At 35.6% G+C, this 58117-nt stretch overlaps 6 protein-coding genes, 1 non-coding gene and 1 pseudogene across 7 annotated transcripts; 5 read left to right on the top strand and 3 right to left on the bottom strand.

The window, feature by feature from the left end:
* The first annotated feature begins 823 nt into the window (after positions 1 to 823).
* LOC126688533 (uncharacterized) lies at positions 824 to 4622 on the top strand. Its single transcript, XM_050383255.1, has 7 exons — positions 824 to 1288; positions 1701 to 1770; positions 2025 to 2080; positions 2224 to 2299; positions 2402 to 2438; positions 4128 to 4242; positions 4323 to 4622. Exons 1-7 carry the CDS (start codon positions 1008 to 1010, stop codon positions 4546 to 4548), a joined length of 861 nt encoding a protein of 286 aa, XP_050239212.1. The 5' UTR covers positions 824 to 1007; the 3' UTR covers positions 4549 to 4622.
* A 527-nt stretch (positions 4623 to 5149) lies between these two features.
* LOC126688534 (uncharacterized) lies at positions 5150 to 6993 on the bottom strand. Its single transcript, XM_050383256.1, has 2 exons — positions 6426 to 6993; positions 5150 to 5362 (listed from the first exon to the last, which is right to left on the bottom strand). Exons 1-2 carry the CDS (start codon positions 6956 to 6958, stop codon positions 5206 to 5208), a joined length of 690 nt encoding a protein of 229 aa, XP_050239213.1. The 5' UTR covers positions 6959 to 6993; the 3' UTR covers positions 5150 to 5205.
* A 4999-nt stretch (positions 6994 to 11992) lies between these two features.
* Positions 11993 to 13321, bottom strand: LOC126690124 (uncharacterized). The gene has a single exon (XM_050385256.1). It carries the CDS (start codon positions 13319 to 13321, stop codon positions 11993 to 11995), a length of 1329 nt encoding a protein of 442 aa, XP_050241213.1.
* A 3311-nt stretch (positions 13322 to 16632) lies between these two features.
* Positions 16633 to 18355, top strand: LOC126688532 (UDP-glycosyltransferase 90A1-like; annotated as a pseudogene).
* Positions 18356 to 19701: 1346 nt separating this feature from the next.
* LOC126688531 (glutamyl-tRNA(Gln) amidotransferase subunit B, chloroplastic/mitochondrial) lies at positions 19702 to 29959 on the bottom strand. The gene is made up of 10 exons (XM_050383253.1): positions 29819 to 29959; positions 28690 to 29359; positions 28153 to 28365; positions 26669 to 26809; positions 26350 to 26553; positions 25431 to 25628; positions 22328 to 22396; positions 20620 to 20736; positions 20414 to 20505; positions 19702 to 20328 (listed from the first exon to the last, which is right to left on the bottom strand). Exons 2-9 carry the CDS (start codon positions 29314 to 29316, stop codon positions 20425 to 20427), a joined length of 1650 nt encoding a protein of 549 aa, XP_050239210.1. The 5' UTR covers positions 29317 to 29359; positions 29819 to 29959; the 3' UTR covers positions 19702 to 20328; positions 20414 to 20424.
* Positions 29960 to 29984: 25 nt separating this feature from the next.
* On the top strand, positions 29985 to 30066 carry TRNAS-AGA (transfer RNA serine (anticodon AGA)). Its single transcript has one exon. It is a non-coding gene; the product is annotated as a tRNA-Ser (tRNA).
* An 8696-nt stretch (positions 30067 to 38762) lies between these two features.
* Positions 38763 to 39760, top strand: LOC126690123 (uncharacterized). Its single transcript, XM_050385255.1, has 2 exons — positions 38763 to 38768; positions 38825 to 39760. Exons 1-2 carry the CDS (start codon positions 38763 to 38765, stop codon positions 39758 to 39760), a joined length of 942 nt encoding a protein of 313 aa, XP_050241212.1.
* Positions 39761 to 46658: 6898 nt separating this feature from the next.
* LOC126688530 (uncharacterized) lies at positions 46659 to 54228 on the top strand. The gene is made up of 2 exons (XM_050383252.1): positions 46659 to 47585; positions 53956 to 54228. Exon 1 carries the CDS (start codon positions 46767 to 46769, stop codon positions 47571 to 47573), a length of 807 nt encoding a protein of 268 aa, XP_050239209.1. The 5' UTR covers positions 46659 to 46766; the 3' UTR covers positions 47574 to 47585; positions 53956 to 54228.
* Positions 54229 to 58117: the final 3889 nt, after the last annotated feature.

Genomic DNA, 58117 nt, shown 5'->3' with positions numbered 1-58117 from the left:
AATAATTAATCATAATATTACTAGTCATTATAGATATTTTTTCTTAAGTAGATTCATGATCTTATATAAATGTGTCCTAATATTAATTTTTTTAAAAAAAAACTAGCAAATAATCACAATATACTAACAAATAAATTAATCACAATATTTACACTAACAAATAAGAAAAACAAAACTTTTCCTAATATGTTCTAATTTTTTCTTTAAAAAAAAAAACTAGCATATAATCACAATATTGTAAAAACATTACCTAAGAGTGTTGTGTGAGATTAGTATTCTGTGAATGCAAGTGAGTTTAGGAAAATTGTTTCATAGAGTTGAGTTTCTGAAGAGAAGAGTTGAGTTTTTGAAGAGTATTAGAGAAGCTGTGAGACCCCACGGTAAGGAGGGACAGGTCCAGCTGGGACCCACGGACACGTGGAGGGCTGGGGACTGATGCTGCTGTGGGGGGACTGATACGCCCACATGATGTTGTTACTGTGGGGAACTAATACTGCTGTGGGATGAGAGTGATGAGACTAGGAACTGATGGAACGATGCTCCTTGGACTCGTTTTTTATACAAAGAAACCGAGTTCAGAGGACTTGATTTACATGTATAAAAATCGAGTCTTATGAACTCGGTTTCTAGGCTTAGAAACCGAGTCCAACGAACTCGATTTCTCGCCTACGTGGACAATCTGGCCACCTCAACTGATGGCAAAATAATAAATAACAAACCTAGAAATCGAGTCCTCTAAACTCGAATGGCTAGATACCAAATTAGTTTGAAACGTTTCTTAACTAATTATATTGTTTGAGTTTTGTAGTTATTTTCTAAAAAATCCCGAGTACAGACGGTGCGTTTCACCCTCTCTCTCTCTCTCTCTCTCTCTCTCCCCTTCCTCTTCTTTCTTCTTTCTCCACCCATCATTTTTATTTCTGAACCAAGAAAATCTCCATTTTATATTTTCCCGCATTTTCTCGGCAACCAAACAAAAAAGGAATTAGACTTGTTTCTAGATCTGGATGGACAAGGTGGTGGAGGCTGTAGAAACGGCGAAGAAGGAATGGGACGAAGCGTATAGTCGGGCCAAAGAGCATATAAAGGCGATTGAAGGGTACGGTAAACATAGGGAGGAACAGAATTCGAATTCGCTTCCGAGATTGAACGGGCTTGCACAGGACGCCTTGGCTTTGCTTTCCTCGCTCCAATTCAGGCTCGATCTTCTCGCGCCACAGTTGCCTACCGATGATCAAGTCCAATCCGCTACAACTCTGCTCGATTCCTGGAAAAACGAATCCCACAAGTACTCAATCCTCTCCCTCTTTCTCTGAAATTTGAGATTGTACTCTAGGTTTGGTTGCTGAGAAAATGTAGGAAAGTGAACTGGGAAAGGGATAGAGAGAAAAAGAAAATTTGGACTCTTTTGTTGAATTCTCCTTTTTTATTATTATATATAATTATAAATTGAATTGCCTGATAGGAACTGAACTTTGAAGCCAACTAGTTAAAAGCGATTGCATTGATTAGAGGATTATGTTGGAAATGAAATATAGTGAGTTCAACTATAATTAGTATAATTCTCTGTTCTTTTACCATTTCTCAGCAACCAAATACAATGCCCTGTGCTTTATTAGTTTTCTTAGAATTGCTGAAAAAGATGAGAGAAAAAAAAATGTTCAATATTAATGCTTGTGTTTTGTTGTGATTGTTGCTAGTTTGCGACAGAGTTTGAGAAATGCCAATTTACAAGCAAAGGCTAACATGAGGAAAGCTGCTCAGGAAGAGGTAATCAACTCCATGTTATATACTCTCCCCTCAAAATTGAATGAGGAAATATATTTCTAAAACCCCACCGTTGAAGTAACCCATTTTGTGAAAAGCTTGTAAGTTTTTATTTTATTTTGTTTTACACAAATGGGTCTTGAGCACGACCTCACTGTCTCCCTAGAACTTATGAGGGGAGAAGGTTCCAGCTGAGTTAGAGCACATTGGCGAGCTCTGAAATGAGGTTTGGTTTAACATAGTTGTGTTAATTGCAGAGAGAGCTATTGCTGGGTGGTGGAGGAGAGTCCACAATTCGCAGACGCAACTTACAGTATGTATGATGCTCTATATATTTGTTCCCAAATTTAATACTGGGATTGTAATTTTGGGCATACTTTATGAACTTCAACAAAGTTCGTCATATTTTTAATGTGGATTAGTTAATGTAGTGTATGATCTACAATTGTCTGTCAGGACAAAGGCTGGAATGACATCTGCTGCTGAAAGCATCACTGATAGCCTTCGGCGTACTCGCCAATTGATGGTTCAGGTTAGTAGCTATAGTTCTTCTTGTCGTGTTTTGTAATAGACTAATAGGTGTTTTTGTGGGATGTGCAATTAATTTACTCACTGGATCTTTTTGTGCTTATAGGAGGTGGAAAGAAGTGCAAGCACACTCACGACTGTTGGTACGTCCTTTTAATTCCAACATCTTATATAAATTTAACATTGTTTGATCATAATGATACTGGATTAGATCTGATCTTTTATCCGGGTTGTTTCTTGTATTTTAGGTAATCAGTTTGGGTACTCTTTCTGATTTGATATAAACAATGTTAAAAAAAATGATTTTAAATAGTTTAGGAATCAAAGAATTGTGGTATGATTTTGATATGACTGCATGATTTAGCAATGATGTTGAATCTACTTTAACCCAATGATCAATTAGGGAAAAAAGAGTAGAATCTTCCAATATATGGGATTCATTTGAAGCTGCAGTAGAAATGTTAATTCATTTTCTATTAGGGTTGCATCACAAAGGAAAGATGCTGGGTTTTTCTTTTGGTATGTGGTTGATTCTCCCTCTTCATTACTCAGTCATATTTCAAGATGAATTGCCTAGATTTCTGAAAGAAATTGTTCTTTGGAGCTCTTCTCCTTTATTACTTTAATCAACTATTAATATGTAACCACTGCCTGTTATAGTTGTAAGAAGATTTATGCAGTTTTATTTTTTATTCTTAATCATTTTCCATTCCCTTGTGAAATTTTATTATGGCCATCTTCTTGTGGTTCATCCTGTGTGGGGATGCTAAAATTTTGATCATCCCAAAAACTTGAATTTAAGTGTGTGTAAGAAGTAAGTGCTTGGCTCATTTTTATCTTGAGTATTATGATTTGTTTTTGGGAAGCCTACACAACTAGTTGGAAGTTGTAGCTCTAACAAGTAAAGCACAATATTTTCTTTTTTCTTTCTTTTGCTTGCTGAAAGAACAATATATACGTTATGTTTGTTATCAAATTACACACACGGACTTAAGGACAGGAAATTTGGTCTGATGGAATAGAATTGAGGTGCAATTATGCAAACAAAAAAAAAAAAAAAACGTGGGTTTTGTCCCTTAAATTCATGTATCTGGATAATAATGACTTGGATTTTGGTTTTTAGTTTGGATCTAGTGATGAGGTTATAGTTTCTTCAAAATAGTCATGTGGTTAGGCCTATGGCTGTAACCCCATTTATCCACCTCCAATTTCACAGATTCACCTAGTGATCTATCATGAGAAACTGGGAGCCTATGCAAAGGTTATAGAATAATCCTCCTAAGGTGACCTCCTGGGCATGAGGATAAACTGCTTAGCCCATTAAGGGTGAAAAGCCCCTATATTAGCTGGTAACTAGTTCTGGTGGGTGGGGTCAGTTGCCCTTAGGAGTTTGATTAGCAGTGAGGATTATTGTACAATATGCTCTGTGACTACAACTAATCTAAGTGAAGTTCTCCTATGTCATCTAAAAAAAAAAAAGATCCTCCTGAAGTGAATAATGACAAAGAGACAGATTTGTCATCATATAGGCTTCACCATGAGGATGATGCAATTTAGTTTAATATTTTGTTGTATAGTTTTGTGTGATTTGTTTGTTCAATGTTTCCCCTATGATTTATCTTGTGATGCTGTTTTCTTTCTTCTTTTTGGTTAGATGCTCACAAGATGCATATTTATTAGAAATTTTTAGCCAAAGTTTTATGTGATTGTATTGCTTCCTAGTATATGAACGTAGACCATACTTTGTCAGAAACAAGAAAGAAAAGAACATAAATCGTTTACAAGAACTTGGGACATGACTTTGTTCTGTGTTTGTTTGGTTGGATCTGTAGAGGAATCAACCGGAGTATTAAAGAAGGCTGAAAGTGAATACAAAGGGCAACGCTCGTTGTTGATGCGAACCCGGAACCTACTCTCTACAATGCAACGTCAAGATGTCCTTGATAGGTAAAGAAGAAACTGTATTTTTCTCTGATGACTAATTATCTTCATTTGCATGAGTCCATACTGAATCTTTCTCCGAACAGGGTGATACTTGCAGTTGGGTTTTTCTTGTTCTCTTGTGCTGTTCTTTATGTTGTCTCAAAGCGATTTGGGATACTAAAGTTGCAGCAAAAGGTTACTGCTGCCATAAAAGCTGGTATGGTGGGACAAGCCAAGATTGGAGGTGGGGCTTTCGCAAATGGCATAAATGACAATGCAGTTCATAGGGTGGATGTTCCTTTAGATAGACCTATGCGTGATGAACTTTAAAGTTCTATTCTTTTTGTCATGATCAAAAGCGTTGTCCTATAAAATGGCTCTCATGCTTTCTTGTGCCCTTATCTTACATGGCTCTAAGGCCATATCTAACGCAATGTGCCATAATTCCCTAATGTTTTTCTTTTTAGAACCCCCATCTCCCCCCCCCCCCCAAAATACTAAATATCATAAAAGTAAATTGCTTCATTTCTCAATGGCCGAAAAGATGAAGAGGCTTGTAACTCCATTGACACATTCTTGTAATTCCAACGAGAATGTCCAGGTTTAAATCCTCCCTACTCTATTGGTGTAACTATCAAACTATCAAATTATTTATTTAAAAAAATGCCCAAAAGTTATTTAAGAAGAGAAAGGAAAAGTAAAGTTGGCTTCAATCTTATTTTTGTATGGTCAGTTATCAAGAGACTGCCTGTTGCAAATATATACAATCTTCTTGCATTGGATGTAGAGAAAAATCATGCATATGGTTCACTTCATAGCTAAAGGAAAGCAATGAGAGACATCCATTTCAGTCAATCTAACAGTCAGCTGATTCCTTGAACTCAAAGCAGTCAAGCTTTTCTATTAAACATCAACTGAATAGAGCCAATTGTCTGCCATACAGAGAACTTGAAGAAGTGCGAGCGACTCTTGAATAGATTTGAGTGCTTACGCCAGGAGCCAGAAATTCCTGTGGGTTTTTGTATTGAGAAGAAAGCCTGCATTTTGGCCCTTTTTCTGCACTGCAACACAGGTGCACTTGCTATTCTCGATCAGGTACTCTGCCGTGTCTACCACTTTTGTTCCTCTAAGAGGCCGCTTATGTCTGTTGGTACACAAAGAGATGCAATAAATGATTAGGAAATAATTTGTGTTCACAGTCTAAAATTTTGTAGAAGTTGTTAAGAAAAAAAATATAAACAAGAATTAATTTGTGTAAGTTTAGAACTACAAATTGTTTCTTGAAACCAAAATGAGCTTTCCGAGGACTAGGAAACAACTTTTCTGTTTGCTAGGTTGGAAACCATGTTTGGTTTCAAAATGCAATTGGTTTAGAGGCGCAACAAAATTCATAACAAATTTTACAATTGTCTAAGGTAACTAGTTGATAATGATAGATAATAAAGTAGTTTTAGTGGTGGGTCCATATGAGAATTAATAATAACTTGTTAAAACAACTGTTGTGAAAATTGTTGTCTCTAGTATTACTCTTCAAAATAGTGTTGTGAAATTCACCTGCAATGGGTGCTCGCTCTTTTTTTTTTCATAAAATTCAAATGAATAGATAGCAGGAAATGGAGTTAAGTTTAAGAGGTGTACGGTGGAAGTAAACAATTTTTCTATCATACCATTTTTTTGTTTTATATTATTATGTTTAACTGTTGAAGCATGTCTCTCAATCAGAGAGGAAAGTACTGGTTATCCTAAAATTCATTAGCAAGTAACATGCATTCTTTAATCATTAATGGTTTATAATAATCTTTGCTTTATATATGGTAGGAAAATTGTGCCTAGCTTTTATTTTTAAGATAATGATACTCTCACATTTACATTTTAACATCTACTTTCATATTTTAAATGTGGATATTTCCTTTTCTCCATATCAAATGTGTACATCAACACATTAATTGTGGTTTTTAATTGTAAAATGAGTGTAAGATGATATTTTACATGACATTTATCCAATTACAAAAAGAAAAAGAAAGTTAATCCATGTAGAAAACAATTTTCGTTTCTTGTTATTCAAATTCTGAACCATGTAATATTATTAGAACATTTTTTTTTTCTTTCTTTTTGATAGGAAATATTAGAATAACTTGAATTTCTATCCACCATACATATTGTAACGTGAAATTAAAACTAAAAGATACGTTACTCTAAAAACTCACCCTAATATTGCTGTTGAAAGACTCCGGCGCTGCCCTATAACTATGACATCGATCCCAAGTTGGTGGCTTTGGAAAAGAATAGTATTTGCCTTGTCCTTGCCTTCCATTTCCACCCTCTCTACACGGACTCTAACTTTAGGATGAGCAACCTTACATGCACTCTTCATTTCTTCAAGAAAATCCACATCCACAGGCACAGCTCCACATGATCCACCTCCTTCCGAGGATCCCATGTTTGAGGATGAAGAAGATGATGAGGATGATGAGCCTACACTAGGCCTTTTAAGAAACGTAGAGAATGTGTATTTCCATGATGGGTTTTGATTCTCAACGTGAAGAAGAATCAATTCATCTTGCTCAAACAATACATGTGAAAGAGCATATTGCAATGCAACTACAGACTCACGGTTTGGCTCTGCCACCACCATTACCTTCCGCAACGCCGGAGGGTTGCCGGTACCGTTCCCGCTACCACCACCTTGCATGGGGGCCGTGCATGGCCCTCCTCCAGTACTGTTGATATTATTGATCATCGACCGAATTATTAACAAACACTACACAAAGGCTTTGGAAGGAGCTAGGAAGTGTGTAATAATATAATAAGCGGTAAGTCATGATTTTCGATGTGTTTATCGAGATGGACAACTATTAACAAATTTTTAATTAGCTTACATCATGTGAATAACGATCTGGTTCTGCTTCGTTTCCATGCTAAATTTGGATGTGTTTGTTTTCGAAACTTCAACCTCGAGACCCGGTCAAGCTCTAACACAAAAAACCAATTTACTACCCCAAAAAAAAAAAAAAATGAAGACCGTAAACATTACAGTTACAATGAATGTGATTTTTTTTGGTTGATAATTTCAAAACATAATAAATAAATGTCTAAATGTGTTCTTCAATAAAATAAAATGTCAAGTCTACTACTACTAATTAATTTTACACTACAAAACATCTACAAACTTATATGATAATAAATGTGATGGTGATGACTTAAAAGTTAGAGAAATGCTATACATACAACATTTTCATAACAAATCTTAAGTAGTAGGTTATTATTAGTTGTTATGAGTTGAGAAAAAAAATCATTTTAGTTGTGAATTCAAATTAAAACCAATAACAACTTACCACCTACGATTTATTGTGAAAGTATTGTAGAAGTCGGATTTTTCTAAAACTAATGTAGGAAAATTTGTAATCTCCTAATACACTAAACAATAAAATGCATTTTTTTTATTTGTGTCTAATCAATGATCACTTCCTTAATTTCAAACCAATATAATCTCGTTTACCATGTAAACTAAAGAGTTTTCAATTAAAATAAAGCATTGGATTAAGTTTCCCTAGAGTTCTTAAGGAGATTTTATTTTATTTTATTTATTTATATATAATTATGAAGGTAATCCCATCCCATAGAGTTTCTATAATTTTTAATCTTAGTAATTAATTTGAAAATAAGCATACTGGATTTTATCACGGGGTCAACATTTAATTAAACATTGACTATCATCATTGTGGCATCTATTTAAGGGAAAATGTTGCTGTACACAGTACACACAAGCCATTTTACACAGTTTGTGTAAGAAATTCTAGACTTTACTTTAATAGTTATCTTCCATTTACTAGCTGTGCTATGCCTATGTGCTTTGGAAAAAACATCTGAAAAGCATGCTGATAGCCTGATCAGACGCTTCTTTAAACGAGTTTCGCTTTGAACAAAATATTTTAGATTTTAGGATTTGGAAGTTGTAGGGGTTGTTGGGTATATCAGTTCGGGATCCGCTTATTTTGTTGAAACTGAAAATTTTTTGCTGAAAGTACGGTAAATAAATGTAGAAGTTAGCTGAAATAGTACAGTACTAGGACCCATGAATACTACCAAAAAGTGCAGTGAGACCCATAAATAGTAGCAAAAATAAGCTGAATACTAAAATAAGTTGGCTTTTTAATTTTTTCCAAACACACACATAATTTTAAACACATATTTTCAGTTTTTAAATAACATTATACGCATTTTTACACACTTTTTCATCCACACATATTTCTAAAAAAATTAAAAACTGTTATTTAAACATACGTACTAAACGAGCCCTTAAGCTTTAAGAGCACCTAAATGCGCTTTTAACAACATTGGTATGAAACACATAAATCTAGGGCTTCTTTGGTTATGGTGTTAAACAACATAACACGTGTTTCTATAACACTTTTTCATTTACACATACTTTCATAACACTTAAACAATATTACTAGAATAATATTACCAAATGGGCCTTAATCACTCTAAATATATTTACTCTCAAATGCATAGGTCATCTCCAAACTAACCTCCAAAACCCGATTCAAATCAACTAATATAAATTATCATAAATATATGAGTCATGTTAACGGATGCCCTTAAGGCAATTATTAATAAATCATAATAGAAAATTTTTGACATTACTTTTATGAAAAATATAAAAAGCTGTTAATAATATTTATTATTTTATCATTCTCCCAATAAAATATTTCTAAAAATAACTCTTAAACCAATGCTCACATTGGTTAACATTTTCCCAAATATATTAGTTACAACTTAAAAGTGTATTGACAATTCCTACCATTTTCTAGAAGTTCTAATGTTTCATGTAACTTTTTCTACAAAAATTATTTTCCTTACGAAGCATGCAATATATAATTATACAGTGATACATACTAAATATGAATATATATTAATATCCAGCAAGCATCATATTCTCTGGATTGCCATATCAAATTTTTTTTTTTTTTTTTTTTTTTTTTTGAGAAAGAAGACCAAAACTCTTATTTAGTAGGAAGGCCAGTTAAATCGGCCTGGAGTACAGAAAGAATATCTGGTGGTACATCCTCCATCCAGACTTGCATTTGAGATAAATAAATTGCCCTTCTTGCTAAAGAGTGAGCTACAGTATTACAATGCCTACACACATGAGAGTAGTTTATTTTTGAGAAACATGAGGCAAGAAACTGAATGTCCTTCAGTATGTGACCAAAACTTGACAGAGAGTGAGTGTTGTTTACTAGTGCTGAGATAAGTATCTGCGAGTCCCCTTTCAAGGTTATCTGCTGAAACCCGGTCTCTAGTGCTAGCTTCAAAGCCCTCCTTGCTGCCATTGCTTCCACTTCGATAGCCGTAAAGGGAGGTGTGGTTTTTTCCGAAAGAGAGAGCATGACTTGGCCCTCTGAGTTGCGGATAACCACTCCCAAGCCGGCGCTATTTTCTGCTGCAAACTGAGCGCCATCGAAATTAACTTTGTAAATGTTGCTGCTCGGTGCTTGCCAACTGGTTGGTGGTCAGGCCACTGGGATGATGGTTGAGAAGTTGTAGAGCTTAAATTCACGCATCCTATCTTGTGCTTGAGTTATCAGCTCGTTGAGTGGAGCTGCTGGTTTTCCGAGGCGAAGGTTATTTCTCCGATTCCAGATTGCCCACGCCACCATGGAGAAGAGTGTTGGGTCCCTGTTATTTGCAAAAACACAACCAATTAGATCAATAAAAGATGTCGCCTGCTTTAGGCAACTATGATTCCAGAGCTGCACATCTGCCCACAGTCCACACAGCTTTGGACAGTGATATAGTGCATGGACCACGTCCTCTCTTTGGTCTTTGCATTGCTCACAAAGGTTATCATCAATGACTTTCCTCTTCATCAGGTTCGTCTTTGTAGGTAAAGAATTTTTTGATGCCCACCAAATAAAATTTTTCACCTTACTCGGAACCTGTAAACTCCATATAGACTTCCAGAGAGGTTTTAGAGACTCCAGATCAGATTGACCAGGTTGAGATGAATGGTACTCTTGTTGCAAGAAAGTGTACCCTGACTTGACCGTGTACTCCCCAGTAGGGGTGAAAGGCCAGGTGAGGGTGTCTGCCTGGTCCGTGTGGCTCAAGGGGATTTTTTTGATCATCTCCGCTTCAAAACTCAGTAGATTTTCCTCCAGCACATCTTCCTTCCAAGCTCTGTTTTCAAAATCCAAAAGAGCACTAACTTTAGCATCTGCCAAAGCTCTTGTACATGGTGAGATAATTTTTGGGGAGTGCTTTGCAGGCAACCAACGTGTACCCCAAATTGAAACTGAGCATCCATCTCCAATCCTCCAAACCGCACCCCTTTGTATTACTTCCCTGCCCTTAATTATGCTTTTCCATGCATATGAGGCTGAGTTAGGATTTGTGGCTTCCATAATTGTGCAGTTGGGAAAATACTTGGCTTTGAAAACTCTATAAAACAGTGATGTTTTATCATGCAAGAGTCTCCAAGTTTGCTTTGCGAGTAGTGCATCATTGAATCTTGAAAGATCTTTGAAACCCATCCCCCTTGTGTCTTTGGTTTGCAAAGCTCCTCCCACTTTGTCCAATGGACCTTTCTGCTCTCTCCTCTTTGACCCCAAAAAAATTTTTTAACCAAAGTCTCAATATCATGGCACAATCCGATTAGTAGCTTGAAACATGACATCGCGTAAGTAGGCAAAGCTTGTGCCACTGCCTTGATTAGAATCTCCCTTCCCGCCTGAGATAGTAATTTCCCTTCCTACCCTTGCAATTTTTTCCACACCCTTTGCTTGATATTGTCAAAGCTCTCTTTTTTTCTTCGACCAATGAAAGATGGTAGGCCCAAGTACTTTTCATATTGCTGCACCACCGGCACTCCAAGAGCGGTTTTGATTTTGTTTTGCATATCCTGAGAGGTTGATTTACTGAAGAATAGAGTGGTTTTGTCTCTATTTATTTGCTGCCCCGATGCACCTTCATACTTGGTTAAGACTTCCAATAACTTCTGACACTCACTTTCTTTTGCCCTGTAGAAGATAAGACTATCGTCTGCAAAAAGAAGGTGGGTTAGTCTAGGACCATTCCAGCAAATCGAAACCCCCCTTATGTCACCCAAAGTATTAGCTTTTTTCAACAACCCATGAAAACCCTCTGTGCATAAAAGAAATAAATAAGGGGAGAGAGGGTCGCCTTGTCTAAGGCCTCTAGTTGGGGTAATGTGCCCTTGGGGTTCCCCATTTATTAAAACTGAGTATGTGGCTGTCGAAATACACTTCATCATCAATTTAACCCATGCCTCTGCAAAACCCATTTTCCGCATCAGTTTCTCCATGTATGGCCACTCCACCCTATCGTATGTCTTACTCATGTCCAACTTCAAAGCCATGTACCCTGTGTTACCCGATGAGTGATTTCTCATGTAGTGTAGAGTCTCAAAAGCCACCATGATGTTGTCTGAAATTAATCGATCCGCCATGAAAGCACTTTGATGATCAGAGACAAGCTGTGGCATAATTTGTTTCAACCTGTTTGCCAACACCTTTGAAAAAACTCTAAAAAGAACATTACTAAGGCAGATAGGTCGATATTGTGAGACATATTCAGGATTTTTTACTTTAGGAATTAAAGTAATAAAGGAGTGACAGAGTGCATTAGGCAGAGTACCTGAATTTAAATACAACAAGATTGCTTATGTTACCTCGGGACCTACCAAAGACCAATATCCTTGGTAAAAAAGTGGTGGCATACCGTCAGGGCCAGGGGATTTTAAGGGTGCCATCTATTTTAAAGCATTTTCAACCTCATCTGCAGTAAACTCCTTTAGCAACTCCACATTCATGTCTTCTGTAACTTTTGTAGGTATTTGCTCCAAAATCTCCTCAAAGTCCACCGGTGCACAGGAGGTAAAGAGTTTTTGATAAAATTGGACTACAGTATCAGTCACACGGCTTGGGTGAGTGCACCATTGACCATTTTCATCAAATAACCCTTTGATGTAATTTCTTCTTCTTCTCTGTGTTGCTTTACTATGGAAAAAGCGAGTGTTCTTGTCACCATCACGAAGCCATTGCACTTTTGATCTTTGAGCCCACATTTTTGCCTCACGGTCAAGGAGTGTGAGGATTTGTTTTTCTAAGTATTTCATCCTTTTGTTGCTGCCCCCATTCATCGCAACCAGCTCTGCTTTTGCCAATAACTTCCTTGTTTTTTCCAATTCTTTCCTCACATTTTTGAAATTTTTTTTACTCCATTTGGTTAGCTCCTTCCCACACTCATCCACCTTACGTATCACCTTTAAAACCTCATTTTCCCCATTGTCCCGCTGCCACACAGCTTGTACTGTGTCTGAGCAGCCTTGTTCAGTCAGCCACATCTGCTCGAATCTAAACGGTCTCTGTTGTGAACAATTCATCCCATCCGGCACAATCAAAATAGGTCTATGATCAGATGCATCTGCCTCCAAGTGATAGATTTTGGTATCCGGAAATAAAGACAGCCAGTCCGAAGTTGCCACAGCTTTATCAAGGCGCTCCCACACTGTGTAATCCGCAAAGTGCTTATGCCATGTAAATTCTGACCCCACAAATCCCAAATCAATAAAGCCGCATTCATCAAGTACCTCTCTAAAAGCTTGCATCTGTCCATGTGGCCGAAGTCTACCTCCCCTTTTCTCTGATTGTTTTGTTATCTCATTAAAGTCTCCCGCACAAATCCAAGGTGCAGATCCCCTTGCTTTCAAACTCTTTAAACGAGCCCATGCCTTATGTCTATTCTGTGTATCAGGTTCTCCATAAAATCCTGTAAATCTCCATTCATCATCCTTGTTCTTATTCACAATTGTATCTATATGATTTTTTGAGAAAGTTTCAAAGCTTAAGTCAAAATCCTCTTTCCAGAAAATTACCATTCCACCCGCCTTATTTCTTCTTGGCACCACAAATTTATGTTTGAACTTTATTTTATCTTGAACTAAAATTAGCCTTGTTTCATCCGTCCATGTTTCAGCTATAAACACAACAGAGGGATCTTTTGCCCGCACCATATCCACGAGTTGATTTTCTGTTCGTTGGTTCCCAAGCCCCCGACAGTTCCAACATAAGAGACTCATTGATTCTGGCGGGGCTGGGAACCAGCCTCCGCCAATATGTTTGTTACTACTTCATCCACCCGAGAAACTAGTTTCAATTTCTTCAGTAACTTTGGTTGATCCTCCTCTCTGCCACTTCTTTTTTCCCCTACTGCATCCTCCATCACAATACCTGATTCAGTTTCTGCCGGTTGATTCTTTTCCATCTTCTTGTATTAAGTTCTGGACTGTTTGAAATATCAGCTAATGCTGATGCTGGACGGCACTTTAGGGGATGGGAATTGTGTGCACGTGAGTACACTTTTGTGGAAGAGCCTTCCTCATTAATTTTCAAAAACTCCAGATTATTTTCCTTATTGTTTTCCCCCTGTTTGTCCTGAGAAGTCTCCCTGTTGGCCTCAAACTTACCCAATTCACGGTCTATCTCCTGAATTTGCTCTTCAAATATCTCATCAGATTTTTTCTCTGCCATAAATGCCGGGTCTGCTATATTTGGATATAGCTGGACTGTGGGAGTTTGATTTGGAAATAACGGATCTTCTCCCTGAATATCTGGAGCAGAATCCGTGGTAACTGATTGCACATTCCTTTCCTTTTCTGACCGTATGATCTCAGGTGACGGACCCCCCTTACGAACCACCACCACTGGTGGTTTCCTGCTCTGGTTTGAAGGCGCTGCCTTGGTCGAGTTGCTTTTTTTGGAGTAAAATCCAGGGACCACGACTACATTCTTTCGCGTTCACGTGAAGGGCTGTGCACGTATCCATGGACCATATTGTTGAGTTTCCAATTGTAAAGTTCCTTCGCTATCAATCCATAGATCGCAATCTTTATCCGCGTGTGTGAGGCAACCACACCAGTAACAAAGGTTGGGGAGGCGTTCGTATTTGAAGGACACCCATAACTCCTGCCATTTTCAAGTGATATGACATGTCCATGACACAATGGTTTGGATACATCAACCCTGACTCGAACCCGAATGAAACCATCTCCTTCTACCTCTGTGTTATCTGCTGAGCTGCTAACCGTGCCTATAGTCTCACATATTTTTTCTGCTATCTTTTGAGTTCTGAATCTAACTGGTATTTCATGTACTTGAACCCAAAAATTTACCATGTTAAAATTCATATCACATAAATCAACATCCTTTTCATACCGCTGTAACACCACTAGGTGTTTGTCAAAACTCCATGGCTCTAACGCTAAGATTTTTTCCATCTCCTCATGGTTGTCGAAAGTGAATAACACGAAGTGGTCATCCTCTTTTTTAACCTTGAAACCATTTCTCGATCTCCATATCGGGTTGAAAGTCTTTGCAATAGCTTCAATGTTTAACACCCGTTTGGTCAAAAGCTTTGCTGCAAGAGTGAATTCTGGTTCTGCCTCTTCTTCATTCAGGCGAAGGTTATCCCCTTCCTGGTCTGTAAGATTTAGACAACTCCATGCTTTAGTGAGGTCGTCCATTTCTAAGAGTGTTTCCCAATCCCCACGAAGAAAAAAACCCACAAAACCTAAGGTAACACTATTACCAAAGGGACGAAAATACTCCTACAAAGAAGGGACTGCAAATTCTACGACCTAGGGGAAGAAGGAGCACCCTCTGACCCTAGAGAGGAGAAACTTTCACAATTGTGACGTGAAATGAAGTGGCAACCTCCAGATTGCCATATCAATTAAGCATCATATTTTCCTGCATTTTTTCAGCTTCAGGAAAGGTAAATTTGACTCAAAACCAATCCAAGAAAATTAAATTACTGGTCAATTTTGCGAGATCCATGCCCGATCAAAATATGCCCAATTGAGTCCCTTCTAGAGATTATCTTCCATTTGATTACTTCACATGAATCACGATACAATCGCTCAATAATTAACATTAACATCGTACCTACTAACCAGCCTGTCAAAATTTCTCTAATTTGATCATGATACTCCCAACCACCCAAAATGGCCCAATATTTCAAATTATATATTTAAATATAATTGCATGTGACCTGCATGTAATGAATATATAATGCCTAAATATGTCACCAATGATCTATTTGGATACTGCTTATTGCTGAAAATTGAAAACAGGTCCCGTGAACAGTGCACGAGACCCACTAAAAAATCATAATTTTGCTGAAAACACTTTTCTCTTCCTACACTGTAACCATGGGTCCCACATTCGAAAATGTGAAACGCTCTTCTCAAAAAAAAAAAAAAAAAAAAGGTGAAATGCAAACGCAAGTGCTTTTCAGCACTATCCAAATATACACTAAATGCCTTATATTTCAACTAGTTTTTCAATAGATACATCTATGGTTCAATCCATCATTCCTTAACTATCGAATTATTTAAAATTATAATAATGCATATATTATATAATAATAAATAATGTCCATGAGCACTATTGATCGCTGAGATTAAAAGTTAAAAAATTTACTTAATCTCAAATCAAAACTTTTAACATTTTTTATTATTTTACCATCTCAACTTTTTTCTCTCACAATATTATGGTGTGATAATTAGGATATGTGCGCAAACGATCATGCCCACTTCTTACCTAATGTGATGTAAGATAATATTTTGAGTTTTTAATATCTTTAAATTGTTTGAATATTAATAATTGCAATAAAAATTGAAAGACAAAATGTTTGATAAAACTTTTTACAATTTTGAATGATTGATATTATCTAGTTTATGTTAAAATTAATAATAACGATTAGCTTGAGGTACATAGCACTCTTTTTTCTTGTCTGGTATAATAATAATGAAACATTAAGAAATAGAGAAACCAAATACAGAGGAACGTTCATTCTCTCATCCTTGAGCTCTCAGAAGTCAGAACAGAAGAAGAGATGGAGGAGAGATGAAGACACACACCCACGTGAACCATGGGAGAAATTATAGAGTCTTCTGTTGGATCACGTCACTTGTCCACCATTCCACTAAAAAACTTTCACTTGTTTAAAATTACTGAATCAGTACGTAATTAATTTTTGTTTAAAAATCTTTTTTAATCAACAATTTTAAACAAATGGAAGTTTTTTAGTAGAATGGTGGATTACGTCACTTGTCCACCATGTGAACTTTATAATTTCTCGAACCAAGTAGCTCGGTCTTTTGTAATTTGATAATGTAGATTTTTTTTTTTTTTTTTTTTTTGTAATTTTATATTGTAGAATGTTTCTATATTCAATTGTAGCATTATTGAATTGAGAATGTCTTGCCCACTCAATGATGGTCTATTCTCTGTCTCTTCTTTCTTCTTTCTTTTTATTTAGGACATGGTAAGTGGAGATGACAATAAAGTCTAGTTGAAAACGCCAAAATATGCTATTTGAGTTTATCACCCAACAGTGTTAGATAACTTGCAAGAGAGAGAGAGAGAGAGAGAGAGAGGAAGTACTTTAATGAGTTCTAGTATCTGTGGTGATATTGATGCACAACCACACCATGTGGTTCTCTTCCCCTTTATGTCCAAAGGTCACATCATACCAATCCTCCACCTTACACGCTTACTCCTCCATCGCCGCCTAGCTGTGACCATCTTCACCACCCAAGCCAATCATGCCTTCCTATCTGAGTCCCTTAATGACACTTCAGCCTCCATTCTTGACCTCCCCTTCTCTCACAACGTGCCTGATATCCCTGCTGGAATCGAGAGCACTGAAAAACTGCCTTCAATCTCCCTATTCCATTCATTTGCTAACGCTACAAAGGTCATGCAAACTGACTTCGAACAAGCGCTCCAGACTCTTCCACATGTCAGCTTCATGGTATCTGATGGGTTCCTTTAGTGGACTCTAGAGTCTGCCTCCAAGTTCAACATCCCACGATTGGTGTTCAATGGTATGAGCTATTACTCTTTGTCAATCTCCAGAGCTGTGGCTAATGATAGGCTTCTCTTTGGAGCCGAGTTAGACGACGAGTTAATAACAGTCACTCCTTTTCCATGAATTAGAGTTACTAGAAATGACTTTGAGCCCCCATTTACTGAACCGGAGCCAAAGGGTCTGAAATTTGAGTTCACCATGAAAGCAATCACAGCAACAAAGAATAGCTATGGTATTATATTCAATAGCTTCAATGAGCTTGAACCTTTGTTTGTTGATTTTTTTAATCGTAAATATATACCCAAGGCTTGGTCTGTGGGACCCTTATGCCTAGCTGAACCACCAAAGGTTAGAAATGAAGCCCACAATAATTATAAGCCCATATGGGTTCAGTGGCTCGACAAGAAGCTTGAGCAAGGAAACTCAGTTCTGTATATAGCCTTTGGGTCTCAGACACAGATTTCACCTGCACAACTCAAAGAAATAGCAATTGGGTTGGAGGAATCCAAAGTGAATTTCTTGTGGGTGATAAGAAAAAGTGAGTCAGAGATTTCAGATGACAAGTTTGAAGAGAGAGTGAAAGATAGAGGAATTTTAGTGAGAGAATGGGTTGACCAAAGGGAGATTTTGATGCATGAGAGTGTGCAAGGGTTTTTAAGTCACTGTGGATGGAATTCTGTGTTGGAGAGCATATGTGCTGGGGTTCCAATCCTTGCATGGCCTATGATGGCAGAGCAACCTTTGAATGCAAGAATGGTTGTGGAAGAGATAAAGGTGGGACTGAGGGTTGAGACATGTAATGGGTCAGTGAGAGGGTTTGTGAAGTGGGAGGGGTTAGAGAAAATGGTGAAGGAGTTGATGGAAGAAGAGAAAGGTAAGGAGGTGAGGAAGAGCAAAGAGGTGGCACAGATGGCCAAGAAAACTATGGAGGAGGCTGGATCGTCCAAGTGCACATTGGACTTGCTCGTTGATGAGATATGTGGCAAGAAGACATGATCATCAGGCGCATATATATAATGTGACTGGGTTTTGATATGTGGCAATAAGACATGATCATCAGGTGCATATATATAATATCATAGCTTATTTCATTGTATCTAATTAAGCACGGAATAATTTGCGACTTCTCCACTTAATTTGTGTAGTGTTGTATTAAATAACTTTAGTAGAACAACACCAAGAGTCAATATCTAAATATCGGCTACTTACCTATTTGATGCAATCCAGGGGTTTTTTGGTCTCCTATTGTACACATACACACTCAACAAACATACATGGCCATATAGACTGAAATTGTGTTTTTAAAACTTAATTTCAAAAGGAAGTGTGCATGTATAATAGGGCTTGTGTAATAAGATATACCAAACAACTATTATTACAATTTTTTTTCACACAATAGACTCGCACTTTCCTTGCATACTTTAGGTCATTGCCTCTAATATTGGAGCCGACCCCAATTAAATTATGCTAAATTCTTAAAATAATTTTTTAGATCTTTCTTATACAACTTTTCATCCCTATAATTTAGGCAAGTTTATGTAGAATGTTACAACAAGTGCCTTAATAACTTATCATGTCTAACTGGAAAGTTGTCTTCTAATCATTCAAAACAATGGTAGATTTTACAGAGGGTTAACATGTCTAAGGTACATTACCATTTACCAACACTGAGGGTTGTTTGAGTTTTCTGAGCTAAAAATAGGAGATGAATATTATTGTTAGGATAAAAAAAAGACCACACCCAGTACACAATGCTTTTCACTTGTTGATAGATCCCATTGTTTACTAATTACAGTTTTTTTTTTTTTTTTTTTTTTTTTTTTTTGAGTTGATTATAATGATATAGACCCTATTGTTGACTAATCACAGAGAAAAGATCCTAGATTTGGGCTAAAATCAAGGACTTGAGTTGATTATATAAGCCCTATGGTTGACTAAATATAGAGAAAAGATCCTTAATTTGGGCTCAATATCGGATGAGTTATACAATCAAGTGCAATACTTAAAATATTACCCCTTAATGGCTGAGATTGAGAGTTTTAAAAAAAATAAATAAATAAAAAACAAAAACAACAACAACAACAACAACTTCCAATCTCAATGAAAAAAAAAATTAAAAAGTTTTAAAAAATGTGAAGTAAAAATTGTTTGTTAGAGGAATGAGGGTAATTGCAGCCCATACAATGCCCTGGGTATTGCAAAGCATCCAAATCCCAGCTATACATGGTAAGGATAAACAGCATATTAACATGCCCGTCATAAGACCTAAACAACCCTCAGTGTCGTGATCCCTTCAAGCTATTCTTATAATTAGTATCCATTGCATCATGATAAAGTCATTATAAAGGACTAAAATATCTAACATGCAATATGGCATTAACTGAAAAAAGTTCTCTTTTCTTTTCTTTCACTAATTAATGTTATCATATTATTATGTATCCTTTTTTTCTTGAGTCAAATTTTTAAACAACTGAATCTTATAGTTCCAATATTTTTTTAAGGGACTAATGATAATCTGAAATGTATTGGACGAACAAGCTAAGGAAAATCTCAGTGACCAACGAGCAAACTAAAAACCTGGCAAGATTATCAATAAGCATCAATTAATATTTACTAGGCCACAGCCAACCAAATATATTCAAAATGAAACTGAAAGAAACAAGAAGGTATTTGGAAAGATTGGAATGGGCAGAGTAACAATAACATACTAACCCTTTCCACCAAATTATAATCATCAAGAGAAAGAAATGGAAGTCTAGAGTATAGTGCTTGACTTCCTACAAGATTTATATGTAAATACTAAAACAAAATGAGCTTACAACTCACTATTAATCTATCCCACTTTGGAAAGCCGCTCAAGTGACAGAAGAATATATAAGTGACGAGCAAGTAACACCACCAGCCTCTTCCACACAATTCTATTCCATGTTTCTTGCAGAACAGGTATAACTGCAATTCGCTGCAAAGTATTATGATTTCAGAAGTAAACTGCAAGCTGCTATGAAGTATTATGAGTTCAGAAGTAGAGATCAAACATGTCAGTCAGAGTTACAATATTCTTCTACCATCAGTAGGCACGGATATATAATTCATCAGAAAAGCTCATGGGGTGACATCATCAGCAAACTTATGTCACTGGGACAACACCGATTTGCCTCCAGTAAGCGCATCATCTAGCTATACCCAAGGATAGACCAGTTTCTATGATGGAACCTGGCAAGCGTTATGGCACGAATAAGAAGGTTGCTTGTGTTTTTCATTTTCTTGTAATAAACAGGAAATATATGGAGATACCCACCAACAAAATCATCAGCTTTGGGCATTTAATTTCTCCAAAAGGATCTTGTTTAGAAGCCCTGGATTTGCTTTACCTTTTGACAGTTTCATTACCTGCACATCCCAAAACATACAGAATCATCATGGTAGACAGGAAAATTATTAACAAATTAACCAGGATGAAGAAATAGATTACAAGTTTCATATTAAAACCCACAGATTTTTTACCTGGCCAGCAAAATAACCTTGTAGCTTAGTTTTGCCCCCACGATATTGCTCCAGCTGCTTTGGGTTCTCTGAAAGCACTTTATCTACTATTTTCTCAATCTCCATAGGATCTACTATCTGTTATATTCAAAACCATGAGACTTCTTTACCCAATTTCTTCTAAGCCAAATGTTACTATAATCATCATTAGCATACAAATAATTGTAACCATTTGATTGACAATGTAAACTATCTCTCTCATAGGATATCACTTAATGAAATTACTCCCAATTTAGGGAATAACTTGGTCATGCCTTTTCATTATCATATTACAGACTCTCATATATCATGCTGATTGCCAAACAAGCCAAGGCTTGGACAGCAGTATGCTTGAACACCAGTTGATGGATCCCATGCAAAAGTGTGATGCTTTTTCCTCTTTTTTTTTTTTTTTTTTTTTTTTGGAAAAAAAAGGGGTGGGGTGCTGTAATTAATATTGAATTACAATAAAAGTAATTATCAAATTAGCCTACTGAACAACCTCAGTTAGACCCATGAATAAGCTCAAGTTTTGGCTCAGATCAGTTAAGATCAAAATAAGCACACTGGAAGTTCAAATATACCCAAAGCTTAAACAACCATTTAGCTTCTCTTGGTTCATACCATATCTCCAAGAAATTAAAATGCTTATACATTTTCGTCCCTATTTACATCTTTGTCACTATATTAACAAAAAAAGGGGTTTGGAAGATTTTGTATATTCTGCAGGTGCAGATTCAGCATCTGAAACAATGTACTATCCAGGGCAATCTAGGTAAATGGGTGTTTGGATGGAAGGAGAGGAGAGGGAGAGTAGAAGGTAGGGGATGGGAGGGTTTAGTGAACCTTGTTTGGATTTTTTAAAGGGGGAGGGAAATGGTTTGAGGGTGGGGGAATAAAAAATGAGCAGTTTGGGGGAATTTGGAGGGGAGGTGTTCCACTTATATTAAAAAAATTTAAATTATCAATTTTGCCCTTATGATGTCAATTTATATCTATTTCTTTAAAATTAGAAAACGAGGTTCATAATTGTCAATTTGTACAATCATCCCCCTCCCCTTTGCACCTCTTAATTTTTAAAATATCCAAACAAAGGGAAGGGGTAACCATTCCGCACCTTTTCCTCCCCTCTCCTCTCCCTCCCCCCTTGACCGGGACCCTCAACTCTACTCTCCTCTTGCTCAAAAAAAAATTCCAAACACACTGTAAATTAGTTAACCACTCGGTTGTTTAATCTCACACATAACATGCTGAAGCAAAATTTAAGAATTGGCTCTTATTTTAATGGAACAGGGCAATGTAATCCTATATTTGAAGCTAGTATAAATGTCAATACAATGTTTCTTGTGATCTCTTCAATGACTAACCTAAAATTAGCATACAATAGACAAATTCTACTTCAAAAAGTTTTTTGTCATTAAAATCCTTAGGTATAACATTCACTAAACTAGTTTTTCTTGCTTCCTGTTTACTCACTCTCACATCAATCCAAGACCATGTACCTTTTGACATTGAGCAACCAATCATAGGTCTTTCAAATTTAGACATCTCATCTGAGCATTTCAAGGCAAAGGTATGGGAAATAAAATTTGTAGAGTCAAAAAAACAAACAATAGAGAGCTTCATATTTCATATATTTTACCATTTGAAAGAATCATATCTATACTAGATCCTAAATAAAATAACTTACCTGAACCAAATCCTTTTCTTTTATTAGTCCCTTGACAGTTCCACCTTTGGCCAGTAGTTCAAACAGTATCTGCAAATTATAAATTATAAGTTGAGAATTTTAGAAATACACAATATGGTAAAACATGTCCACAGAAGAGTAGAAATACAGAAAAACTATCATAAGGTCTTGCTTCCTTTTTCCATTCACTTGGACAAGTTAACACAGCACCATGCACGACAAAGGACATTTGCAAAATCTAGGCCTGCGCAAATGCCAATGCCCCAGATGCCAATTGAACTCTCTCATTGCTAAACTATCATAGGGTCCCAATGCATATAATACTTTTATTATCCTACATATGGTGCAGCTACAATATATTAATGCTATGTTTGGAAGTTTGGAGAGAGAGGAGAGTAGAGGGGAGTGGTTATCCTCCACCTTGTTTGGATGTTTTTAAAATTAAGTAAAGAAGAGGGGAATAATTAGCCTTTTCATAATTTGTAATTTTGTTAATATGGTAAGGGTAAATTTGGTAATTCATTTGGTCAAACATTTCTATGCTCCACTCTTCCTCCAAATCTCTCCAATTTGGGAGAATTAAAAATGAGGAGTTAGAAGTAGTTAGAACCCCTTCAAATCTGATGCAACGTAGGCGTGTAGAAGCAGAATCTAAAACACACAAATACTACAACTCTTCCACTAAACCTAAGTTCTACAAGAACACTAGGCTAATAGGCACAGTAATAGAGAAAATCTCTCTAGCAAACTTTTATTCAAAACACACATAACATCAATAACCTCTCTATAAAGAGTATTTATAGGAATAGAATTTCTCCTACTCCTTTTAGGAAAAAAAAAAAATAAACCTACTTCTACTTGAGAAAGGAAAAACAATTTAACTAAGAAAAGAAAAACAATTAAAATCCTAATTTGACTAGGAAAAGGATTTTAATTGAACTTATAAAAGCAAATAAATCCTAATTCCACTAGGAATGATAAAACAACATAAAATATTAAAATATTTTCTTCTCCCTTAACCAATCTGCATCATTCTCTCGAGGTTGGAGAAAACTCGTCCTCGAGCTTTGTAGCAATCTTCCACGATCAATTGGAACCCCGAATAATCCTCTCCATCCTATTCTTCTGTGCAAGACAAGACGAATCAGTATGCTACTTGTCAATGTTTTCTCACTTATAATAAATTTTGATGTACGGATTTTTATTCTTGACTTCTTTTGCAACGGTGGGATATATGAAGCAAGTACTAAAAAAGAATCCATGCACACATCCATAAACTTCATATTGCCTACTCCACAAAGATTACTTAATTTCACTTGTTTACGCCTCTTGTTGATCTCTATCAATTCTTGTTCAATAAAATCCTCCCAGAAGGGATCAATAACGTTTTCCATTAATCTTTCCAAATTGATGTTAACTGTATTACCAAAGAAATTTGAGACAAACTCATCAACCCCAATGAAATCATAGTGTCTAATGTGTTCAAGTTCAAGCCTTAATAGATTGAAACTTTGTTCATCAATTGAGAACTCGTCTACTACTGAACAAACTGATTGTACCAACCTATGATTGTAATCAGTAAAATCAATAACCTTTTGTCTTTGAACGTCGAAAGTCTCATCAATGGTGAGTTATGGGCTCACCTTGTATGTATATGACTTTATTTTTATCAAGCTCAATCTTGTCTTCTTGACTAAAATCTTCAGGATAGTCATCATAAATTGGTGGAGAATCCCAATTTATTACACAAACTCTTTCAATGTATTCATCCTCCTTTTTTATATCGTAGTCTTCGTCCTCAACATCAAAATACTCCTCCTCCTCCACATAACATGGATTTGGATAGTAGTTTTGAGGTTGGTTTTCAACGGCTAAGGCGGCGAGCTGCTTTGAAAGCGCATCAAACCACTCCTCTATTCGTTGAAAGAACGCCTCTAATTGCGCATCGTGTGCAACCTCATCGCATTCATACACGTCATCTATGACAACAAGTCTTCCCCCACATGCTCCTCTTTGTGCCATGGTAGGAACCTAGCCTTGCTCTGATACCAACTGATGCAGCGTAGGCGTGTAGAAGCAGAATCTAAAACACACAAATACTACAACTCTTCCACTAAACCTAAGTTCTACAAGAACACTAGGCTAATAGGCACAGTAATAGAGAAAACCTCTCTAGCAAGCTTTTATTCAAAACACACATAACATCAATAACCTCTCTATAAAGAGTATTTATAGGAATAGAATTTCTCCTACTCCTTTTAGGAAAAGAAATAATAAACCTACTTCTACTTGAGAAAGGAAAAACAATTTAACTAAGAAAAGAAAAACAATTAAAATCCTAATTTGACTAGGAAAAGGATTTTAATTGAACTTATAAAAGCAAATAAATCCTAATTCCACTAGGAATGATAAAACAACATAAAATATTAAAATATTTTCTTCTCCCTTAACCAATCTGCATCAAAATCCCTCCCCCTCCTCAATTAAAAAACATCAAAATAAGGTAATTTAACTTACTCTCCCTCTCTCTACTCTACTCTCCTCTACTCCACCTCCATCCAAACAAGCTATAAAACTTATCAACTAGGAACTCTAGCTCAAATGGAACCTCCTCCCCTTGTAAGAGTAAGATAGAGGATGAGATCGTGGTTCAAAACCCATCCAGTGTGTGTGTATGGGTTACCAATAAATAATAATTTTTTTTAAAAAAAAATCTTAAAACCTTGCAACCTTAGGGAGCCTAGCAATTTATTAAACCCTTATGCCACATGCTATTACAAGATTAATATAAGCTAGTTTTATTTGATATTTCACCTGCTTATAAGTTAGGGAGGCTCTTACATTCCAATAACATTATAAAGACTTAAAGAGAGAGAGAGAGAGAGAGAGAGAGAGAGAGAAGGGGGGGGGGGGGGGAGTGGAAAAAGATAAAAAAAGATAATCTTTTATACAATGAGATTGTTGAAAAAGTAAGCATATAAATCTTTCAGTCTGACAAACTAGAGGCACTAGGTTATACAATGATCAGCTAGGACATCAGAGTTCAAATGAAATTTGAAAATGTTGTATGTGGTAAGCATTATTACCAGAGGCAAACTCTTACCTCTTTCCCAATTTTCCCACTGATGGTCCCACCTTTTATTGAAGCTATCAACTCAGCTAGCTCCTGGGGGATTAACTTTATCTCATTTATGGTCAACTTTTCATTTTTCATGTAAGCAGCAATGTCACCCATTATCCAATTGGCAGCCAGCTTCACATCAGCTCCCTTTGCAATAGTTGCATCAAAAAATTCTGCAACCTAAGACATTTGTTCAGCAAAAGAGCCATATCTCAGATCATTCTAGAATGATATATATCCCAAACAATACTATAAAGCAACAGATACAAGGTTATTAAGGATTGTAAGAAATTTCTTTCAGGCTTGTCTTGAAGTAAGACTAAGGAATATGCCTGCAGAATTAGAGGCTTAAATGACCTTGGCCACCCCTCAAACAACACTCAAGATGCACGTGGAAAATGCCTGAAGCTTGTGATATATGACTGAAATACATGACTTAGCAAATATTGGGGTTTTGTATTCCAGGATTAAGAGCTAACACGCCCCTGTCTCTCTCTCTGTGTGTCTCTCTCTCTCGCTCTCTCTCTCTCTCGCTCTCTCCGTGTTTATTTACATTCATTTTGAATAAAATATATGTAGATTGTAAGGACCTGGGGCACAATTCTAAATTGGGGATTACTGTATCATATATCAAAAGACTAACCCAAAATTTAGCTTTTCTTACGACTCTTTTAATTCTAAGTTTGAATATGAATTCAGTGTCAACTTTTTACTCTTCTTTTTTATTTTTTTATTTTTTGATAAGTAATAAGAGATTGTATTAAAACATAGAAAATTCTTCTTTTTTTAATTTGATTGGCCTTTTCCTTCAAAATCCTGAATATGAAAAGCAAAATCTTTTAAATGCCAACTGAGCAATCCCCAGCCGGCAAAAACATTTGAAGTAATAAGGAGGGCTCACATTAACGTCATTTGCAAGGAAAAGAACATCCTGCATGCTCAGGCCCATCTTCTCATACCTCCGACGCTTCACTTCTGGAAGTTCTGGCAATGAATCACAGATACTATTGACATATTCTTTAGTAAGGATAACTCCCGGAAGGTCTGGTTCTGGGAAATATCGATAATCAGCAAGCCCTTCCTTTTTCCTCATTGTAACTGTTTTCTAAACATTATAACAAAGGTTAATGGAGCATAAAGTAGACACAAAATAACTAAGTGAACCATATATCTGGTATTTGTTTCCACAACATGACTAGAATAAAAGATGTAACAATAACCTGAGCGCCTTCTTCCCAGAGACGAGTTTCCTGTGTAATTTGATCATCCTGGCCTTGGCTGTGAAGAAGCACCTGCCTTGAAATTTCAAAATCAATGGCCCGGCTAACTGATGAAAAAGAGTTCAAATTTTTTATCTCAACCTGCCAATACAAGAGGGAATTAGATCATGAACTTCCAATAACTTTTAACACCAAATCCATTGGAGCTTTGACTCAAATGACACTTCTCCTATAAGAGTGGGTAGAGGGTAAGGTCATGGGTTCAAAACCCATTGAGTGTGTGTATAACTTACCAACTAAAAGAAATATAAAACACCAATTAGAAAAAGAATTAGTGCCTTTTGTTGTTATTGTTATACATCCATGAATCTATTTATCTTCATTACCCCCAAAATTAAAATGAAATACAAAGATTAATCATGGTAGTACAAGAAAATTATATGCTAGAAAAGTTCTTCTGGTTACCAGTAACTACATGCATTTAAAAGGATCATGATAAGGAGGTCGAAGCAATATAGGAACCTCCAAGTATAATTCTTCGACTTTTTAATTTTTTTTTTTTTACATTTTTGTGATTTTATGAAAGGGTATATTATACACAATGGATTTTTCTTATTTTTAAGCACATCTTATCATAGAACCCTAAGTTAATAATTGCCAAAGGCCTTGTAACTTAATGGCATTAGCTTGTCTCTTTTATGAGTACTAGGATCTAAATCCCCCCTCCCCAATTATTGTAACAATTAAATTAGGGATGTAAATTTCTATCATTTTTTTTTCTCTTGTTTTGTTTTGTAGATATAAATCATTCAACCATACAAGATTTAACCCGTGACCTATTATGGAGAAAAGAAGATGTCATTTGGTCCAAGGGCCATTTGAGCCATTGAGCTCCAGCTCAAATGGCACTTTCTCCTCCTATAATAATGGGTGGAGGGTGAGGTTGTGGTTTCAAAACCACTGGGTGTATGTGAAATCTTATCAATAGTAAAAAAAAAAAAAAATCATTGTATTCTCTCATTATCTTATGGCATCAAGTACTTGTATGTTAGCATGGTAAGTTTGGTCATAACAGGTGAAAAAGATTTGGCATGTTCCCTTGTGTGCAATGAGTATGGAGAGAAGAATAGGACTTTTGATGGTGCTAAGTGTCCTTGGCATGCAATTAAAGTCCTCTTTTTTGAGAACTTTGGACTTTGGAGAACTGGATGACTATTTTAGGCAATGCGCAACCCACATCTTTATTTGATTTTCTAGATCTTCAGAACTGGAGTTTGTAATTATTTAGGAGTAGCACTAATACATCCCCTTTGTATTTGAGTTTTACTTTTCTATGAAATAAATTTATATATTACATTATATTTATAAATTAAGAAAAAGGCTTCCTTCACACATCAGAACACTTTACTGTTTACTTTCTGAACTGTTTCAGTTTTTCTAGTTGCTAGGAAAACAAAAACAGTAAGAAGTGAGAAGTCAACTACCTTTGTCCCAAACTGTGCTTGCCCAATTGGTCGAATTGAGACATTCACATCACAACGAAGTGAACCTTCTTGCATATTGCCATTACTCACTCCCAAATACCGAACTAACCTCTGCAATTCAGCTGCATATTCTGCAGCCTCAATACCAGTTCTCATATCTGGTTCAGAAACAATCTCAAGTAAAGGCACCCCTGCTCTATTTAAATCAACCTGCAATAAAATCAACCATATCAACAAGCCTATACTATACATGATAATTGCCATTTTCAGCAGTCATCAAAATCTATGGAAAGAGATATGTCACAAACAAATTTTCATTTTGAATGCATATGAACTCATACTACTAGATAAGAAGGCAATAAATTATAGAATTAGCATGCGTATAGAGTCAACTTGACCCACAAATCATATGACTGACACTTGACCCTGATTAAACGTGAAAGCGACAATATATATTCTTGAAAGCAAAGAAGACTACAGTTCAATGCAGTAAAAAGTGGTACAGTATTTAAGCACAGGGGAAGCAGTAATTTCCTGTGAATAACTTTCATTTTCTGAATGAAGCAGCTTGCCTGCATCTTCCTCCATGTGAACCCTTGTAATGCCAAACCTCCTATGTCCCCCGCCAAATTCCACAGGAAGATCCAAATCAATGTAACCACCACTTGCAATTGGAACATCAAACTGAGATATTTGGTAGCCTTTTGGAAGGTCAGGGTAAAAGTACTGTTTCCTATCAAACTTTGAGTTTAGAGACAGCTTGCTATTCAGTGCAAGACCCACTTTCACCGCTAATTCAATGACCTTTGAGTTCAAAACCGGCAAAGCACCAGGCAAACCCATGCAAATGGGGCAGACACTGGTGTTTGGTGGAGACCCATAATTGTAAGGACAACCACAGAAGGCTTTGGTAAGGGTGTTGAGCTGGACATGGGTTTCTATACCAATGACTGCTTCATAATCTTTTGAGAATTTATCGCTTGTTTTGGTCTGGGTACGAGGTGGATTTTTTATTTGGGGCTTTTGCTTTTCTTGAGTGGCAGTTTGGGCTTCTGTGCTTTTCATAGTGCAATAAAAAACGCCATTCTTTCTTCTAAACAATGCAGTTGGGTACAGCAACAAAGGGTGGTTTTGAATGCTTCTAAAAATGGTAGAAGCCATCATGGCACTAATTCAATCAATCTATCAAACACTACAAAGGCTGTGTCTGCATAGCATTAAAAAAACAAAGGCATTGGTAAGCTATAAAGATATTCAAAAGGGAATAACTTAAAAATTAAGAACCAAAATCAGTTAGAAGGACTCCAACTGTTGAATATCTAGATAATATTTGATGCTCATGCTCAGAACTTGAAAATCAGTTGAAGTCACACAAATAACAAATGCTGGGATATGAAAGGAATCAGGTTTTTGCAAAAATGGTAGTGAAGTTTCCTCAAAATACATAAAAAGAATCGATTTTGAAGGGTACCCAGAAAGGATTTTAATGTAAAACACTGGAAAATAAGTCAAGAAGATGCCAAAAAGAGTTGCTATGTCACAGTAGAATTACATTACACACAAAGTGCTTAGTGCAGAGTTCAAAAAATTTAGAAGGAATGAAAAGATATGTGAAGAAGAACGGATGGAAAGAACAGGATAATGATCGATGGAAACCATTTCTGACCTGCTCTGGCCTCTAGCAGCAAAGATAGACCCGAATTGCTTCACAACCTACCATAGTAACACTCATCCATTTCAAAGACAATGAAACCCGGTTCGGTAACTTAACGATCGTATGTAGCTCAAACTAAATTATAAGATATAATGGTATGACACTTTTCAACAAGTAAGTGGGCGTGCCGGAGTGGTTATCGGGCATGACTAGAAATCATGTGGGCTTTGCCCGCGCAGGTTCGAATCCTGCCGCCCACGTTTTTTTACTAGAACAAGGTTTCTCAACAATTTTTTTTTTTTTTTTTTTGGTTGCATAAACGAAGGCTTTATTGAACTAAAATAGACGACAGAACAGAGTTTTCACTGCTCATCAAGACAGCAGAAACTTGCTTTATTGAACTGAAATAAATAACAGAACAGAGTTTTCACTGCTCATCAAGACAGCAGAAACTTACACAAACAGACTTACAAAACACCAAGACTTGGACTACAAACAGAAAATTAGAAGACACCAACACTAGAACTACAAACACACATAACTAAACATGATAGCAACAGGTCTGCACAACTGTTGGCTTCTCTCCACACGTGTTCAATGCGGACCGCCCATGGCTTGGACATGAGCCACCTGCAATCCAGAATTTTAGTAGCAAGTAAGGAGTCTGTTTGAAGGGAGACATGTTGGTATCCATGATTCCAAGCTAGCATCAGGCCCTCACGGATGGCCCAAAGTTCGGCCACAGTATTATTGGTGTTACCTAAATGTAGAGAGAAGGCCGAAAGCCAGTTGCCATCAGAATCTCAAGCTAATTGTCCTGGAATTCCTTTCGAGCTGCCATCCGTGTTTATGGTAATAAAAGGGTTACTAGCTGGCGTCCATGTGATAAGGATAAATGAGTATTAGGATGTTGATGAAGAGGGTATTGAATTGGTTGTTAAAGATCAGGGAGTTCCGGTTTAGCCAAATGGACTACAAAGTGAAGGCAAATATGGTATTCCTCGGTAAATAATCAAATGTAAAGTCAACTTGTGAATTTGTTTGACACCAGGTATGGATAGGCAGAGAGAAATAATTATAGAACAAGGGAGGACACTTTTTTAACCGAGAGAGAGAGAGGATAATTTTATCTTCCCTTTCCGCTTTTTATTATATTATATTTTTTAAAAACCATGGAATTAACTTTTCAATTGTTTTCACCCAAAAAAAAAAACTTTTCAATTGTTAGAACATTGTTTCTCAACCCAAAAAAAAAAAAAAATAAATAAAAATAAATCGTTAGGAGAGAGGATACTTTTATGGAAGAGAGATTTTTTTTTTTTAATTCGATAGTTGGAGCAGGGAATTTAAACATGACGTGTTTCCCTTAAAAACAACAAAAAAAAGTTAATTAAATTACTAGACTCTTAGCTTTATGGAAGAGAAATTGTATTGCATTTGCATTATTGGTTCTCTTACCATGAAAACTAGTATATTACACTACAAGCATATAAGAAATGGAAGAAAACTAGTATATTACACTACAAGAAAAAGGACTGCAAGTACTATTGCAATAACAAAAATAATTGGGGTAATATATACTATTACATCTGTGGGTTGTTTTTTGTTGTAATAGTAACTTAAATTTATTATATCAATTTAAGATTGTTGCAAGAATTACCTTGTTATATCTAAATGTGTTATTGTAATAGCTAAACCTTATTTTATGTTGAAATATATTGTTGCTATAAGTAACCACTTATTTCACATCAAAATATATTTTTGTAATTGGTGAAAAAAGACTTGTTACAATAAGTACTATTGTAACAAAAAAAAATTAATTGGGATAATATATATACTATTGCGTCTCTGATTTTTTTTTTTTTTTTTTTGGTAATAGTAATTTAAATGTATTACATCAATTTAAGATTGTTGCAAGAATTACCTTGTTACATCTTGTCAAAAAAAAAAAAAGAATTACCTTGTTATATCTAAATATGTTGTTGCAATAGCTAAACCTTATTTTATGTTGAAATATATTGTTGCAATAGGTAAAACCTTATTTCACATCAAATGAAATTGTTGTAATAGAGGTTAGGTGCGGCTTGATGCATTTGGGGGCTTAAGGCAAAAATTGAAATTGAGGCATTTTATATATTTAAGGCGAAAATACATTTTTGGTTCCTACATTTTGAGCTAATTCTCATTTTGGTCTCTACTTTTTTGGAGCGCCTATGTTGGTCCTTGAAAATCAAAAATCGTTACTATTGTAGTTCCTACTGTCATCTCAGTAATGGAAATTTTCTACATGGTAGATGAAGTGCACTGTTGGCAAGTTAAATGCTAGTGTGGCTAATAAAATAATAAATTAAAAAACAAACCTTCAATCTAATCAAATTAAATAATAATTTTTTTGTTGCTTTTCATTATTTTTTTTGGAAGAACATCCCTAAATCAAGACATATCCAACACCAAATTCTTCATGTTCTTCCCCTAAATCTAACACAATTAACATTGAATTCTCTAGCATATCAAACCCATAAACCTAGTAAACAAACCAATTTCCAACAAACCCATAAACCTATAAATTTTCTTAGAAAACAAACACAAAAAAGCCCAGAAAAATCAGCTTAAATACAAAATAATAAATCCCAAAACCCTTATTTTCTCAAACTCAAGCAAAATTATCAAATTCCAAAATCTCCAAAGACCCACAACATGCCACACCCAAAATCTCCATACTTTTTTTTATTCTTCTTCCCTAAGACCCATGGCCAAAAACCCATCTTCCCCATAGACCTAGGCCAAAAACCCATAGTCCCCACAAATCCATGTCGAAAATCATTCTTCCCCATGGACCCATGGTCAAAAAATCGATGATGTGAACTTTCTCTATCTCATGGTCGAATCCCATGGCCGAAACTCATGGCTAACAACCCATGGCCACACCCCATCAATTGAACCCTATCTTATCATATTTCTCTCTCTCTCTCTCTCTCTCTCTCTCTCTCTCTCTCTCTCTCTCTCTCTCTCTCTCTCTCTCTCTCTCTCTCTCTCTCTCTCTCTCTCTCTCTCTCTCTCTCTCTCTCCATGGCCAAAACCCTGGCCACACCCCATCAGTTGCTGGTTGCTAATATTCGATCTGGGTCTTTATTTCTTGATTGATATATCTGATTGTTGGTGATAAACTTTGAGTGGCTAATGTGTTTATGAAGCATTCGATTGTGTTTTGGGTGGGTTTTGAGATAACTTCTAATTTGGGTTTTAGTTTTTGAGGTTGGATGAGGCATTGTATTTTGTGTTTGGGTTCAAGTTGAACAAAGAACTGAGATTTTTTCTGGGTATGTGCTTCTATGTGTTTATGTTTAATATGTTCCCAAATCTAAATTTATATTTGTTTTAATTTTTAATTATGTTTTTTTTTAGAATTATTAAAAATTAACGTGTTTAAATTATTTTTTTCCAAATCAGATGTTGATGTGGCAATTTAAATGCCAAATATTTTAAAAAAAAATTTATTAGCCACATCAGCATCTAACTTGCCAACAGTGCATTTCTTCTGCCACATAAACCATTCTCATTACTGAGATGATGGTAGAGACTAAAATGGTAATAATTTTCGATTTCCAAAGACCAACATAGGCGCTCCAAAAAAGTAGGGACTAAAACGGGAATTGGCCCAAAATATAGGGACCAAAAGCGTGTTTTCGCCTATATTTAAATATGACTTTAAAAAAATTAAATATTATATAAACTCTATTATCTTGTTTTAGATGCAAAATTATGATTAATTAAGATGAACCACGTAGAATTTTGTTTTAGAAAGTCTATAGACACAAAAAAATTGGCAAAACTTTTCACACCTGTTGATGTGGTAAATTGGTAGTAATAAGTAAAAGAGTGATGTTAGTGGTGGAACTAGGTGAGAACTAGTAAAAGTTTGTCAATTTAACTATCGTAAAAAATGTTGTGAATTTTTTTGTGTATTGCATTTTTTTTTAGAAGTGCATTCACAATATTTTTCACAACAAATTTTAGATGTTAAGTTGCTACTAGTTGTAATTTGAACCCACCATTGTAATTGTTTTTTTGCCATCAATAACAAATTGCGACTTAGGATTTGTTGTGAAAAATATTGTGAACGTAGCATTTCTCTGTCTTTTTTTCTTATTTTTTTTATTTGATAAAAAATTATTTTATTTATTGGCTAATGCTTGGGCTTAATTAAATTAAATTTTTGGATCTTTTTTCTACTTGAGGCCTTAGGCAACCACATCAATTGCTTATAGTGTAGAGCCGGATATTGTTGCAATATTTTGCAGGACAGGATATTGGGTAGCGGGAAAGTTTTTTTTTTTTGAGAAAAAAATTGAGTAGTGGGAAAGTTGAATCATTTTCCCATTTTTTTTTCTCATCTCTATTCTGTTTTTCTCTCACCCTCTCAGTTCCCTCTTTATCTCCATCCATGATACCGTTAAAGTATGAAGTTTATCTCTACTGGCTTGAATTTGGTTTCTCTCACGCAAACAACCAGAAACTATCACCCAAAAAAAAAAAAAAGTTTTTTTAGAGAGGCCAAAAAGTGAGATTTGAAGGAGGCAAAGATGAGAGATCGTTGAAGATTGTGATTTGAGGAGCAGTGAAGGAGAAGTTCATTCTCTTTTACTGGGTTTTCTTTAAGGAATTTCAATCTCTCATTCTGGTTGGTTTGAGGAATTTCTTTGACTTACAGGTATAATCTTTTGCTTCTCTTTAAATTTAAATTTAAATTTTTTTTTGTTTGTTTCTAGAGAGGACTTAGATTGAAAAAAAAAATTAGCTTTAGATTTTGAGAAGTGAAGTAGAATGAAGTAGCCTAATACAAGTATATGTCTCAACTGAGTTGATTTTTATTTCAAAGCCCAGATTGAGAAAAGGAAATTAAGAATTTTCTTTCCTTTTCTTTTGTCAATTTTTGTAGCCACCAAACTGGGAGAAAAAAAAATTTTAAGTTTTAGATTTTTTTTTTTTTTTTTTTTTTACTTTACTTTATGGGTGTTTGCTACTTTCATATCTTTGACAAATTATGGAGTCTGAAGGTTGGGATTTTGTGGAATTTTTACTTTTGCTTGAATTTATGGTTTTTATAAAGTAATGTCAATAAAATGTAGGATGAATCAAGGATTTTAAAGGTAAAGGAATATTTTTGCTTAACAATGAACAAAATTTTATAAAGTAAGGAATACTTCTACACCAGCTAGTCATGTCTTCGGAACCTTCTTCGCTACCACCTATATCATGTTGACTTCTTAGAACTTCATTCAATTCGTAAGGCTCATAATTAGAATTTTTTATTCTCACCATCTACTTCTTGCACCCTATTTGGCATAACAAAGAGGTTTCTTGGCCTCAACTTTACCACTACATACCAATTTGAATTTTTAACATTCTTTGAATAACAACTTGTTCTACTTGATATCCTAAAATGAAGAGGTCATCTTTGTAGGGAAGACATGTCATGTCAACATCAATAAATCCATACTTATTCTTCTTACACCCTCTACTTTAGTTTCTACCTTGAGGTGGCACCTCAAATCAATCACATTTAAACAGAATAACTTCCTTACTTCCCAAATACTCTAAAGCAATAATCTTCTTAATGACTCCAAATCAATCTATATACCTTGTACTTTCTTCACCTTTCACAACCACACTATTATTTTTGGTTTTTAACATCTGCTCACTTTCTTTTGTTCAAAATAAGAAACCATTAATAATGTATCAAGAATAAACTCGTGCACAAGAATCTAACCCTCAAGCTAACGATAATATTTGGTCATTTATCCGTTCATCTTGATTGTCGTAAAGTTGTTCAATCTACATTTACACAATTACTATCACAATCAGTTAATTGCAAATGTTTGAAATGGACACATGAAAGTTAGTATAAAATTAATCCATTTACTTGAGACTTAAACCACTTTGAAAATTATTCTTTATGTCTTTGTTCTACATTTTGAGGGTTAATTGATGTAAGCTCCCTAATATGTTCGCTACATACATGTAAAGGCAATATTAATAATAAAATTATCAGCAAATACGAATTTAAAGAATTGTGCTTCTTATGAATATAAAATGACTTTCTCAACCCATAGAGAAACTTTTTCACAATTGGTTAAAATGTAATGATGTGCCATTTGGAGCTTTGAATTACAAAGAGCTTCAAACATGTAGTTTTATCTGTCATGGTTATACCAATGTAAATACACTCAAATCAGATGTTGCTTCAGTTAAACAAGTGTCAACATTCTTTTCTAGTTGATTAAGTTTTGTATCCATATCATTAAAATACCAGGAGCAAAATGTCATACATTCCTCTGAAATATACCCTTCAACAATTGTTCATTCTGGATGAACTCTGTTACGCACATACCCTTTTAACGTGCATAAATATCTCTCAATTGGATACATCCACCTATATTGCACAGAACCTGCTACCTTAGCTTCATATGCAAGGTGAATCAGTAAGTGCATCCTAACATCAAAGATGAAGGTGGAAATACTTTTTCCAATCTACAAAGGGTTTCTGCATTTTGATGATCTATTTGGTCCAATGCTTCAACAGTCAATTCTTTTGAACATATTTCCACAAAGAAATGACTTAAAGAAATTAAAAGTTCACAAACTTTCTTTGGTAATAAACCATGTATTACAAGCGGAAGTAAACCTTGAAATATAACATGGCAATCAGTAAACCTTGAAATATAACATGGCAATCATGTGTTTTCAATCCAACCATGTTGTTGTCTTTCATCTTTACACATCGCCCTATATTTGATGCATAAGCATCAGGCAACTTCACTTCTTTTAAAAACTGGCACAACATTTGTTTTTCATTTTTTGTTAGTGTGTAACATGCAAAAGGAATAATATACTTGTCACATTTACATTCTGGATGTAGATCTTTTCTAATTCTTATTATTTTAAGATCTTGACGTACATTTGGGCCATCCTTTTGTCTTCCCTTTTATTTCAAGCAGTGTTCCCAATATACTATCATAAATATTCTTTTCTATATGCATCACATCCAAAAATCACTTGCTCAAAAGTTTTATACTGTTCAATCACATCATCCCCTGATAATGGCTTTGGTGCTTGTCTTGTTTCCCTCATGTTATCAAATGCTTCCTTTGTCCTATGTCATTTATGATTAGCTTCTAAAAATCTACGATGACCCATATAACAATGCTTTCGTTCATGCTTAAGTCTTAATGACACTGTATCCTTATGGCAAGCCCAACAACAGATTATAGAGGTAGCAAGCCCACGGATTCTCCAAAAAAAAAAAGCCAACACAGAAAATCAAAAATCAAACCCACGATCACGTCGCTGGCAGAGAAAACCAAACCCCAATACAGTCTATACAGAGCAAAAGCAAAACAAACTCCAATAAAGAGGTGTTTATCAAAAAAAAAAAAAAAAAAAAAAAAAAAAAAAAAAAACCCAATATAGAGCAAACCAAAACCAAACCCAATACAGAGCAAACCAAACCCACGGTCACGTCGCTCGCAGCTCGCTCATCGTCGCTGTAGCTCGTTCGTCCTCGTTGTCGCTCGTCGCTCGTCGCTTGCCCCTTATTGCAGATCGTAGATTGTAGATCACAGATCGCAGATCGCTTTGCTCCGGTGCTCGGTGCTCCCTCCCTCAAGGTATTTCTGTCTCTCTTTTTCTCTCTGACTCTCTATCTCTCTTAGTCTCTCTCTCTCTCTCTCTCTCTCTCTCTCTTTATCTGAATCTGAAATGAAAACTATGAAATGAAAAATGCCATTGAGAGTGTCTTTATTCTCTAACTCTCTCTCTCTTTTGAACTAGTCTGTAATTGGCTGGCCTTTACTCTTTAGCTTTATTAATATTTAGCTGTTTGCCTGTTTTTTGACTTTTTAAATTTGGCTTTATCTTATTCTTATCCGTTGGTGTTGGTCAATGTGTGTTGGTGTTGGTGTTGGTATTGGTGAGATATTGATTGTCTTTTAGTGTAATGTGTATAAGTGTATTATGATTTGTGATTGTGAAATTTTCTGATTGGCACCTGACTATTGTGATTAGGGCATCAAGCATGAGGCTTGTGCTTGTCTGTTGAGTGGGGAGGGGGTAGATGGGCTCATGGGGCTGGGTAAACAATAATTAAAGCAGTGTAATGTGCAGTGGGGAGGGGGTAGATGGGCTCATGGGGCTGGGTAAACAATAATTAAAGCAGTGTAATGTGCAGCACATTACACTGCTTTAATTATTGTGCTGCACATAGGATGTGTAATGCCTGACTCTTTTAGTGTTAGGCTAAATAAATTAACAATTATAAAAGACAATTAATAATTAACCAATACATTAAATTAACCAATACATTATAATTAACCAATACATTACAAAAGACAAATAAATTAAATTATGTTAGGATAAATAACAATTAATAATTTTATAATTAATGAAACAACAATATAACAAATTATAGTTTATAAAAGACAGACAAATTAATGAGACAACTAAACAACAATAATTAATAATTTTATTAATATTTCAAATGAACTTATAGTTTATTGTTTATTCTTTTGCTAGAATTATGGACAAATATTTTATAAGAAACCACGTACCCAAGATTCATTTCCTATACAAGATTCATCTCATGTGCAAGATTCATTTCTTGTGCAAGATTCATCTTCATCTTCTAAGTGAATTTGTGTTGACTTTAACTTATAAAATCTTCCTTCAGATCCTGAGCTACAACAAAAGATATAATCTTATCATCCTAATAATCATGAAGAAATAAGAATATATTATTTAACAAAAGGCCCTTGTCAACTTGTTCATGATTACCATGTTTCATATTTTTCTGGAAAGCCCCGTCGAGCTAGATCCAAATGGTATGTAAATAGAAAGTGGTTGGAATATAGTATAGACAAGGATGCGGCATTTTGTTTTTATTGCTACCTATTTGGGTAAAATGTTGGTAAGCAAGGAGGAGGTGAGACTTTTGTAATGAAGGGATTCAAATTTTGAAATCAGTTTGCGAAGTTAGATTCCCATGTTGGAGGAGTTAATAGTGCTCATAACCAAGCTGTCAAAAAGAGTGAAGATCTACTAAAGGAAAAGCAACACATTCAAAGTGTTTTGGTTAAGCAATCAAATAAAGATAAATTTGAATATTGGGTTCAATTAAATGCAATCGTTGATTGCATAAGATTCCTTTTATGCCAGGAATTAACTTTTCGTGGTCACAATGAATCTCAAGGTTCAAGTGATAAAGGAAATTTCCTTGAACTTCAACAATTTTTGGGGGATCGCAATGAATCTATCACTGAAGTGTTGCAGAGCGCTTCAAAAAATTGCAAGCTTACCCACTCTGATATTCAAAAAGACATTGTGAATGCAATTGCACGTGAAACATCCAAAGTCATCATCAAGGATCTTGACAATGAGTTCTTTTCAATATTAGTTGATGAGTCACGTGATATCTCAGTGAAAGAACAAATGAGCCTCGTTCTTCGTTATGTGAACAAAAAAGGAATTATTATAGAGCGGTTCCTTGGTGTTGTACATGTAACAAGTACCACCGCTTTGTCACTCAAATATGCTATTGAATGTTTATTTTGTGAACATAATTTGAGTTTATCAAACCTATGTGGGCAAGGTTATGATGGGGCTAGTAATATGCAAGGTGATATCAATGGTTTCAAAATTTTAATTTTGAAAGAGAATAAGTCAGCATTTTATGTCTATTGTTTTGCTCATCAACTTCAATTGACACTTGTTGCCATTGCTAAAAATCATATTAACATTGCTAAATTTTTTTATGTGGTTAGTAATTTAGTAACTGTTGTTGGAAGCTCTTGTAAGAGACGAGATGCTCTTCGAGATGCACAATTTGCCAAAATTAAAGAAGATTTAGAGAATGGTGTACGTAGAAGTGGGCAAGGTTTTGAATCAAGAGACAAATCTTAAACGCCTTGGTGATACATTTTGGGGATCATATTATGGGACTATTCTCAACTCTCTGTTGTTGTTGATGTGTTTGAGATTATTGAAGAAAATGGCCTCTTTGACCAAAAAGTTGAAGCTCAATCTATTATAAGGTCAATTCTATCTTTTGAATTTGTCTTTGCTCTACACTTGATGAAAAACATTTTAGAGATCACAAATGAGTTGTCAATAGCATTGCAAAAAAAAAAAAAAAAAAAATCAGGATATAGTAAATGATATGGATCTTGTTAAAGTGTCTAAGCAACGATTGCAAGTGAGGAGAGATGATGAATGGAAATCTTTATTGACTGAAGTGTCTTCATTTTGTACTACACATGATATTTCTATCTTGAATATGGATGAAATATTTGTAGTTAGTAGGAGGCCGCGACACAACACTCAACAAAATACAAATTTACATCATTATCGTGTTGAGTTATTTTACACAGTCATAGATATGCAACTTCAAGAGCTTAACAATCGTTTTTCTGGAGCGAATACCGATTTGCTACTTTGTATGGCTTGCTTGAATCCAAGTAATTCATTTATGGCTTTCGATAAGGAAAAATTGATACATCTAGCTAAGTTCTATCCCTCTGATTTTCTTGGGACAGATATTTTGGCACTTGACTCTCAACTGCAGAATTACATTTTTGATATGCGCAGCAATGACTTCTTTTTAGAGCTTCAAGGAGTTAGTAAACTTGCTGAAAAGTTAGTGAGTACAAGGAAGCATGAAACTTATCCATTAGTCTATTTGCTTGTAAAGTTAGCTTTGACCCTTCCAATTGCTACTACAACAGTAGAAAGAAGTTTTTCAGTAATGAAATATATAAATAATGAACTACGCAATCGAATGGGGGATCAGTGGATGAACGATTGCTTGTCCTGGAGTCACCATTGCATATGCAGGGGAGATGTTGATTGTTCATAAAATTGATGCACATAAACGAAAATTTTGCTCCAATGAAACAACGTATGTCTTGACACCATTTTCCCACAATTGATTTATTTCTTCAATTAATGGTTGTAGACAAATATCAATATTATTTCCAAGTGCTGTAGGACCAGGTATAATCATGAATAATATCCAAAAAGGTTGCTTCAAGCACATTTATGGTGGCAAGTTATATGGAATTAACATAATAAGCCATGTACTATGGCTTGCACTCATAACACCGAAGAGGTTGAACCCATTACTTGCAAGGCCAAGTCTAACATTACGAGAACCTAATGCGAACTAAGAGTGAACCTCATTTAGTTGTTTCCATGCCATGGAGTCAGCTGGATGCCTTTACATACCGTCCTTTACTCTACCCTCTTTATGCTATCTCATTTCGAAAGCTATATGTTTTGTCAAAAACAATCTTTGTACCCTAGTCGTTAATAGAAAATAATGTAGAATCTTTTAAGGAACCTTTTGTTGTTCTTTTTCTTCCCAATGACATTACCATTACTCTCATTCAATTTCCATCTAGATTTCTTGCATATTGGACATTTTTCCAAATCAGCATACTCATTTTGATACAACACACAACCATCAATGCATGCATCAATCTTTTCGTAGTCAAGTCCTAAATCCCAAATCATTTTTTTAGCATTGTAAAATGAATCAGGAACCAAATTGCCATCAGGATATGAAAACCTAAAGAATTCAAGTGATTCCTCATCTTATTTGTTACTCCACCCGTATAGACACTTCATTTGAAACAACCTCATAACAAATGATAACTTTGTTAAATTTTTACAACTATGGTACAACTTTCGTCCCACATCCTGTAACAATAGTAAGAATTTTTTAGCATTATCATTTGGTTCCTCATGATCCCACATGTGCAAATCATCATCTCTACCAATCGTAATACTAGCCAAGTTCTCACCTCTCATCATATTATCGATCATCTTATATGCCCTAGCATCATCACTTCTGTCTTGATTGCTTTCATTTTCTATGCCCCGACTATTTTCATTAAATGGTTCATTGTACCATTCTTCACCGTGATGGATCCATATCTTGTAGTTTTAATCTATTCCAAATTTACACAAATCTAATGCTACCTCATTACATGTCTTAGGAACCACATTAATGCATTTATGGCATAGACATCGAATTGTATTTGCCTCTACTACTTCAACAAAAGCCATATCTATAAATGCTTTCATACCATTTTGCCATTTTTGTGATCCCCTATCTTTAATAAACATCCAAGCCTTATCTATTGACATCTTCACTATAAATAAACACAAGATGAACACAAAGCACATAAACACAAATTCTAGACCTTAAGTTCTTGAATTGTCTAGTACTTGGACAATTATAAAATGAATTCCATGGTTCTATCTTGTTTCACATCAAACAAAAAGAACCACAATATTTAGTTGCTAACATGGAAGCCGCATGCAACAAAAATGGCATGTTCAAACTCCATAAATTGTCAAGCAAAAGTAGAAATTTACTTGCTCTAAAAATCTGAAATGCTAAGATGCCATTAAAGTAAGCAGAAAAAGCAGTGATCATTAATATCCTAATTGACTGCTTAAGGACCATGTACATTACACTAATAAAATTTGGTCTAATAAAGCTCAACATACATTAGTAGGAAACAAAAAGGAATCTTCACACAAAGGAGAGGAGCAACATCTTTGTACTGCCAATTCTGTTTACCATTAAGGCAATTACTTAAGTCTTCTTTACTTACAGATTTTAGTGCCAATTATAGTTACAATTTGTTTGTGACCGGTTGTATCTAACCAAAAATTTGCATAGAAGTGTGTTCCAAGATCTTCAGAAAAATGTAGTTGGCTATCAAGCATAAAGTTCTAGGATGTTGTCTAAACATTTTGCAATATGGAGCTATAGATATTCATTAATAAATAAATAAAAGAGAAGATGAAGCTAGGATTGGTCCAATTGTAACATTATATTAAATGAGATTTTTACATTTTAAATCTATAAACCACTCACTGTAGGGTGCCAACATTCTTTTCCTCAATGGTACAAGTATAAACTACACATCTAAAAAAGTCTTTTAATGCAAATTTGTGTTTGATAGATTATGGAGACTACAACTAAAGCTAGTCAAAGCTAGATGATTTGCTCCATCTTCCTTTCAAGTATTCCTCCAAAGAAATGATGTTGCCATGCTCAACACTACTATATAATGTGTTATTATCTTCAACATCAAGCACTACAAAACTAAAATGAAACTCTAGACTATAATTTGAATAAACTCATCATCGTTGTTATTCATCTTTAGATCAACATTTTGGGTGTTCAACCATTTTTCAACACACACACACACACATATATCCCCATATCCTACAGTAAAATAAACAAATTTTTTAAAAAGAAACACTAGAAGAAACTGCTTAATAAAACAAATTTTAAAAAATGGTGGTCAAATGCATATGAGATTATCTCTAACTCAGATACAAATAAATAAACAAATTGATATAAAGCCTCTCATAACTTCTAATTATTTGCTAATGACCATCCAAAACCTAGGGGAAAAAAAATACAAATTTAGAGTTCTAACAATGAATCAGGTAAGATTTATATTTTATACAATCTCTAAACCCAACCAAAACAAAAAGTAAATTGACACCAATAGGTAGAACAAAACCACCAAGTTTTGTGTTTAGGCTTACAAAGATTCAAAAGTGTACAATCAATAAATCAAGAACAGCAAAGCTGCTATAATTCAAATTGACGAGATTAACATATTTTTAATTAAGAGAGGGAGAGAGAGAGAGAGAGAGAGAGAGATAGAGAGAGAGAGAATCCTTACCATCAGCTTTGGAGTGCGTCTTGGCCTCACTGCCACCATCATGACTCCTTGTTATCTCTCAACAAATTTAAGAAGGAACCCGGTTTCAGGTAGGGGTGTGCATGAGTCGGGTTGGGTTGGGTTGAGAAGTTTTTTTGACCTAACCCACCATGGCAGGTTAAAAAAATCAAACCCAACCCAACCCATCACAAGGGTCCAAACCAACTCGACCCAACCCACATGGATTAGATTGGGTTGGGTTGGACCTATGGGGGCCAAATCGGGAAATTAACCTTAAATTTCAAACATTATAATTAGTAGTTTAAATTTTCAAACTATATTTTTTACTAGCATCTTGAGTTTAAGAGACTCGATTTAGGATCTATAAATTGAGTTTTTGGGACTTGATTTTCATGGGTTGTTCACGTCTGATGTGGCACTTTTTCCATGTGGCATCTACTTGGAAATCAAGTCTTTAATACTCGATTTCTAACTCAAAAATAATAATTATTAATGACCCAAAATGCAGAAACAGCAAAAACGCGGAAAGAAAGAAAAAAAGAAAGAGAGAGAGAGAAGAAGAAGAAGAAGAAGAAGAAATGGAGATGCAAGCTCAAGCCGACCCAGGCCGCAGCGCAACCCAGGTCACCGCATGACCCAGGCCGATCTCACTGCAACCCCTGTTTTTTTTTTTTTTTTTTTTTTTTTTTTTTTTTTTTTTTTTCTGATGAACACATATTCTTCTCTAATGAACACATATTTTCAGGAATTGCTGTTGTCGTTGTGGTTTTCTTTGTTTTCTTTTTAGATGTAAATCGAGTCTTAGAGAATCGATTTCCAAGTAAATGTCATGTGGAAAAAGTGTCACATCAGACGTGAACAATCCATGAAAATTGAGTCCCAAAAACTCGATTTATAGACCCTAAATCGAGTCTCGTAGACTTGAGATGCTAGTAAAAAATATAGTTTGAAAACTTAACTACTAATTATAATGTTTGAAATTTAAGGTTAATTTCCATTTTTCTCCACCTATGGGTTGAACATTTAAAAAAAAAACTATTATTATTATTATTAAATTGAACATTAGAATAACATCACTACAAATAAGATCAAATTTATAACCAAATAATCATGAGCATAACACCAAACAAACACAAACAATATGAGGAGAACTACTTAGGTTTTGGATTTTATTTAGGAAGAGGGGCAAAAAAGTAAATAAAAAATTGTATAATATTTTTTTAATATATTTTTTAAAATTTAAATATATATTAAATATAGGTGGGTTGGATCGGGTTAGGTGGATTTGTGAATCTTATGATTCGAACCTGACCCGACCCACTGTTAAAATTTTTTTTATAACCAACCTAGCGGGTTGGGTTGGATCAGATCGGTTTTGGTGGGTTAGTAGGTTCGCTGCACATCCCTTGTGTTATGTCATAAGTTCCTTTCACACGTGAATTTCTAATTTATTTGGTTTATTTATTTATTTTATTGTTATGCTAACGTGGCATTACGCGTGTTAGTCTATGTGGCAAAAAATATTATTTTATTTTGACTGTTAGCCACATCAACATTTTTCATCTATCATTTAACGACATATACTATTTTGACATAATACCAAAAGGTTTGGGACCAAATTGAAATTTAGTATAAAGGTTAATGACCAAATATGTAGTTTACCTTAATTTTGTTAATGTCATTCAAATACAATGACTTCAAGAAAGCAACTAAGGCCTTTTATCTAATTGAATGCAAGCAAATTGAAAGATGAATGAATGAAGCCTTCTTCTCACTTGAATAACACAAAAGTAAAGATTTTTAGACATCAAATGAAAAAGCGCATGCCAAGATAATCTAGTTGCAATTGAGTCAAGACAAAATATTTGAAATTATAGACATACATGAGAAACATTTACAAGTGTGAAAATAGTGAAACTAAAGTATATTAATGAAATTGACATCAATTGTGGATGCTATGCCTATTTTTAAACAGTCCATAGCCAAAATAAATGATTTTTTTTTATTTTTTTATTTATGAGAATGACTTTTCAGAATAAAAGATAATGTTCCCTAGAGTGTGTGTTACTTAACAATAATATGATATTCATGAAAAAGAGCATGCATAAATAACTAAAAAATCAAACTTTAATCCAAATTGAAACAGAGTGCCAACCATTGTGCATCTAATATTAAACACAACTAATAGATTATTTTTTAAGATATTAGATTATGAAATAGGTTTTCAACTTGTAAAATTTTTATATGTTTTTAGTTTTTATCAAATTAGCTATCCAATAGGGTATTTGTTATTCTGTTATCTCTTTTGGGATGTTGATACTGTGTGAAAGTGAAACTTGTGTATTTGTTTTAATTATATTTTCAAATGGTAAACTAGACTCTTTTTTGTTTGTGTTATTTTGTTTTGATTAGCAATACTGAGATTTGTCTAATTTGATTATTAATTAACAAGTATTAATTGTCGAGCTGAGCTCTTTCTTGACATGGATGAATCCAAATTAATGGATTTTCATTTTCACACCAAGTAATTTGATGCATGACTTAACAAGTAGCAAATACATGTATTTTTTTAATCAATGTGAAAAATATAGGTCAACCCAACCTAACCCCAATCCAATCGACTTTACCCATTCCTAACATGTTTAAAATGCCATTTTCTTACTTGAACTCGATTGACCTAATCGATCCTTTTGCCATGTCTAAAAAAAACAAAGAGTGAGTCCACAAGTATCAGTTACGTTAAACACTCACAAGAAATCGCTTCAACAATTTTGAATTCGTTGCATAAAAAGTGATGTTGTAGCATTACTATTTTCTACTAGAGAAATGCTATGTTTATAATATTTTCAGAACAAATTTTAAGTGGTAAGTTATTATTAATGAATAAAAAAGTAATTATAAAAGTATTATAAAAATGTAAGATAGGGAAGACTTATATAATTTTTTTTGAAAAATGTGGATTTATTCTATTTGTTGGGACTGCCAGATCTTGATAGTTGATACTGACTTGGTACTTAAAAAAAAAAAGAAAAAGAAAAAGAAAAAAGAATTCCCCTAAGCGGGAAGAGACCCAGAAATGAAAAATAAAAATAAAAAGGACATCGCCCATGTGTTGTTGCTTTTAGTTTTAGTGCTTATTGCGTTAGGGCGAAACCTGAAACGCAGAAAGAAACACTGCCGCCGTCTTCTCTTCCGTAAAGATGTCGATGTCAAAGAGCTCAAAGATGCTCCAGTACATCAACTACCGTATGCGAGTCACTATCCAAGACGGCCGTCAGTTGGTTGGTAAGTTCATGGCCTTCGACCGCCACATGAATCTCGTCTTAGGCGACTGCGAAGAGTTCCGCAACCTTCCCTCCTCCAAAGGCAAGACCGCCCCCACCGAAGACCGCCGCACTCTCGGCCTCGTCCTCCTCCGTGGCGAAGAAGTCATCTCCATGACCGTCGAAGGCCCGCCTCCTCCCGAAGAGTCCAGAGCCAAAGCTGCTAACGCCGCCGCTATGGCTGGTCCTGGCATTGGCCGAGCTGCCGGTAGAGGCATTCCTACTGGGCCTCTTATTCAAGCCCAGCCTGGTCTTGCTGGGCCCGTCCGTGGAGTCGGTGGGCCTGCACCTAACATGATGCAGCCACAGATGATGTCGAGACCTCAGCTTTCTGCTCCGCCTGTGAATTACCCGACTCCGCCTGTGATGCGGCCCCAGGTGTATCCCGGGGGCCCGCCTCCGATGATGCGGGGCCCACCGCCTATGCAACAGGGACAGCAGTTTGTTTCCAGGCCTGGTGGACCACCGCCGCCGCAGCAGTTCGTGCCGCAGTTTGCGCAGAGGCCGATGGGTCCGCCACCGCCTGGTGGTCAGATGATGAGAGGACCACCGCCGCCGCCGATGCCTCGTCCTGGAATGCAACCTCCGCCTGTTGGTGTTTATGGGCCTCCACGTCCTAATATGCCTCCTCCACCAAACCCTCAGAATCAACAGCAGCAGCAACAGCAACAACAACAGCAGTGATTAGTACATTAGGTTCGCTATTCTTTCCTTTAAACTTATTTGTTAGAATGGTCCTTAAATTAAGGACGTCTTATATGTGTTTCATTTCATTTTCACTTGTTTATGTGTGTGAGTTTATTTGAAAAAACCAGTACTTGAGAAATTTGACCAAAGTTTTTGAAAGCTCAGATTTGTGTGAAAACACGGTCTTTTTTAGACCCCAAATTAAAATTATGATTAGATTACTTTTACTCTAACTTAGACCTTGTTTGGAGGAGGGAATGAAATGAAAATGAATGGAAAGAATAATTTTAGAATATTCTTTCCTTGTTTGGGAGTCTTAATAGAGGAATTAGACGGGAGTTTAAGTGGGAAGGAATGGATAGGAAAGAACACTCATTCCTTTCTATTCCTTTAAACCTCAAATTTTCATTCTCCCGAAATTGGGAGGAATGAGAGGGAATAAAATTAGATTTAATGAATTTTTTACTAAAACTCCCAAAATATCCCTATATACTCAACCATTTGTTTTAAAATAGGGGTCTAAAAGTAATATTGTCATAAAATGATTTCATTCCATTCCCTTCATGTTACTCCCAAACAGGATTCCTTACATTCCATTCATTTTCATTCTTTTCCATTTCTTTATTTTAAAACATCCAATTAAGGTTACTTAATTTCATTTCATTTCATTCATTTCCTTTACTTAAATACATTCCATTCCACTCCTTTCCATTCCCTTATGATCATTCCATTCCATTCTCTTATGAACTCCCAAACGAAGCCTTAGACTATGTGCAGAATAAGAGGGAATAAGAGTAAATGAACGCAAACAACCAAAAACACTACCCTAAGCCATATTCATTCATTATCAACGATATAAAGTAAAGTTTAAAAGTAGGAAAGAGAGATGCAAACACAAGATAATACCGAGATATGTTATTGAAAAGGAAATCGGAGAGCTCGGCGAAAAACCTCTTTGCCGCCCTCCAAGCGGTAAATCGATTTACTAGAGAATAGGTTAGAGAACACGAATAACAAAAGACCCTCCAAGCCTAGTCTACTCAATGTACTTAAGTCCTCTAAACTTCTGCTACCAACTAGCTTCTTGGAACCTTTTCTTCTCTAGCTCTTCCGGATCCCGCAATACCCCCGATTGTATTTGCCAATGATTGGCTCCTTCCGATACTTCCCAGTAATGCCAAAACCTCACTTGACATTCAGATTGGGTGTGGTAAGTATTTGGGTTATCAACCTCTCAAGGATCTAGAGATGGAGAGGTAGGAGTAGAGGAACATTACAAGGAAATGTATAGATGATTGTGAGTATTACAATCTTTAACTCTGAAGTGTATTTTCTAGGCTTTTCTCTTTGAAAAACACTCTTTACAATATGTGGGTAATAAAGGTATATATAATGTAGGTAAAGACTTGGTAAAACAAACATGACAAATTAGCCAAATAGAATATTTCGCGAGTATTTTGCGGGAAGGGCTTACCTGCGAGACACTTGTGAAAACTCCAGGTTGTCATAACTCTTTGCATTCCAGTCATGAGCTCTACACATGGCTACTTCGTGGGTTAGCTTCTTGCGAAATCTACTTGTTTTTCGTTTTAAGCTTGAGTCTTTACACTCTCACACTCAACCCTTACAATTAAAAACCCCACATAAATACATAGAAAAATGATTGAATAAAATTAAAATCAAATTTGGCACGGAATTAAAGCCAACACAAAATTGTTGTAAGGCTGTGTTTGGTTCCCGTAAAATATTTTCCGGAAATGCTATTTTCGGGAAAGGAAAATATTTTCAAGTGTTTGGTTGCATTATGAAAATTGTTGTAGAAAATATTTTCATGTGTTTGGTTCTATTCTGAAAATGCTATTTTCCTACAAAATTTTCACATTTTCTCAGCTATTTTCTCAGCATCCAAACAAATTTTATTATAGAAAATTTTAAAATTACAGCCAAATCCCAATCCACAGAACAAATCACAGCCAAATACCCATCACTTGCAACCACCAACAACCCACAACCACCGAAATTTATACCCACCACCGAAACAACACCACACACCACCGAAACTCCAATTCACTCCGGCAATCAAAAGCCACAACCGACGGCAAGCAAGCAAAACCCACCACCACACAACAGGAAAACCACCAAAACACCACCACCCACACCACCACAACAACAATAGAAATCAAAATCACACAGAAATCAAAATCACATAGAGAAAGAGATCGGTTCGTGGGTTTTCGGCGAAGTTGAAGGCTCTAGGTCGCCGGCGAAGTTGAAGGCTCGTGGGTCGAAGGCTCTGGGCCGAAGATCAGTGGGTCGAAGGCTCTGGGTTCGTGGCGTGATCTGGGCTCTGGGTTCGCCGGCGAAGTCGAAGATTGGTTCATGGGTTCGTGGCGCGAAGTCTCTAGGTCACCGGCGAAGTTGAAGGCTCGTGGGTCGCCGATGATGGGCTCTCTCTCTCTCTCTCTCTCTCTCTCTTTGCACGCGGGCGCGATCTCACTCTCACTCTCTCTCTCTCTCTCTCTCTGTTTTCCGGAAAATGATATTTGAAGGTAAAATAAAAACGGAAATCATTTTACACCCAACACTAAGGTCAACTGAAAAGCATTTCCGGAAAAGCCTATTTTCAAAGCCAACCAAACAGCCTATTTTACGGAAAATGATTTCTTGAAACCATTTACACCCAAAACAAACGGACCCTAAATCACAACTTTATAGTTTTGAAAAGAAAGACAAACCATTTGGCAATGTTCTAGAGAATTCAACTAATTTGAGATTATACATGAATGCTGGCTTAGTTGGTCCTATAAAAAAAGCTTGTATTGAGTTTCTTGAGCACCTAAAGTGCATGTAAAGTAGGCATTAAGCTTGTTTGTTTCATTTATATTAACTTATAAATCCTAGCATCTACTCTTCTGTTAATGAGGTTGTGTTTCTAGTTGTACATTAAAATGAAGGATTTTGGACACATCTGATCGTCCTGATTTGTAATGTTTCTGTTTATTAGGTTATAAAATGAGTTCACTATGTTGTATTTGTAGCATTGTTGCTGGTATAGAAAATATTTGCATTTCAACCTTCTCTCTCCTTGGGCTTTCAATTTATTTCGTTATGATTTCCGCCATACAGCATATGTGTTTCTTAATGTCTTGAAAACTATTTAAACTATGTGCACTTTGTAAAAATTTTTAGTTTTGACTGCATAGATATGTTTTGTTAGGGGTTCATATCCTTTGTGCACAGTAATAGGTTACCCAGTTGGGCCCTTAATAAGTACTAAGGTGCTAGAACCACTGGGGTATCCCTCAAATCCTAGTACCTAGGCACCAGAAGAGAGGTTGAAACCACTGGGATATCCCTTGAACCCCTCAATCACTGTGGTATCATTGTTTATGTTTCGGCATGACACTGCAGTTTTGTAATTATGGATTTTTCTTGTCTTGCTGCTTGGCGTAGACTTTTTAATATTTGTCAATTAACTTCTTGATGTCCTCTGCCATTGTCTTGATGCAGGCAATTGCACCTCTAGGTATGGTTGGTGTTCCTTCTTGATGACATGTTAAATATATATAAAGACTATTTAGTATCATATATATACTATATACTCCTTAAATATATAGCTTCTTAGATATAAGCATCATTAGATATTTGTTACTAGGCACAGACATTTTAGATATTTGTCAGTTAACTTCTTGATGTGATGATATTCATGGTCTTGATTTTCAGCATATACTATATACTCTTTATATATATAGTTTCTATCTTCTATGAAATCAACAATAGATCCTCATAACTCATGATGCTCATCAGAAATTTAAAATCTGTTTGGCCCTACTGTCATTCCAGCCGCAATGATTGCAAACATCTCACCTCCATATCCTCCCTGACTCCTTTCCCCTGTCATAAACATTAAACCTATGAGTTGGTCTCATCCTGAATCTTGCTTTGGGTTGTGGAACACTGTGTGGTCTCTACGCTGCTGCTCTAATCTCCTAATGTCCTAAATCGTCCTAACATCAGTGTTCTTCCACCGAAACCATGATCGCCCAACATACAGTTTTGGGTTCCTCCATCTCTAAGCCTTCTCTGTTGTGATTCCCTCTAATATGGGACCCTTGTGCTTTGCTTATTTGCTAACCTTTTTGTCATAGTAGAGCTGAATACTTAACAAAGTTTTGAATTCAGCCCACCCCTTGCATCCTTACCTTCCAGTATGCACACCATCCCTCCTAGAGACACTCTAAAATTTTGAGAATTTCATGAACCTCCCATTCCTGTTTCCTGGTTGGATAAAATGGATAGCCCAATACATATCACGGCAATGTTTGAAGAACATGTTGTTAGAAGATTGATTTATCTCTCTTCTAGACACTCCAATCCCCTGATGCAGTCCATAATGATCCAAAATTCTATTTTCATTCCTCTCGCATATGTTAAGCAATTCTGCCCTACTGCCATTCTCCCTTTTACATGCCTAAATATTTCCAGCTTGGTTTAAAATTTTCTAGTTTATTTTTTTATCATTAGGCTTTTACCATAGATTGACAGCAGAGTTCAAGATAGGTTGGTGGAGATCTTTCGCCAGAACCTTTGTGTGATGCTAGAGATTCTGTGGGTGAGGTTATCCTGTACAACAATCTCATTATGAGGGTTGACAGGTACTAGAGTGAGAAGAAGCTACAGAGGTTTTATGGTTTTAACCCTATCTTAAGTTGGGGGTTTGCTTGATTTTGTAGTTTTTTGCAACAGTACATTATGTTTTTCATGTAGTTTTGTTTCCGTATGGTATTTTTTTGGATATATTATAACCTAAAAAGCACGGATACTTCATTTGAAGTGCTATACCCGTGTCGAATACGGGACACGCCTCGGACACTTGCACCTGTCTTTTTTTTTGAAAATTTGCGGGACACGGGAGGGACACTTATCTTTTATTTCTTTTTAGTTTTAATCTCAAACACTTATTTAGTTGTCTTTTATTTACTCTTTTAGATCTTATTCTTTGGTTTGTATTCTAATTTATAAATATCATATATTAGTCTTGAATTCACTTTATTATCATTTATTGCTCTTAATGTGATATATGTTTTAACATTATATGAAAAAAAAATGCTTAAAAATATTTAAAAATAAAAATAAAAATATATTTAATAATTAATTAATATACATATACCCATGTCCTAATCTTTTAAAAATTTCCGTGTCATTGTGTCGTACCCATAACGTGCCAGCAGCCAGTGTCCATGAATGTGCTTCATAGAATTTATAACTTGCTTTTGTACATTAATGTTGTATTTGTTAGAAGTAGCATCAGATAGCTCAAAGTGATAGGTTATTCTTTCACTTGTGTTTTGACAATGGTACCATCTTATGGAACCAGCACTGCTTGTGTAACAGCTGTGCTGTCTCAAAATAACATGTGGCAAGGGTGCTAAGGGTCTTGTAGCTCAATTGGTACCTTCTGGTGTTTCCAATAGAGATGTCCAAGGTTCAATCCCTTCTCCCCTGTTGTAACTATCAAAAAAACAATCTTGTGGCAATGTTAAATACTATTGAATTGTTCTAAGAAACATATAACTTATTCTATGTGGAAAACTTAGGGTGGTTAAATATATTGGGCAATGCCACCTGATAATGTTAATATTTAGGTTTTGTGAATATCTTGTACTGCAATCAATTGTAGTCATGTTTACAAAGTCCTGCATGTGGTAATGGAACTGGCTTTTGTGTTGGACTCTTGAGCGATTAAGATGCAAGTGATATTATTTAGGGACACCGTCATGCCAGTGTAGTAGATGACAGAAACAAATCTGAATTTGGATGAAATAGGTATTTACTAATTTCTGATCTATCTAAAAAAGACTAGGAATTGAAAATGGAAAGATAGAACTGTTAGTTGTGGCAGCGATCTCTTTGTTATGGTGTAATGATTTTTCAATTATCAAAAAAATAAAAAATGTTTTATTGATTTCTCAATTGTTGGCCATGTGACGCTCTTGCATATTATGTTTTCTGCTAGGGCTCAATTTTTGTGTCATGAATGACTTTGGGATTCCAGCGCTCTCCTTAGTAGCCCTGTTTCTCTTGGTTTGTTCTTTCTTCTTTTTGTTTGTTTGGATCTGTGTCCGGGTGCATAATCACATGTCATTGTCAAAGCTTCAACATCTGTTGCAAACTTTGAATTGAATACATAAAAGTATGTAAATGTAATTCAAATTTTCTATAGGTAAATACTCACTTTGTGGGTCTTGAACTCATGACCATATTCTTTACCCTATACTTGTGGTACTAGTTATTCTTCTTATTTTCATATATTAAAGTTTCCATAATAAAAATTTCTTGGTTAGAAAACTCACTTCTATAATTTTTTTTTTGTGTGCAGGGATATTACAATGTGCTGTGAAGACTTTTCAGCTGGATCTTCTTCTTTTACTACCTTTAAATACAGTTTCAGATTTGCTAATCCTTTGCACTAGGGTGAATCTTTCGCTAATACCTTTGGATATTATTGATGTTATGTTATGATGTTAGCATAGTCTGGCCTATATATTGACTTTGAAGACAAATATTATATGTATTTTTGTTAGAGCAGGTTTTCAGGTGAACAATTTCGTGACATGCTATGGGTATATATTAGAGATCAAGATTCGCTGGTGTTCTTAGAGAGTTCTTTAAACCTTTCTTTAATAATAAAGGGCTAAGATGCTACATCGTCAATCTACTAATATAACCCTAAAAGCCCTCTGCCTCCTCACTCCCATGGCAGTTGCTTACATCAAATTATCATTCCGGGGTGGCAATGGTTATGGCAACTAAGGATGCTAAGATGATTAAAGGTGAAGATTCTTTTTGCAATTTCGTTTTGCAATTTTGATCTTTTAGAATTCGGCATTTGTTGGGAGATGTTCTCATGAGGGAAGCAACAGATTTATCACTCTTTTCTTATAACGAGATTCAGGACAATTTTTTTTCTCAAAAAAAAAAAAAAAAAAAAGATTCAGGACAATTTTTACCTTGTCTATTCATTGTAGGGTCCTTCAATTAATTAACACTCTTCTTCCACTTTTCAGAAAATTCATGGTCAGGAATTTTGTGAATAATAGCAGTCATAACATCCATAACAACCTGATCCGTCACTTTTTTTTTTTTTTAATCTTGTTCATACATGCTATTTTTCTGGTTAAGATCATCGAATCCACTTGAATCTCACATATCTCACTCCGATTTTTCAAATGGTGGACTGAACTTAGAGAAGAATTACTGGAAAATTCAGCCATATTTTTGTTTGATTTCAAAATTGTATTATAGTCAATCCCATTTTTTGCACTTAACACCAGTTGATTATGGGAGTGGTGGGCCAAACAAGAGCCTGAATCTTGTAAAGTTTTTAACTGAAAATTATTGTTTAAATTGATTGCATCAAGAACGTCCAGCAAGGTAGAAACTCCTTTTATCTTGAGTGAAGCATTTGTTAGTCAGTTCCTTAGCCTCTTAGAAATACGTTGGTTGGCAGTTTGGCACCTTTCATCTTGAAGTTATAAGACGCTCGTTTAGTTTAACCTTTAGGTTGTGTTTGGATCTTTGGATTTGGTTTACCAGTCTATCCACCAATTACATTTCCAAGAGGTGCAACAATAAAATGAATGTCATGAAATTCAATCTAAAATGAGGTTGTAATAGGGTTATATATATACTATAAGATCATAATTCTTGAGTAGTGCTTCATTTGGCAGAAATTGAGAATTACAGGAGCCTTCTTGGTAGTTTTAAGTCAATATACAAGCCTCATTTTTAATAGTCTTTAAAATCGGTTCACTATTTTCATGCACTGAGCCCATGCTATGAATTACCAATCCACTAGCGTATCAAAAATATGCAACTCAGTTCAAGTAGCGCACTCTACATATATTCTCGTATTAATCAAATCAATTACTTATTACTTCACGACTCATAGATAATTCATAAAAGCATTTTATCAAACACATAATTTGCATTACAAACCTACAAACGAAAATAGAAATAGAAAATAAAGACAAACGCAAAACAAATCATTGAAAATACTATGAAATAAAACGCACAAACAAATCAAACAAAACCCACACACAAGTCAAATGAAACCCAAACAAACCCACAAAAAAATCAAATGAAACCCATAGAAAAACAAAAAGCCTTTATGGATTCAGATTTAGTAGAAAGAGAGAAATAGAGAGGTCAAAGAGGAAGAGAAGAGTTCAGAGAGACAAACTTGTGTTGTAGTGAGAAAGAGAGAAAGAAGAAGAGCTTGTGATGAGGACGAGAGAGGTGAAGAAAGGCAAGCCGATTAAAAAAAAAAAAAAAAAGAGTGTGCGTGAGTGATTTCCAAATTCCAGGGTTTGTGAGAGGATTTGAAATCAACAGATTTAGACTCCTAAAATGTAGGATGGATTTGGGCTGAATCCAATTTTTTCTCATTTTAAGTTATCCAAACAAAGAATTTGGATTTGGGTTCCTCAAATCCAAATCCTAGCCCAAATCCATGGCATCCAAACAAAGCAATAACATGTAATCAGAATGAGATTTTGAAGATTATGTTATTGGATTGATGTGACATAATTTTGACCTATTATTAAAGAAAAGGATTTTAATAGCTCTACATAGTAAAATTTGGTAGGAATTTTGGAGGATTTTAATCCATATATTAGATCTTATTACCCTCTCTCTCTCTCTCTCTCTCTCTCTCTCTCTCACATGTGCATCGCATGATCCCTCCTCCCCTCTTCAAAGAAGGTGCATGTGAATAAGATACTGGAAAAATAAGATGCTGGTTGAGCACCTAGTTTTCAAGCTGATTAAGATGCTGAAAAAATAATTTTTAGGATGTTTTTGTTTAAAGCCATTACTTATCTGGATCATAAAAAATGTGATTTTAGTTCATAGTCTGGCCTAAGGTTGATCATGTAGGTACCCTCCTGTAAGGACTCAATTTGTAACGATCCCAAATTCGTATTGGGTTCGAACGTTAAAGGCCCAAACAATAAATTTGTAGAGCATGGATATCAAAGAACTAGGTCAACTCCAAAAAAAAAAACAATTCAACTTAACGTTTATAGATGGATTAACACTCATATAACGATCAATTTCTCCTTGAAACAAGTTCAGTTCTTTATTTCATAAGGTTTTCTTCTAAGTACTACTCGTTTAGAAGTTCCGATCTCTCTTTCCCAATGCATTCTTTCTTGTTATATATTGCCCTCTTGGTGTCATCTTCACCACACACGTGTAGGTTGGGTTCGGGGGATCCCTTCCTATCCCATCCAACACCTTCTAGAACCTCCAACCAGCAACTGTGAGGCTACCTCATCACTGTTCAGGCATCACCTCCACATTAATGCGGCCAGAGAGTTGGTTGAAAGGCAATTAATGCGGAGTCAGCTGTTATTAAAGATATTTGTTTACCTTTTCTTTCTTACCCTTGGTCCCATGTCCCACCTTTAGTGGTAATGTAGCTCTGAAGTGTGTTTGTAACAATATGATGTTCAGGTCGTCCTCGGGCTCATATTGCCGAGAAGGATTTTGTCCTCGAACGAATACTGAACTCACCTCACGTGATATCTACTATTCTTTTCGTTTGGTTATCCTTATAACCTGATATGGGCCTCCTCGGACAGTTTTACGTCCTCGGATGGGTCACAGGCCCAGTTAACACGATTTTAATAATTTATTGATTAACCGGCCCCCACAATAGCCCCTCAAAATCTTGCTTTTTGACTCTTCGGGAGAAAAGATTGATTTTGATGTCATAAGCCCATACCCGTTTATGTTTTGGGCATGCTCCTGACGCTTTAGCATCCCGAGCGTGGCAGCATTAAATTTTGGCGATGCCCTTGTCTCCCACGTTCAACGGTGAGATGTAAATCCAACGGTAGGGGGTCTATCTCGTTTCGCGAGCGGGAACTTTCCCGTTCATAATTTCTGCACGACTATAAAGGAATTCTTAAATCAATTCTCTTTCTGACCTTCAGCGATCACACAATTCTAGAGCTTATACACTGAACCTGTCTTTCTCCTTTTTCGTTGTTTTCCTGGCATCTACAAATACTAAAATCCTGTCCGAGGACCCTCTTTCAAACCTGTAAGTTTTCTTAAAACCTTTACCACTTTCATCTTAAACTCGTTAATTTCTCTACTAAGTCCTTTAGGAAAATGGGGAAAAAGGAAGGTAAGTTTTGTTGTCTAGTTGAGTCCAAGGAAAGTATGAGAAATTTCCGCTCTAAGTATAAGATTTCTTCAACAGTGGGTATGAGGTACGCAGCCCAAGGGGAATGGGCCGATGCTAGAAAAACAGGGGAAATGGTTATTCCCATGATTGCCTTCATAGAAGGCGGGATGACCATCCCCATGGGTAAGATTACTAGGAGCTACCTTAGGTTCTTTAGGTTATCCCCCACTCAGTGTGCCCCAAACATGTTTAGGGTCCTAGGAAGTATAGAAGTTTTGAACGAGAGAATGGACCTAAACCTGACCCATCATGACGTGAATTGGGTGTACAACCTCCACCACTTGAA

This window comes from Quercus robur, chromosome 6, assembly GCF_932294415.1.
Source record: "Quercus robur chromosome 6, dhQueRobu3.1, whole genome shotgun sequence".
Classification (NCBI taxonomy): domain Eukaryota; kingdom Viridiplantae; phylum Streptophyta; class Magnoliopsida; order Fagales; family Fagaceae; genus Quercus; species Quercus robur.
This window is presented reverse-complemented; position numbering and strand designations above follow the sequence as displayed.

Excerpts from the sequence above, each read along its gene's own strand:
- LOC126688533 (XM_050383255.1), top strand. The coding sequence starts at position 1,008 with ATGGACAAGGTGGTGGAGGCTGTAGAAACGGCGAAGAAGGAATGGGAC. Across the intron at positions 1,289-1,700 it reads TGGAAAAACGAATCCCACAA|TTTGCGACAGAGTTTGAGAA; the intron begins GTACTCAATCCT and ends GATTGTTGCTAG. Across the intron at positions 2,439-4,127 it reads AAGCACACTCACGACTGTTG|AGGAATCAACCGGAGTATTA; the intron begins GTACGTCCTTTT and ends TTGGATCTGTAG.
- LOC126688534 (XM_050383256.1), bottom strand. The coding sequence starts at position 6,958 with ATGATCAATAATATCAACAGTACTGGAGGAGGGCCATGCACGGCCCCC. Across the intron at positions 5,363-6,425 it reads CTTTCAACAGCAATATTAGG|ACATAAGCGGCCTCTTAGAG; the intron begins GTGAGTTTTTAG and ends GTGTACCAACAG.
- LOC126690124 (XM_050385256.1), bottom strand. The coding sequence starts at position 13,321 with ATGAGTCTCTTATGTTGGAACTGTCGGGGGCTTGGGAACCAACGAACA.
- LOC126688531 (XM_050383253.1), bottom strand. The coding sequence starts at position 29,316 with ATGATGGCTTCTACCATTTTTAGAAGCATTCAAAACCACCCTTTGTTG. Across the intron at positions 26,810-28,152 it reads AAGCACAGTTTGGGACAAAG|GTTGAGATAAAAAATTTGAA; the intron begins GTAGTTGACTTC and ends TTGTATTGGCAG. Across the intron at positions 25,629-26,349 it reads TCCTTGCAAATGACGTTAAT|GTTGCAGAATTTTTTGATGC; the intron begins GTGAGCCCTCCT and ends CAAATGTCTTAG.
- LOC126688530 (XM_050383252.1), top strand. The coding sequence starts at position 46,767 with ATGTCGATGTCAAAGAGCTCAAAGATGCTCCAGTACATCAACTACCGT.